This window comes from Spermophilus citellus (assembly GCF_964194105.1).
Source record: "Spermophilus citellus genome assembly, chromosome: 14".
NCBI lineage: Eukaryota > Metazoa > Chordata > Mammalia > Rodentia > Sciuridae > Spermophilus > Spermophilus citellus.
The window spans coordinates 59,658,148-59,730,236 of record NC_138194.1 but is presented as its reverse complement, the minus strand read 5'-3'; the positions used below and the strand labels follow the sequence as shown (position 1 = coordinate 59,730,236).

At 35.5% G+C, this 72,089-nt stretch overlaps 2 protein-coding genes and 1 pseudogene across 9 annotated transcripts in view; 1 reads left to right on the top strand and 2 right to left on the bottom strand.

Annotated features, from left to right (window-relative positions):
• Window positions 1-23,244, bottom strand: part of DECR1 (2,4-dienoyl-CoA reductase 1) — a 37,153-nt gene extending 13,909 nt beyond the window's left edge. Inside the window, exons 1-5 of one of the 3 annotated variants that reach the window (XM_081265705.1) lie at window positions 23,129-23,244; window positions 8,539-8,741; window positions 7,053-7,110; window positions 6,841-6,927; window positions 5,755-5,902 (exon numbers count right to left, since the gene is read on the bottom strand). In XM_081265705.1, coding sequence (XP_081121831.1) covers window positions 5,755-5,902; window positions 6,841-6,927; window positions 7,053-7,110; window positions 8,539-8,705 — 460 coding nt within the window. In that variant the 5' untranslated portion in view covers window positions 8,706-8,741; window positions 23,129-23,244. Of the gene's footprint in view, window positions 1-5,754; window positions 5,903-6,840; window positions 6,928-7,052; window positions 7,111-8,538; window positions 8,742-22,525; window positions 22,862-23,128 lie in introns of those variants that run through there. The other 2 variants (XM_081265703.1, XM_081265704.1) reach the window with 2 other exon arrangements.
• A 4,727-nt stretch (window positions 23,245-27,971) lies between these two features.
• On the top strand, window positions 27,972-70,137 carry NBN (nibrin). 5 transcript variants are annotated; one of them, XM_081266709.1, is made up of 16 exons: window positions 27,978-28,395; window positions 31,364-31,497; window positions 33,338-33,486; window positions 33,917-34,076; window positions 36,344-36,447; window positions 44,567-44,684; window positions 45,234-45,427; window positions 51,348-51,445; window positions 53,398-53,527; window positions 55,838-56,110; window positions 57,314-57,764; window positions 61,024-61,092; window positions 62,050-62,205; window positions 63,003-63,116; window positions 68,739-68,788; window positions 69,963-70,137. In XM_081266709.1, the coding sequence occupies exons 1-16, from the start codon at window positions 28,359-28,361 to the stop codon at window positions 69,991-69,993; spliced, it is 2,268 nt and encodes a 755-aa protein (XP_081122835.1). In that variant the 5' UTR covers window positions 27,978-28,358; the 3' UTR covers window positions 69,994-70,137. The 5 variants fall into 5 exon arrangements, with proteins under 5 accessions (XP_081122837.1, XP_081122835.1, XP_081122836.1 ...); XM_081266710.1 differs by having other exon boundaries at window positions 27,989-28,395; window positions 61,024-61,086; XM_081266711.1 differs by lacking the exons at window positions 33,338-33,486; window positions 33,917-34,076 and having other exon boundaries at window positions 27,972-28,395.
• Window positions 40,952-41,708, bottom strand: LOC308633141 (protein BTG3-like; annotated as a pseudogene). The gene has a single exon. The product of its transcript is annotated as a protein BTG3-like (transcript).
• Window positions 70,138-72,089: the final 1,952 nt, after the last annotated feature.

The window sequence follows — 72,089 nt, the reverse complement described above, 5'->3', positions numbered from 1 at the left end:
AACCATACCCATAAGTAATAACTAAAAAATATAAATGAAATTTAAAATTATGCTAGCCTGTCCTCATTATTCTAAAATGGAAAAAAATTGTGTAATACAGAAATATTAAAAATCACACTGCATATTAAAATAATAAAATGTGCATAAGATTGGGTCCAATTTCAGAAGAAGACTCAAAAGCTCTAAAATCTTGTTTCAATACAAAGAATGAAAAGTATGCCAGTCAATGAATAGTTTTGGTTCCAATGGCCAACAGAGATGGCACTGTTACAGTTAAAGCTTCGTCCCAGGGTTTCATAAACTGACTTCCAGACCACTCACGTATAATCGAATTAAGCCTTTATTGAAGTGCACTGGTGGCGGCTGACCAGAACATAAAGCTATGCAAGAGCACTCCTTATAAGCCTGAAAACCGCAAAAGGGATGTTCAGGGGGTCTAGCCAATGCAAGCAAGCCAGGTTACAGAAGTGGAACAGTACAGTCAAGCGGAGGGAAGCCTAACCAATTACAGTTAGCCCAGTCACCCCAGTTACAGAAACAGAGCCCCATTACTCTAGTTACAGAAACAATACCCCATTAGGTAGTTTTGTGTTCTTAAAGGCTTCTATAGCAAAAGGAAAAGAACATCTTGCCCCAGTCATGACTCTTCTACTTGGCATGGTTGTTTTACAGGTTGAAGTCATAAAACAAAATGGAGTCACATTTGCTCCTACTACCACAGCACAGTATAGTACAAAGATACCTCGGCTACCCACTACTCATCTACCTCACAGAAAATGCCCCATTTTGAAACTAATAATATCATTTTTTATATCATTAAAAAAATTTTAATAATCTGTAACTTGAGCTGATTCTACATTTGACTTCGCAGCTACTCTGCTACTTTCATTATAATCTGACTCCTGGCCTCACAGTTACAAATACATATATACCCACATCTCAAACCCAGATTCTGCCATCACCCTGGTGGCAACACCCACGTGGATAAAATCATAAATCCTATAACTCTATGATATCCCACCCCCACTGATCTCCAGTGCTTCTCCAATTAGGCCATCACCTGATCTATGTTATCATTACAAAATAACGAATACAGTGCCTCACTCTTAGGATTCAGTCCTTCCAATCCTCTCACACCTTTATACTACATGTATTTCTTAAAATTCTGTTATAAATTCTTGGTGTTTCTTTTCCTTCTTTAGGCTTATAATTTCCTCCTACTCTAATTTTCTGATGCTCACGCTGGACTATTACATGAATTAATCACTCAATTCCTTGCCGTCATCTCTTAAACCATTCACCCACAACTGCCTCTCCATGCTTACCTAGAAGGAGTTTGATACTGTTACAAATGTGGGTGGATATCACTGGAAAGACGTGTCTACACATTTCATCTGGGCTCTCAACTCATCAATTCTCAATATACATAATAAGCTCCTCCACCAGTGTTTAGGATTCACAACTCTTAAAACTAGATCATGTTTTTATTGGTTGTGTCTCTTTCTCCTTCATCTTTAACACCTCTTTTCTTTGGGCCCTCCTCTGAGCCATTAGTCAAGGTCTTATCTCCACTCCCAACCAATCTCTTCCTAAAACCTTCCAGTTAAACATTACCCATCTCCAGAGGATAAAGTCCATATCTCTTAGCCTCATCTCCTGCCTCTCTAGGCATTGTATGGTACCCCTTGTACCTTTTAAACACACAAGTAAGTTATTGTTTGCAGTTTCACCTCTTCTATTATTATTGCTGGCAAATAATATTACCACAATCATAAGCAGAGAAACTTTTCTTTGATGAGGAACTCAAGGAAATCTGTTTCTCAGCCATTTTTCAATAAAGCACAGACTAATAGCTAAAAAGCATCAATGCTCTTAAAGTTAGCCAAATGCCCACATAATTATTTAAGAAAATTGAGCAACACTTTATAAAGGAATATTATCTATTAAGTAACAACTCTTCTTGTTCAAATCTTTAATATACCACATTCTCATATAGGTTGCAACCTGCAAGTTTAATTACAATAAGTGGTAACTAGGGTTCTGGTTTTTCTAATCCCTTTAATTATGAGTCATAAGCTAAAGTTCAGGTACTTAACAGTCCACTAAAAGAAGCCTAAAAATACATTTACAGAGGAAATTAACATTTTTATTTAACGGCTAACCTGAATTAGCTTGGGTCAGGAATTTTTGTTAATAGAAGAGGAAGAGACACAGAGAAGTAACTTGCCCCAGTTACACTACTAATAAGTAGTGTAATCAGGCTAAGCCATTTGGTTCTAGAGCCATCATTCTTTACTACTATATAAAAACAGTCTCCCCACAAAATTTCCTACTACATAGTTAAAAAGAAAAAAAAAGATTTCTTTTCAAAATTCACAAATCACCTAATCTTTACATTATCTTCACAAAATAACAAAGACACATGGTTACTCCATGATTGTTTAATAAATGGAAGTGAAATCTTCCACCCAACTAGCAAGGAACTCTAGCAAAAAGGAATTTTAAAAGGATACTAATGTTGCCATAAAAATTTCAATTGATTACCAAAAGTATGTTTTCAAATAGTCTCTAAATGCACTTAAAGAAAGCCTTGGACTTGATCCAAACAATGTGCCCATATGGTTCTTATATACTTAAAATCTCTACAACACACACCTCACATTCACACTGCTGACAAATATGCAAAGCCTATTCTGCTGTCTTCCTCCTGTTCTAACACAAGCCATTTGCCTTCTTTCTATTGTGAGCTATCTGGTTATCTTCTTTTCCATCTAAAGGTAAAGTTGAAGGACACAATTGAAAGAAGGGTTAAATACATCCTCAACTACCTTTGTGCATTTCTACAAGGTTTCACTGAATGAACAAAGGACCATTTTTGTGTTTCACAATAAGAACAGTAAACAGCCAGGCACAGTGACACAAGCCTAAAATCCCAGCTGCTTAGGAGGCTGAGGCAGGAGGATCACAAGTTCAAAGCCAGCCTCACAACTTAGCAAGGACCAACTTAGTGAGACCCTGTCTCTAAAAAGAGGAGGCTGGAGATATGGCTCAGTGGTTAAGCTCCCTGGGTTCAATCGCTGCTACCAAAAAAAGACACAATGATAAGGAAAAAGTGGAGAAAGAATATAAAGGGATAGAAAGGGTTTTACAGGTAAGAAAGAAGGAACCGGCCTTGTTGATCTTGATGGGTAGGAAAAGGAGACTTCTACCATGAAACAAGAACAACATGCAGACTGGTTTTAAATGCTGAAGTCTACATTATAGCCTCTAATGAGGGAGTCCTTCATTGAACAGTGGGACTGAAGCTGGGCTAAATGATTCTGAATGGCTTAGTGAAAGAATGACTCTAGTCAGAGCATGCATAAGGGGGCAAACTAGAGCTGTTCTGGACGGACACAGATTGGGCAGGTTGAGGGCACTGGATTACGGAAGATGAGGGAAGAGTAACTTATTATAGTAGCCTTAACTGTTTAAAATGTTTATTAAGACTAATTCAACAAAATAACTCTTATTATATATCAAAAACATCACCTCTTGTGAATTTCAAAGCTACCTGTTGATTCTAGTATTTAACAGAAAAATTCAGTCTTTATACTATCCATATCCCTTGTGACTAAACCTTCAAACCCATTAATGTGTCTTTCCGGTAACTGCCCCAATATCTTTCCTTGATTGATTTCTTACATGCTGAGCCACTTAACATACTTTTGATCACAGATTACCATGCATTTCTGATCCTGAACTGACTTCCAGGTTCATCCACATTGACACAATTGAGAGGTCATCTTAGCACTTGAACTCTTTCACTGTTGATCCATTGCTAGAATAGACCCTTCTGCACTGTACTTTCCTTGGCCCAGGGGTCCAAGTTCTCCAAACTCTGTCAGGTTACATCAATAACTGACAGGAATCTTGGAAGAATAAAAACTGGCTTCCATCTTTTAAAAGTCTTACCTAATATATTTTTAATGAAGCCCATAGAATTTTAATCCAATGTGATGAATAAAAATAGATCAAAGTCTATGTTAAAATGAAAGACAATAATGAGAAAAAGTCAGACAGAAATCTAAGGGTCACAGAGATGGGCAAGAGAAGAAATGAAAGAGATAATGAGGCAGAGAAAGACAAAATGATGAAAGAGATGAAGATAAAGAGAGAAACAGATACCCCAAAATGAAAAGTTCACAAAGGCAGAGAGAGAAATAAAGACACAAGCAAGAGGTAGAAGAGAGAAAAAAAAAATCAGAAAGATACAGAGAAACAAAAGAAAAATACAAAGTCCAGAACAGAGAAGTGGAGAGAGAAGTAAGCCCATTCTTCCTGTCCCCCTCCCCAAATTTATCTATCCCTTCAGAAAATAAATAAAAAATGTATATAAACTTCAAATCTAAATCATATCCACTTTGCTGCAGTGAAGTGACCGGATACTTAAATTTCAACAAGCATTACAGGGAAAGGATGGAAATTATTAGTATCCAACAACAACAACAACAAAAAAAAAAGAAGCTGTGCCTCTGCATCATCATCCTTCTACCCTTTCTCAAGCCTGACTGAGGATTATCCATGTTGTACAGAAGAAGACATTAAACCTCAGAAGACAAAGCCTTCTGACTCAGGAAGAGGAACCTGGCCAACTCCATGCCTGCCTTTCTCCCCTTCCTCCGCAAAGGCCATCCTGATGATCAGGAGGATTCTTCCTTCTTGTCCTTGTCCAGAGTGCTCTCTACCCTCTCTGAAAAGCACCCCCTCATTCAAGGTACAAGCCCAACTTATTCAGGGACAGAGTCTTGTCCACCTCTGCCTCAGGTATGCAGCATAGGGTCTGGTACACGCAAGTCAGCAGTTTTTGTCAATGAATATATTAAGTTGGTCCTACACATAAAGGTGTACATACACATATATACGTTATACATGTTTACTATGTATGTCAACAGAACTTGAATAAAGTTGTTCATAGTACTAACCAAAATATTGTAGTAATTTCCATCTACATCTACTCCCCCTCCAGTATTCTCAATCTCATTGATGTCATCACCATCCAAACTGTTCATCCCAGCTACAAATCCCTTTATCTAATTAGTAAAGCCTCTAGTTTGTATTTTCTATGCGTCTACTACTTTATCTCCCATGCCATGTATCCACATGCTAAAATTTAAAAAAAAAAAAAAAAACAAGATCTCCTGAATGAGTCTCTTTAAACTTTTCCATGCCCCACATTGTTGCCAGTTACCTTTTGAATTAAGTCACGTTCTTAATGAAATACTTCCAATGGAAAGAATTAACATCAAACTCCCTATTTTGGTATTGGGCACTCTCCTGGCTATACCTCACCTACCTCCCCACAATCATTCCCTAGCCTTCTCTGTCCTTCTCTATCCACATCATTCCCTAAAAAAAACACTTCTTTTTTTCCCCTTCACCAGACTTCTCTATCCAGGTACAACACATTTCCTTGCCTTCCCTTTTCCACATCTACTTTTTTTTTTTAACATTCAGCTCAAATTGCATTTTATTCCTCAATCTGCTGACTGATGCTAGGGAGAGGAAGTCATTTCTGTATCTGGATTTCCAATGCCCTTGAAACACGTATATATTAGGGCTTACATCTAACATATGGTAGTTATTTAAGCATCCATTCCATTCCAATCTTCCAGTAAAGATTGTCTCATTTTCTTTTTTAAGTGTCCCAGGGTTTAGTACAGAATCGGTAGAGAGGAGAGACCTAATAAATACGGGAAGAATAAACAAACATACCTTTCTGTGCTTTAATAAGCTGTTTTCCAATTTCAAGTGTCACATAGGCTGTGCCATTTAGAACTATGTCTGTTATGGTCTTCCAAGCATTGGGAGAGAGTCTTTCAGTGGGTGAAATAAAATTTCCTGCTGCGTTGTTTATCACAATCTAATAAGTGGATGAGGCAAGTTATAGAAACTTTCAGATAAGGTAGAATATTTTCCCACTAGGGCTTTTATTTTTGAAGCTTATTAATCCAAATAATATAATACGGCTTAAGTTCATAGTCAGCCTTTATAACAATACTATGAGATTGGGTTCAGTTTCATGTTCTTGGAGTCTGAAAATCTATTATTTCCCAAGTTCAGAATCCTAACACGTCTTTAAATTGGGGTAGTTCTATTATTAAGAAAAAAAAAAGACAGAGTAAGCATGTTTATCATGTAACTACACTATTTCAGGGAACCTCAAGAAATGCCTCTGGATTTCTATTATTTACTTTTTAACTTAATGAAACTCTTGGTCATTGACCTGTTTCTTCAGGATCAACTGCTTAGTTGTATGACAGATTCAATATTATTAGATGATTTGAAAATATCTTTAATGTAGAAAAGTACTCACTTTGAGATTATTGGAAGAAACGGCTTATCTCTAATAAATGGACCAAATAAAATGTCCATTTATATCTCAGGTTTTAGAAGAAGAAATTTGGAACTTCTTGTAGTTTTTTTTAGTTGTATTGTTCTCCTCCACCGAGAGATAATCAAAAGTTATTAAGAAAAGCAAAGACCATGAATCATATAAACTAGATATTGTGTTCTTGGACTAACTGCTCTTGTTATTTCATAATCTTATTACATAAAGTGAAATCAAGTTTGTTCCATAATTATAAATGCATTTTTAAAGTATTCCTGAAAGAAAGAAGGGTAGCACTCCACTTAATCTTTTCCCTCCTTTGAGCCGAATTAGCATTTTCCTAGGGACAGAAAACATGTGCTTCTCTGTACAGCCCTTGCTCACATCAAGAGTTTATTTCATTTTTGCATCCTGATGGGTGTTATCAACTTCAAATGACTTTCACTTTGTCTTCATCACCATATGCTTACATCAGGAAGTCCTGCGACTTTGATCAGTTCCAACACAGTCTTGTGAACCATATCGGGATCCCTCACATCACACTGAAGTGCATGAACCTGCATAAAACAAAGATAAAAAAAGAATTCTACACTCCCCAGACTTCCTAAACCAAAACAGGAGTAAATTGTTTAAACATGTTATAATTCACAAATTTAATTTAAATGACTGCTTTTGAATTTACCTTATTTCCAGTTTGAGAAGAAATTTGTTCTGCAGTAGCTTTCAAAACATCAATCTTCCTAGAAATAAACACATGGTATGATGCATGAGTTCTGAAATGACTTCATATATTTTTCTTTTTAATTCCATAAATTAGAATCTACAGCTTAAAGTAATGCATTTTTGAGAAAATATGAGTTATATCTACATACAAATCAATTTGAATGAATTTATTTTAAAAGTTAAATTCGAACCATTTTTATATATTTGATAGTAATTCACTGAATTGGACACTTTTGGTGGGGGGGGGGGGGTGCCAGGGATTGAACTCAGGGGCACTCAGCCATTGAGCCACATCCCCAGTTCTATTTGGTATTATATTTAGAGAAAGGGACTCACTGAGTTGCTTAGCACCTCACTTTTGCTGAGGCTGGCTTTGAACTCACAATCCTCCTGCCTCAGCCTCCCAAGCCACTGGAATTACTGGCATATACTACCAAATTGAGCACTTTTATACCAGTTATTTGACAAATATTTAAATTATTTCCTTAATTATAATCATTGTACCTGTTTTTTCCACCTGAGTCAGCTTTACAAAAATTAAAAATAAATACATTTATGCTATAATGTTAGTAAGTTGTTCAAGTAACCTATATGCCTTCCGAATCTTATGTCCTTGAAATATATAAAATAAACCATGAATATAAAACTATATAGTAGTAAAATGAAAATAAAACTCATAAAAACAAAAATGTTCTGGCCAATGAGCATTTGTGAGTCACACAGTAACTGTCATTCAGATACCTAAAATTTTATACCACTCAAAACTGGAAGAAGGGTGGATCTTGTGCTAGTCTCCAGCGCTCCAGACTTATAGATATAGGGTACCAGATATGCCTAAGTAAGAAGATACACATTCCACTTGGTTTTACCCTTCCCAGATTCATCACAACAGATGTGTTGAAATATCTGTGCATCTAAAAGAAAGTGGAAGGAAAACTTCTAATATCCTGCTACAAGGTTAATTATCAATTGAAGCAGTAATCACAATCACTCCCACTGAAAAATAAAGCAGCCTCAACATAGTACTTTTTAAAAAAAAAATACTTTTTTAAGTTGTAGATGAACACACCATCTTTATTTATTTTTATTTATTTATCTTTATGTGGTGCTGAGGATGGAACCCAGGGCCTCACACATGCTAGACAAGCACTGGACCACTGAACTACAACCACAGCCCAACATAGTACTTTTTAACTTCATACACAGAAAAAAAAAATCTATGGGCTGGATTTGGGAAAAGTAAATATTATCAGTTCCTTAATTGTCTTTGTTTCTATCATCTCAATCATAATGACTTTTTCCAAGGAAATTTATTTAGTAATCTGCAGAATACTTCATATAAGATTAGGATGCAAATCAAACAATCCAGCAAGCAGTGTTTTCAATATTATGACACAGACAGGTTCTTCACCAGACTTTGAAGTGAAGGGCTGTGACTGACTTACCTGCTGGCTATCACACATTGAGCACCCAGGCTGGACAGAAAAGTTGTCATGGCTTTGCCAAGGCCAGTACCTCCTCCAGTAATGAACGCCACTTTTCCTTGAAAGCTATTAGGTGGCAGCATCACTTTTTGAAGGGGAGGAAAGAATTTAGACTGTGAAGCTTCCATGCTTTGATATAATATTTTTGTTCCATAACTGAAAAACTAAAAGGAAAAAAAAACAAAATGAAACAAATTGAACTGCAAACATAAATTTGCACAATAGATATTTAAAATTTATTCTTGAATTTAATATTAATTAAGTTCTTGGATTAATACAAATGTGCTGCAAACATGATTATTATATTTAATCAATTATTATTCTTTTTCTTTTTGAGTACTAAGTAATATATGAAGAGGTTAAAAAACATGGGTTCTAGAACTATAGACTAAATAGTGTGAAATTTTCTCCCTAGTCATATAGTCAACAGAAAGTTATTTAACCTTTCTGTGCTTAATTTTCTTTGTCTATAAGATGGGAATAAAAGAACTCTCTTCCTTGACACTTTTAAACAGGTGCCTCCTCAATTAAAATTAGTAAATGAGCTAGGCATGGTGGCCTATGCCTGTAATCCCAGCAACTCAGGAGGCTGAAACAGAAGGACCACAAGTTCAAAGCCAGTCTCAGCAAAAGTGAGGTGCTAAACAACTCAGTGAGACCCTGTCTCTAAATGAAATATAAAATAGAGCTGGGGATGTAGCTCAGTGGTCTAGTATCCCTGAGTTCAATCCCCAGTACAAAAAAAAAGGAGGTAAATATAACTGAAATAACTATGACTATAGTATATACATATAGCTATATATATATAGCTATATATATATATATATATATAATACATTAGTATGCACTTTATGTTCTATACATATGAACATTATTATTTGCAGGTGTTTTGCTTAAATTTTACTTTAAAAACTGATATAAAACATTTTTATTTTTAAAAAGAATAATTTGGGGACTGGGGCTATAGTTCTGTTGGTAGAGTGATTGCCTTACATGCATAAGGCCCTAGGTTCAATCCCCACTAACAAAACAAAACAAAAAAAAAGAATAATTTGGATAAATATCACACTTCATTTTTGAATTACTGAAGAAAATTATTTTAAAATTCTTTAATGCTAATTACATCAAATGCCTCTATTTTGTTTTTTTCTAACCAATAAATTTAGAACAGAAATTTATAATCACATTACATTTGAAAACCACTGATATTCTCTCACAGTTAATTATAAAAACACATTGTAAGAGTTTAACATAACAAACAACAGGAGCTACCATTCATTAAGTGGTTACCATATGCCAGGGTCAGATATTAAACTACCTAATCACCACAACTATCACATGAAATAGTTATTTTTTTAATCCCATTTAGAGGAAGGGCTCAAACAGATTAAAAATATTGAGCAGGTGCAGGACTAAGATTCAAACATGGGCTGACAGACTCTGGAGCCCTCCTCTGATAACCACCTTGTATGTTGCTTCTATCTAGTCTCTGAGCTCCTACTTAATAATCACATATGGGAGGTATGTAATATTCCCCCACCAGGAAAACAATCACAAGGTCAAAACTCCAGAATCTCATCTTTTCCTGCTAGAGTATTCCTATAAGCTAAATAAGCTGCCATCAGTTGATCCAGGATATCCAGAAACTTACCCTAAAGAAATAATCAGAAATATGATCAATGATTTAGAGTAAGGTTGTTTGTCAACTGGAAATTACATAAAATGTTTATGATGTAATATTGAGTAAAAAAAAAAGAAAAATACAGTGTATATTCTTAAATAAAACCAAATGCTCAGGAAAAAAAAGACTAGAAGGAAATAACAGCAGTAAGCAGTAGACTGAATATTTACCATCTACCAAGGTCTATTAGACTTTCCTCCCCCCTTTACTTCCCTCCCCTCTTCCTTTACTTTATATACTAAATTCTGTTGCCATTCTCATTTTATAGATAGGGAAACTGAAGCACAGAAAGATCATGTACTATATTTTTATAGACAAATAATAATAAGTACTTCACTACTCATTCATATAGTTCTACTTATTTATAAAGTACTTACACACTAAGTACTTTACATGATCCACCAATAATGTGAAGAGAGAGCCTACAGAATGGGAGAAAGTCTTTATCACATGCCCCTCAGATAGAGCATTAATCTCCAGGATATATAAAGAACTCAAAAAACTTAACACCAAAAAACAAATATCCAATAAATAAATGAGCTAAGGAAATGAACAGACACATCACAGAAGAAATACAATTGATCAATAAATATATGAAAAAATGTTCAACATCTCTAGCAATTAGAGAAATACAAATACACTGAGATTCCATCTCACTCCAGTCAGAATGGCAATCATCAAGAATACAAGCAATAATAAATGTTGGCAAGGATGTGGGAGAAAAGGTACACTCATACATTGTTGGTGGGACTGCAAACTGGTGCAACCACTATAGAAAGCAGTATAGAGTTTTCTTAGAAAATTTGGAATAAAACCATCATTTGACCCAGTTATCCCACTACTCAGTTTATAACCAAAGGACTTAAAATCAGTATACTATAGTGACACAGCCACATCAATGTTTATAGCAGTTCAATGCACAATAGCTAAACTCCAGAACCAACCTACGTGCCCTTCAACAGATGAATGGATACAGAAATTGTGATATATATAAACTATGGAATATTACTCACCCTTAAAGAAGAATGAAATTATGGCATTAGCTGGTAAATGAATGGAACTGGAGAATATTATACTTAGCAAAATTAGTCAATCCCAAAGAAACAAAGGCTTAATGTTTTCTCCGATATGCGGATGCTAATTCACAAAAAGGGCCAGGGGGCTAGGGAAGAATAGAGGTATTTTGGACTAGACAGAGGGGAGTAAAGGAAAGGGAGGGAGTATGGTGGTAGGAACAATAGCAGAATGAATTGGATGTTATTATCCTATGTGCACATATGATTACACAACTGGTGTAACTCTACATCATATACAACCAAAAGAATAAGAAGTTATACTCCATTTACAAATGATGTGTCAAAATGCATTCTACTATCATGTATAATAAGAACAAATTAAAGAAAAAAGTAATTTACATGATCCAAATCTGACTTCAGAGTCTATCCTTTATAGTTATTATCTATAAGTAATGGAATTATGGATAATTATTTAATTTTTATTTCAGTTTGGTTGGTTTTAAATACTTACAAAAATCTATCAAGTATTATTTGATTTCATAATCATGAAAAATGTTGTTGAGAGATAAAATTTGAGAATGTATGTAAAAAAATTGAAGATAAATTGACAAATCTGGTTATGTTCCATGCCAGTCATATTTCTTTTAACTTCATATTGACAAAGCTTTTTTTTTTTTTTTGGAATCCTTTTGCCAACGTTTGATAATCCCAAGCAACCTATAATAATCTTTTTCTACCTAAATGGCAGTTTTACCTAAGGCTGCCACCCACCTCCAGAATTACTGCATTAAGATGATGAATCAGGAAGTTTGCACGAGTAGGCTGGCAAATTTGTCACTACCTAATAATAATGAAAAAAATGTATTCTAATTTTCCAAAGGCTCTACCATGAATATTTTTTACTTAGTTTGTGGAGGAAATTAGATGGGAGGCTTTATTAAAAATAACTAAAGAAGATATTTAAAAACATTTTTCTCAACCTCCTAACTGCTAGGGGAAAGCTTACAAAAGTAAAACATCACATTTGATAATAATAATTCCCAATAAATATCTATAACAGATTATTGTATAACAAGATCTTACCTATCTTTTTTGATCTGATCAATACTGATCTTATGACTTCATCACTTTACCAATCCAAAAGTGAAAAAAAAAACACCCTGATATACTATTTTAATTCACATTACCCTCTGACCACTCATAGCATATATGTGAATATAAATTCAACCATCCCTTGGCCTGATCAAGGTTAGTTGCTCCATATCAGCACTGAAATACATAGAGATTCTCAGGTCTCACAAGATCACATTGTATACACTCATATTTCTACAAAGAAATATTCTGAATAATAGTAATCATACTTGGTTATTTCCTTTGAATTATTTTTAAAAAAGCGGATACAAAACAGGCTTTGAAAGATTTTTCATATCTTGCTTTGTAGTTTTTCTAAACACAAGTTGTTTAGAAATAAATTGTTTCTGAAAATGGAAATAGCACCTTTCCTATCAAGATTGATTTCTCTAGAGATCTTTGGTGACCTAAAATTCTTAAAACTCTCTGAAGTCCTCCAATTTTGACAATACAGATTTATTTTTTAGTGTTAGAAGCTATAATCTGCCTCAAGAAGGTTAACTACCCCTGGTACACCCCACCTCCAAACTCGTCAGCTTCCCACTTTACATAAACAATATCTTCCTCCTTCATATATTGCTAAATTACACCTAAACTAATGAGTCACAACCAGCTTCTAATCCTCAAAACGGCAGTTCTAACAGTCTTGACCTTATCTCTTCCCTGGAGGATAAAAACTGTTGTCAATGAGAGTCACACCTAAATTACTTAAGGATTTGGACTAGTCTAAAATGTCTAGAGTCAAAATCTAAAGGTATATTGGTGATCCTAGGCCAAATGTGTTTTATAAGACCTAATTTGGAATTTTAAGTCAACATTTAGATATTGGGTGAATTCACAAAAACCAGAAGCTCTACTAACACTTGGGTCCAACTTCTTACATGATACAGCCCAACCTGCCTGCCTCTTGGGACAGACCTAGGCTCTTTTTGGCCCTGACTCACATAGGGACAGTAAGCCCTTTTACTGGGTGGCTTTCATTTACGAAACTTTACAAACCTGAGGTATTTTGAGTATAGAACCCTTAGTCTAAACAAAACCCAAGAAGCAGTACAAAAGAAGCGGGGGCAGGATTTTTATTTGTGTGTTGGAGGGGGTTATTTTGTTTTGGCACTATATGTAAGTTTCTGAAATTTCATATAAAACAGATTTCTGTAAAAATATTAAGATATATATTTTAGAAAATCCAGTTTCAAATCTGTAAAAACTTATATAGTAATAGACTCTTACATGTAAGTTGTGAAACTAAGTTCATATTTAAATAAGCATTAACTTAGCTGTTTTACCACCACCACTATTACCACCACCACCATCATCATCATCTCTTCTGATGAAGCCTCCATATTAAAATCCAATCCCTCAAACACACTGATGTCCTCCAGAATCAAAAAGAAAAAGTCAAATTATTAACCCTAGCATTCAAACCGTTGTACAATATGGCCTCAGCCCAGCTTCCTATCTGTTCTACCTCACAGACTTACTAACTCCTCAGCACTCCCAAAATTTATCAAGTATTTTCACCTTCTGGCCTTTGCTCCTGCTTTCTCTTCAGCCTAGCAGAATCAGCTTCCAAACAAGGCAAAAATGTCAACATCTTCCTTGACACTTTTAAACAGGTGCCTCCTCAATTAAAATTAGTAAATGAGCTAGGCATGGTGGCCTATGCCTGTAATCCCAGCAACTCAGGAGGCTGAGGCAGAAGGACCACAAGTTCAAAGCCAGTCTCAGCAAAAGTGAGGTGCTAAACAACTCAGTGAGACCCTGTCTCTAAATGAAATATAAAATAGAGCTGGGGATGTAGCTCAGTAGTCTAGTATCCCTGAGTTCAATCCCCAGTACAAAAAAAAAAAAAAAAAAAAAAGGAGGTAAATGAACCCCTCCCTCCATCAGGCGCCAGACTTCCACACTAGACTGGGAGGACTCAGGAAGACGGAACAGTACTTTATTCAGCACTATAGCAGGGCATCTGGCTCCAATTAGGCATTCAATAAATGCTTATTTTATTGGATGTAACACTGTTGACCATGCTCCAATTCCATTCAAAAGTGCTTGGATGCACACATGTAGTCTTACATAAATATACAATACAATCCAGCTCTTTGCCACTTGTTTTTAAAAATTAGAAGTCACTTCCAATGACCATCAATTATGGTATCTTAACTGTAAGCTTATACCCAAGAAAAGAAAAACAGAATCTATTTGTATGCATATTATTAAGTCAACAGCAAATAGAAAAATGGGCTTAAAAAAGGTAGCCCACAGAAAGAATATACATACAACCATATTTATAAGTGAATAAGCTTGTATAAACAAAGAAAGATATCAGTTTTCTCTTACCAAACTGATTAAAGTTCAAAATTTCATAATACATAACACAAGAAACAGCTTAGTAATGCCACTCTTACACTCTTTGATATGAATTGTGGTAAGTTCTTTCAAGGTCAATTTGGCAACATTTATCAAAATATTGAATATATAAAATTATATTAAATATAAATATATAAATACACTTTTACTCAGTAGCTCCACATTAAGGAATTTACTCACAGATGGACTCATTTGGGAGACGTGGGAGAAGAAGCTCTGTTTGAAGATACATTAAGTGGCTGGTTGGGGGTGAGGGAAGGTAGAACACTTACCTAACACAGGAGACTCTGGGTTTGATCCCAGCAAAGCGGAAGGAAGGAAGGAAGGAAGGAAGGAAGGAAGGAAGGAAGGAAGGAAGGAAGGAAGGAAGGAGAGAGGGAGGGAGGGAGGGAGGATAGCCTGTGTTTATGTACTGGAAAACTTCATTTTGTGTAAAGGGAAATTCTTCCCCAGAAGATTCAATGATATCTCTATCAAAATTCCAAATGGGCTTCCGCAAAGATTGTCTAAATACCTAAAATTGATATGGAATGCAACAAAATCAAAATACCCAAAGATGTTCATTAAAGCATGGATCTATTACCTACTAAAAGGAGAGAGAACTTATATGCCAAATGTAAACATTGTTATGTTGATTCACTCACTCAACAAACATTTGTTGAATACCAATAATGTGAGACATTATGTGTTAAGTGAAAAATTCAAGATAGAGAAATATATATCACATGCTCCCATTTGTGTGGCTTTTTAAAAAGAGTATTTTTGTACATATGTTGATAAAGACGCAAAATTTGTTGGAAGAACCCATAAGAAACTATTTATTGTAGTATCTTCTTAGGAGAAGTACTTACTGTATTGACAATCCTTTGATACAGCTTGAATATTCCATATACTCATTAATTAATGCCATTAAAACAGTTAACACAAAACTGAATCATATATGCAAGCACACAATACATGAAGGACATAGAAAAAAACAAAGTTATAGGAAGAAGAAAAATGGCATAGAATCAGTTTCATAAGGACATATGCCTTACTTCAAGTGTAAGTACTCAAATATTTTTAAGTCGAATTTATTGACTCGAATTCCTATCCCAAGAGCTTTACAAGCTGGACCTTAGCTGTAATATAAAAATGTCAGTTGGTAAATACTGGATAACCATAGTTTTCAAAGGATGAATTTTAAAAACTTACATCTTTGTACTGCCAAAGCACCTCATGTATTTCCTGCACATACTAAGCCTTCTAAAACTATCCCAGCTTATTTTGTTCAATTGCTAAAAAGCTACTTGTCTGTGCCATAAAAGTATTTCTTCAATGCCAAGACCACTGCTCCTTCAAAATGGTACATGTAGTTCTTGGCAGGAGGTATCCAGAAATACAAGAGGCAGCTAGGTAGGACACTCTACTGGATTTTTCACTGCAGAAAAGGATACTCCCATAGAATTGTCTCACCCCAAATGCCAGTAGCAAAGGTTGAAGAACTGAAGTACCCAAACTCTACCAAACCCACAGCTCACCAGAGGCCACATTAAGCTGGAGATCTGTGTCTGTGTGGATTGCTGGAGCATGTCTACCCATTCCTTAACTTAATGCAGCGCACTGCACAGAGGCCACTGGTGTCTGAGCTTCTGTCTACAGACCTCGTTGCCACAGACCTCGTTACCAGAGCAACTTGAAGGTAAGGCTGAGCAAATATAAAAGAAAATGCCTCACTGGACTCCATAGCTAGGCTGAATCATGCAACTGCCGGTAGCAAGATAGAAATTACATTTTTGAGTAATGATACATCTTATAACAGGGAACATGAGTCCTTGAAAAAGTGGATACTCTGTTGCTACAGGGTATACTTCCCACTTTTATTACAGTTCTTATTTATCTGCAGTTAGATACAGACCAAATAGATGTTTCCTAACACTACACAATGAAGAGAGATGAAATCAGTAAATTAGGAGGCAATTTGAAATATTCAACTGGGATCTTCACTCCTCTGCCTTTCATTTGATCTCCTATTCCATAGCTAAAACTAATGCGACTCTCTTTTTGAGCCCCAAATCAGAACCCCTGCTTTTGCAAAGGGTTTGTTTTGATTTGGGAGTTTGTTTATATGAAAAAGCATTAAAGATAAGTGTGACATTATGATTGGGTATACAGTTCATTTAATTATTTATTCTGAGCAAGTTTTAGGCATTACAATGCCCCAGACCCTGTTCTAAGCAATGACAATACAGCAGTGAATGAAACAGATACAACAGTCACTCTTTAGTGAGTTTATATTTGGGAGAACAAGGGATGAACAAATTATATGAAACATATGGTATATTAAACGTTGACTGGTACTGCAGAGAAAAATAAAGTATGGAATAGAGGCAGAGCATTGCTACTTTAAATAAGGTGGTCAGCGAAGTCCTCACTGATGTGACATTTGAGCAAAGTCCCGAAGGTGGAGGGGGATGAGTCACTCAATTTCAGGCAAAGGGAAGAGTATGTAGCAAAGGCCCTTAGGAGGAAGTTTAGTATTTGGAGGAATGGCAGGAGGCCAGCATGGCTTGAGTAGGAGAGTCAGTGGGAGGAGAAGAGGACAGTGAGGCAAAGGGGACTGGATCACCAAGCCTGAGTCAGCCCCTAAACAGACTTTCACTTTTGCTCTGAGCTGACAATAAAGTCTACAAAATTTTGAGCAGAGTATTAATATAATCTGCCTTAAGCTTTTATTTAGAGAATTTTTCTGGATGTTGTGTTGAGAATGGGGACAAGGGGGAAAGGTTAGAATCAGGGAGACTAAACCATTTGTGTAACAGGCCAGGCAAGAGATGATGATGGCCTTAACCAGGATGCTATCATTAGAAGTGGCAAATAAAATTACTTGCAAATGAGAAGGCTCAGGAAAATGAGGATGTAATGAATTACCCTACATTGCCTGGTTCAAATCTGTCTTCTTACTTTAAAAGCCTAACCTCACTATACTTTGACCTAATTTGACTGAAAATGGATAAATAGGTCAGTTTATTTGTTTACTGAAAAGGTCAAGGCCATTCAACTGTGAAAGCTTTTTCTGCATGTGTCAACATCACCTCAATACCTCTGCTACTTCTGCATTGCCTCTGTGTTCTAGAATGATTAAGACTTAACTGAGGTAGGAAGAGGAATGGAGTCCTATCAGACAGGAGGCATTAGTTAGGTAAGAGAAACTGAAAGCATTAGAAATAGAGACAACACAGCCACACATTGAACCTGAAAATTAGCTTGCACCAAATACTAGAAGTATAAGAGAAGCGCTCAGGATGGCACTGTAACTAAAATAACTGGATTGATATGAGAAGACCCACATTGGAGGATTGAGGATAGAGTTCTGGACTAGTAATGCTGCATCTGGGCTCTTTGCCATATCTACCACAAGAATGAAGACCACTCTCAGCAATCAGCCTGCAGACATCACTCAGAAGAGATGCACATTCACTGTGAAGAATCCTAGAAGAACAGTCCAGAGGGACATCAATACAGAACTCAATCTTCTTGGAAAAAAAAAAAAGAAGCTCCGTGCTGACAAATGATGGAGAAACAGAAAGGAACTGATTACTGTTCACACTGTCTGTAGCCACATACCGAACATGATCCAGGGGGCAACTGGGCTTCCATGACAAGATGAGGCCTGTGTATGCTCACTTCTCCATCAGCACTATTATTCAGGAGAATGGGTCTCTTGTTGGAATCTGAACTTGCTTGGGTAAAAATATATACATAGGATTTAGATAAGGACAAGCCCATAAAGAAGAGTGATTCCTTGAAGGAAATGATACTGAACTTGTTTCAAATTCAGCTGCTTTGATTCAGCAAATCCCAACAGTTAAAAACAAGGATATCAGGAAATTCTCATCAATATGTATGTTCCTGAACAGTTCAGCAGAATGACAAATAAGATCTAACAGTCATCCTGTTTCTGTATAAGGTCCTGGGTTATGAAACCAACTTGTGGTATTTTAATGACTCAGTAAAAGACCACTACTGTAAGGAAGGAAAGAAGGCAGGCAGGCAGGCCCTAAGCCAGTTTTATAACAGAGAAAAAAAATCAGGGGGCTGGGGATGTGGCTCAAGCGGTAGCACGCTCGCCTGGCATGTGTGCGGCCCGGGTTCGATCCTCAGCACCACATACAAACAAAGATGTTGTGTCTGCCGAGAACTAAAAAATAAATATTAAAAAAAAAAAATTCTCTCTCTCTCTCTCTCCTCTCTCACTCTCTCTTTAAAAAAAAAAAAAAAATCAGGGTTCCTCATTCCAGCGCTTGTGAAAGCTCAGTTCTGTCACTGCTTTTAGGACACAGCATCTTTCCTCTCTATCCACTGCCTGATTTCAAAGCCCATATCTCACACCATTCATAAATACTAAGGACCTACTCGGTGTCTTCTTTTAACCAGTCTCCTGCCTGTGGTCTCTGCTTACCCCAGCCTACCCACAATGCTGATCTCCAGGGAACTCAAAATGTAACCATGTTAGTTCTCTCCTTAGTATTCTCCCATGGCTCCCAGAGCTGTATAAAGTGCAGATTCCTCAGCTTCACAAGCATTCCAAGTCATCAGGACGTGGCTCTTGCCCTTCTCTCCTGCCTCATCCTATTTGAAATTTATTCTCAGGGCAAAAAGTGCTCAGGGTTCCACCAGTTTCCTACCTCCCTATCTTTCATGAATCACTCCCCACCATCACTCCTCCCACGTTCATCATTCAAACCCAGCTCAAAGTTCTGTCGCCCTCTGACACTCCCAGACAGAATGTATAGGATGGTTTAGGCGTCCCAGCACCTGTTGACATTTTGAGACTGATATCACTTACTCCTCTCCTCTACCCAACTCCCCCTTGAATGCCCTCTTGGATCGTGGCACAGTAAGTCCTTAGCTCAAGGGCCAATGACAGAAATCTGGGCTTTACCACATACCACACATTCAAACTCTCATTCCAGATCATTTTAGTCCTTAGTAGCTTTAATACTGCCCTTGGTTCAGGTCCTCATCACTTTTGTTTGACTTCTGGTCTCTCTAATGAAATCACCTTCCTACTTACAACTGTGATGGGATCATACCACTTCCTCAGCCCCACCTTTCTCCCCAGCTCCTGCTTTCAACGAAGTTCTCTCAACATACCTCCTAAACATCCTTCCACATCAAGTCTCCCCACAGCGATTATCATTCCTCAGTTGATGCATGGACAATCACCCAGGTTTGACTATCTACCTCCACTCTAATTCTCAATTCCATAGCTTCGGAACAAAACTCTGACCCATCCATGTGGCCAGCAGGCTGCTCACTAACATGTCTCTAACCCCTCCCTCCTTACTCTACTGATAACCTCTATTTGGGGCCTTCACACAGGCCACTCACTGACCTAGAACTTTCTCACATCTCTCTCACTGGCTAACTCCTCCTCTTTCTTCATGAGTCAGATTAAAAATACACCCAAAACAATGTTCCCATGAAACTAGATGCTCTCCAATGTGGAGTGAGGAAAGGATAGGAAATGCTTCTTCCAAGATCATATGTTTCCCTTTCTCTTCTCCTTTTTTTTTTTTTTTTTTTTGTTGTTGTTGTGTTGTGTTTTGTTGTAGCACTGGGGACTGAACCAAGGGCCTCGCAAATGCTAGACAAGTACTCTACCACTGAGCTATACCCCCAGCCCTTTGAGACAGGGTCTCACTAAATTGTTGAACCTCGAACTAGTGATAATCCTGACAGCCTCCCAAGTCGCTGGGATTACAGATGTGTGCACCATATCTGTTTTTCATGTTTTAAATATGTGTCTGTCTTCTTCAGGGGAAGCAAAAGAAATTGAGAACAGGGTTCATATTTTTTTAATTACTTCATCCTCAAGACATAGCCCAATGTCAGCAACTGAGCCTGTTCTCAATAAATGTTTTTTTTTTAATTTCGGCCTACTAGCTAAAGGCACAATTTAATATAACATTTCACAAATAGGTTTTATGACACATGAAACATTTCTGTTGGTTATGGTAACAAAAGTATTCAAATTAGGGGTTTTAATTGTAACTTGTATTTGCCCTCAAAAACATGATGTTCCCTGGAACAAACTCCCACTTCACAGATGTTAAGACTTTTCTTCTAGAAATTCAAACTCCAACCTCCAAAAAGGGGAAAACCACATTAACAGGAGGTTCTCTGGCCTCAAACCCCAAACCTCAAAACTAACTTCCACTTCTCTTAAGCAAAGGAATTTAGTAAATAATCAGGTTATAATTAATTTTTAAATGAGTCCATTTTCTTCTTCTCAAACTGCGCTGTCTACTTGTTTCAGAGGAACTGGGATATGGCTTAACTGACCTTATTATTAAGATTAGTGGTCTGTGTTCAAAAAAACAAAACTAAAACTAAAACTTTTTATATCAGAACTGTTGTAGATTTCAAATGAACAGTTCTTAGAAGAGTAAGAAAATAGTTTTTTGCTTTTTCTTTCTCACAATGGTCTATAACTTCCTCTTTACAGAAAGAGGATATAGTATCAGCAAACCCCTAGACATGCACAAATCTCTGTTTAAAAGTTCTCTAACTTGAAAGAATCACTATACCCATTCCTGTGTTCATATCTGGCACCACTGTTGCCCATATTTTTCTAAAGAAAACACTATAGCTGTCCACTCTGTCAAACTGATTTTAAAAAAGGGGCAGGGGGACTTAACAGTTGGTAGATTAACTTTTCTACATCATGAGGTGCCCCTCTCTCAGATTTAACTCCGGGAAGGGGTCATATACAGTTTAGGTTTTGTTTGTTTGTTTTATCTTTATGTGAATTTGCTTTGTGAAAATTCACTATACAATGTGGAGCCATTTCTGTCACATTCCACTAAAATGGATTGAGGGGTAGTAAAGAAAAGGACACCTTCTGCTTAAAAATACCTGCTCCAGGAACTGTATCACAGAACCAATCCAAGAAAATAAGCTGCTGGATCTTTAAGATTATTATTATTATTTTCTTAACAACTAACTACAGAAATGCCAGCTATGACCTTTAAGACCACCTTTAACCGCTGCCAATGGGAGCCAGCCAACTGCTGAAAGTAGGGAAGGTGCCAATGAACTTTCTTCCAAAATAACTCTCCTATGAGATTTCTCTGTCCTAATAAAACTTCTTGGGGCTGGGGTTGTGGCTCAGTGGTAGAGCACTTGTCTAGCATGTGTGAAGCACTGGATTCGATTCTCAGCTCCACATATAAATAAATTAATAAAATAAAGGTCCACTGACAATTTATAAAAAGAAAAAAAAAAAAAAAACTCCTTGGTTCTATGGACATACCAGTCACCCTGTCTGTGCAAGTGGATTACAATCCAAACAAAAGTCCCTTGATTGCAGATTCGTCTCTGTATTTTTTGATAGGCAGTATTGATGACGAACTCACTTAAATTAACACATAAACGGATCTCAGTAGAGTTTCTGCCTAGCATGAGCCAGGGCCTGGGTTCATTTTCGGTCCCAGGGGAGGGGGTAGTGAAGAGTTCTGATGATGATAACATCAATGCTCCCTCTGGGAACCATTCCCCATCACGACCCTCCCTCACTCAAGGTGGGATGTGCCCTTCCCTGCCTCTTTCTACCTATTTACACACAGCTCTGAAACTTGCAGGAATTGCGAAAACTTGAAAACCACGTGTCTCCCTATCCACTTAAGCTCAACAGCCTTCTTATCTGAAAGGGGACTGTGACCACCGCCCGGTCCCTCACTGGGCACGCAGCTCCAGCCCTGGCACCTACACGTCCTCTTTCCGCGCGCCTCCCTGCGCCCTTGTCCTGGCTCCGCGCGTCCCGGCCGCCTCCTCCGAGGCAGCCTCCAGCAGGGCGCTCGCCGGGAGCAGCCGGACCCTCAGCCCCTCCGGCGCCGCCTTACCCGCCGGGGGCCGAGGCCACAGGGCAGCTGGGACGCCCGAGCAAAGAACACACGGCCCGGAAAAGCCATGTCACCTGCAGAACTCCGGCCGGAAGACTGCGGGGCTCCAGGGCGGGCCGGGAAACTAAGTTCCGGGGGCTGGGCCGGGGCGGAGGCCCGCGGTCCCTGAGGCGCAGTTCCAGACTGCGGGCCTGCCAGCCCTGGTCGGCCGGCCGAGGACACGACCTGGGGGCCTCCTGGACACTTCTCCCCGCCGCCTGGACCCAGAGTGTTTTGTCCAGCGGCAATAGCGGTTTCGGCGCCCCTGTTGTGGGTGGACCGACCCCCCCGGCGCCGAACGAGGGTTTGCAAAATTGCACAAACGCGCGATACACCCCTGTTGCCCACCCAGTGCCAACACCCTTCTGGGTAATTTAAGTCTATTCCTTAAGTGCACGTTTAAGTTCGTTGTCGAGGTCGCGCTAACTCACATAGTAGCAGCAGGATAGTATCAGATTTAAAACAAGGCTTCCTTTTCCTAGGGGGAAGCAGCGGCAACCTTGCAGGACACACCGCCGCCTATCGCCGAAATGCAGCCTTACTTGGACCTCCCGGACCAAAGGAACTGGTACACAACTAAAAAGTAAAGTTCAACCCTGGAAGAACAGAGGTTTAAACTGCACGGATCCATTTACTCGCCCCCCCCCCTCCCCCGCAAATTTTTTTCCCTGTTTTTGAGACTTGGAACATATGGGGGGGGGGCGGGCTTCACAAACTATGGAGCGTAGAAATTGATATACCTAGCCTAGTTATCTCATTAGATCAGAAGCCAGCTTGTCACAAGTTATGAAGGATTCATTTCTGTTTTCTGTAAAAATATCAGGATGTCTGTCTGGCCTGGCCATTAGTTGATGTTGTAAAGCTGATTGGAATGCCTGCCGGTGCCCTGAACTCACCCATGTCTGGTTTTCCCTGACCATATAACAACCCTTTCCTAAACCTTAGTGACGCCTCATAAATTCTGGCCTTCCCTGGCCAGATAAAGACCCTCTCTTAGTCGCCAAGATCTCCATAAATTCTGATGCCGGGGCCAGCAAAAATGTAAACTTGTGCTATGCTCCTCAGAGTGTTGTTATCTGTAACCCCCCTTTGTGTAACTTTTTGGGCTATAAAACTGGGCCACAAAGAAGCCTCGGGGCTGTCCTTGGCTCCCACGATTTTGAGGGGCAAGGCAGCCCAGGATGGAAATAATAAGCTTGCTTTAATTTGATTTTAATTGGAGTCAGTGGTCTTTTCTTGCGTCGTGGTCTAACAGAAATACTGAAAAAATGTAAAGTTACATATATCATGAATGCATAAAATACACCTAGCTAAGTCCTTTTTATCATGTACTATCATAAAATATGCACAAATCTATTTTTATTTATATATATTTTTTATTTATATAAAACAGTAAAATGTATTACAACTCTTTATTACATATATAGAGCTCGATTTTTTTATTTCTCTGGTTGTATACATACTAAAACAAATTCGTGTCCTCATACATGTATTTTGGATAATAATGATCATCACATTCAACAATCTTTAATTAGCCCCCTGCCCCCTCTCTTCCCCTCCCACCCCTCTCACAATTCTATTTTTAAAGTTAAAATTTGTTAAAATAGGCGTGCAAACATGGACCTTACATGGTGCCATTTGTAGTCAATAGAAATGAAAAACCAGTAAAGATTCAGTTTGAAATCACAGCTGCATAAAATTAACTAGTACTTATTACATTACTTTGATAATTTTATAGCCACTTCCTTTTGCTATTTCTGTGAGCTTGGGTGTCACCATCTTTTAGTTGATCTGCAGTTCACATTGCAGTAAAAAGTGTTCTCTTCTCATGTTTTTTTGTTGACTTTAACATAATCATACAAAGTATGTGCTAATTGACTGTTTATGTTATTGGTAAGGCTTCCAGTAGATAGCAGGGTATTACTAATTAAATTTGGGGGATTTTCAGAAGGGGGGAGCTTTAATTTACCATTCTTTTATCTCCCAGATTCAGCACAATAGTGACCCTTAAACATTTATCCGATGACTAAGTACTGATACTATTGCCATTTCCTAAACATGGACCACAAAAATAACTTAGAGAAAAACTTGTAACAGCCATAGGAGCTAGTAAGGAATAGATTATAGACATGAAAGAGAAATGTCATTCCAGAAGCAACAAATTCTGTCTGTTAGGAGCCATGGGATCTAACTAATGTCAGTGCTTGGGTTTGGGTTTTTTTTGTTTTTGTTTTATTTTTTTTATCAGCAAAGTTCAGCTTTTTATTGAACATGTTACAAGAATTTAGTCAAAAAGATCAAGCCCATGTCTTCAGCAGATTCTTCTTTCTTTGCTGCCACTTTCTTCTCAGCTGGAGCAGCCTGGTGGAGGGAGTAGGACATCCTGCTGGTGCTGCATCAGCTGCTGGAGTAGGCCCACCAGCCCCTAAGTTGCTAATGTTGACATTGGCCTGGGCCTTTGCAAACAAACCAGGCCAAAAATGTTCAACATTTACACCAGCTGCTTTAATGAGGACATTGTTTTATCCTCCATGACAGTCACCTTGTTGTGCAGGATGAGAACAGAGTAGATGCAGGCCAGCTCAGAGACCGAGGCCATTGTGCTGACTGTGAGGCATGGTGTCAACCGCCAAATGAAATGAAGGCCTCCCCCCAATGCGGCCTTAGCATCATTGGAAGAACCAGGCACCTTGGCAGCTGATGCAAGGCATTTTTGCCAGAACAGAGTGGTTTAGAGGTGATGCCAGCAAGCCATTGAGATGATAATGGTTATGTTAAGCTATGTATTCAATTGTATATTAGACCCCTGCTGTCTGCCTCGACCTGCTACTTTGGAGTAGAGTTCCCATTGGTTGGGGAAGTGCAGGAGGAGTCATTTCCGGAGGAGGGATTTCCGGTTGGTGTGTGGTGTGTCCCCGGAGAAGGCCGTGTGCATGTTGTTCGAGGGAGTGCGGAGAATAAAGGAGTTCCTATTTTGAACCTACAAGGCTGTGTGGCAGCTCGGTTATTTTGTGCCCAGCCAGACTGTGGCAGGCAGCCACTGAGGAAAGGTTTTATTACTCATAGAAGCTAATATTTCTCAACATTGTTTTGGATGTCAGACTGTTCAACATCCTATAAATGTATTTCACTAATCCTCATAAGCATTCATGAAGTGTACACTATTATTATCAACATTTGGGAAACTGAGGTAGAGAGCAGTTAGGTAAATTTTTTAACTTATGGAATCAGATGGAATCTGAGCCCAACTCTGTCTGGCTCTAGCACCCTTGCTCTCAGGTTGAGTGTAGACTTGGTCAACTGCTGAGATTCAAAGTGAGCTATATGTCTCACTAGATGTGTAATGTTTTAACAGGTATAAACCTGAGTTCCTTATCTGTGAAATGCAGATATTAAGAATTCACAAAGTTGTAGCTGGGTATAGATGAGATAATGTACTTAAAACACTTAGAACAGAGCCCAGCACATCAATAACCAGTAAACACTATTATGCACATAAAGAGTGGACCATTGTTAATCAAAAACTACAGAAGAACCTCTGACCTCATTATTATAATAATGTTTCTTTTTTATGGAATAACAGGCTGTACTTATTAAGCAAATTTAACAAGATCATTACCAAGAAAATATACTATCTCATGGGGAAAAAAAAATAAGGAAGGGAACCTTCCCAGGAGAAGAGTGGGCCAGAAAAGTTGTGACTTTGCCCAAATACATTTTTGTAAACTGATTTTGGGTACTGTATATCAGGTTTGTAAAAACTCTCCTAACAAATATTTTAAATAGTACTGAGTAATTAAGAGGCAATAATGCTTTTACCAAGGCATTGACCAAAAGCTAGCAAGAGGCTTACTTAGCCTTTTTAAAGAAAGATTTTATATACATTTCAAAGATAAAGAATTTACAATGACAGGTTGTATTATTCAGCTTTCCATCCTGTGACAAAATACCTGAGATAAACAATTTATAAGGAGCAAAGGCTTGGTTTGGTTTCAGATCATGGTCACTTGGCCCTGTTTCTTTGGGCCTGTAGTGGCATGGTATATCATAGAGGAAGCACATGGTTGAGGAGGCCTATTTACCTCATAGCATCCAGGAAGTAAAAGAGAGAGACAGGAAAATTCCAGAGTCCCAATATCCCTTTCAAGGCATGCTCCCAATGACCTAACTTCCTCTCACTAGTCCCCACCTCCTAAAAGTTCTACTACAACCTCTTGCTACCTTTACAACCCAGCAATGTCTTTCTCAAGGACATGAAAGCCATCCCTTTGAAATATAATCCACATGGAAGAATTCTCAAGGAAGACCTTGAAGGTAGGAACCTAATATTTGACTGTTCTGACTCCAAACAGCAAACCTATCTCCTATCATTAAGCTAGGACAAGTTTTTTTCCTTTGGATCAAATCAATTAGCTACCACAGACAGTTATCCCAATTACCAAGTGAATTTAGGCTGAACTATATGACAAGTGTTACTGCGCACTTTTCAAAAAAAAATCCTGAGTTCAATTCCCAGTAGCAAGAAAAAGGAAATAAGAATAGAACAGATAGATTCTTATTTCATTCCTGATGTCAAGGGAAAATGATCAATAATTTATCTTCAGTATAATGTAAGCTGTAATTTTTTTGTAGATGTCTTTTATCAGGTCAAGAATGATCCTTCTATTCCTATTTTTCAGTGAGCTTTTGTCATGAATGAGTATTGAATTTTATCAAATGCTTTTTCTGCATCTACTAAAATGATGCAGAAATTTTTCTCCTTTTTAAAGAATTTATTCTGGTGAATTATGCTGATTTTTTTTCCTCCAGTGTTAATCCACCCTTCTGTTTCTGGAATATAGCCCACCTGGGTGTGGTTATTCTTTTTATAATACCACTTGATTCAATTTACTAATCTTGTATTAGGATTTTTTTGCATCTATGTTGATAACAGAGACTGGTAAGCCAAGCTTTTAAAGTGGCATGTTTTTATTTTCTGTTACAATCCGCTTTTGTCAACCAGAAATTACATGATCAGAAGTGTGATCTCAGATGTTTATTTGGCAATGTGCAAGAGGTGAATGGTATCCTCTTAGGGAATGCTAGGCCAGTAAAAGAACAGTTGGAAATGTAGTCTGCTCAGTACTTGGAATGGGATTAGATGAAAGTGGAACCTGATAAAATGGAGAAGTTGATTTAAACTTTAAAAAATATTTAATGTAATGAGTTGCCTTTCAGGTAAAATCCTTACCTTCATCATTACTGATCTAAGTAACAACCGAAATTTAAGACATTGCAAATGCAAGGAACTAAACGATCAGTTAGCGTATTTGATCAGAAGACTTCATCACATTGCTTTAGGGATAATTTAAAAAATTATTTCCTTTCACAATCAGAAAAAAAAATCTTATATTTTATGAACACCTTAAAATGAAGCCCGGCTTTCATTCTCTTAATGCAACACCTTTCAGTTCATACTGCGTTGCTCCTTACCACCAGGTGGCGCCCTAGCGCTCAATAGCATTCCCGCCCCATCCCTCGGTTTCCAACAGGGCTTGCGCGACTGCCGGGAGCGCGCACGTCCTAGTGTTCCCGCGCATTGCCCGTGCTGTGATCGCGTGTACATCGGCTATCCGCTGCGAGGCGGCCGGTGGTCAGCTCCAGTCCTGAGGAGCCGGACCCATGTGGAAGCTCCTTCCCGCAGCGGGCCCGGCCCAAGGTAAGGGTGGAAGGGAAAGATAGAGACCCGGCTTTCCCGGGAGCAGCTGCTGCGTGGAGTGTGCGGAGCGACGCTTCCGGTCCGCTCTCGCTGCCTTCCGGCGCGGCCTCTGTGCCAGCCCTGGGATTCTGTGAAAGCGGGATGCTAAAGTCGGAAGTTTGCGTGAGGACGCCGCGTTTTCTTCCGGGACGGTGCGGCGACTCAGTCCGCACCAGACGGGAACCAGCACCTGCTCACGCGACCTGATGGAGCCAGCCCCCGACGACTTCCTTTTGGGACACCTGGTCGTAGGCTTTTAGGAAGAGATCACCAGGGAGTTAACAAAGCCAGACCACAGGATGACAAGGAAGCGATCCGTCTGGGGCAAAGCGTTTCTTTTTTTTTTTCTTTTTTGAAGAACCACGTGGCACACAGGAAAACATGCTTTCAGATTTGTTTCAGACCTTTCCCCCAAAATAGCTGTACAGTGGGAAAAGATGATTCCCCAACCCCTTTCCTGAACTTCCAGCAGTAGAAATTTTTCCTCATAAGTTACTGGTTGCCTCCTGTGTGTTGTTATTCGTTGATAGAAAGTTAAGCAAGTACCTATAATTGGGTCTTGTCCTCAGAAAGTTTACATTGTGATTGGAAAAAAAAAATCAATGAAGAGGCTAAATTGATAATGTTTGGGAATGTGAAGATAACTAGAACAAAAATACATAGAAGAGGGCATCCCTGTGGCTTGGAGTACTGCGATTTGTCCACAAATTTTGTGTTTATGGACAAGTTAGGATTATGTTCATTTAAAGAAACCTGACTGGAGGACTGGGATTGTAGCTCAGCGGAAGAGCACTTGCCTAGCACGTAGGAGGCGGCCCTGGGTTCGATCCTCAGCACCACATAAAAATAAACTACACCTAAAAAAATAAATATTTTAAAAAACAAAAGAAATCTGACTGGTTCTCAGGTCTCCTGTAGGTGTGTTATAAGAAAAACTTGGCCTATGGTGCATCCATGTAATCCCACCTACTTGGAGGCCAAGGCAGGAAGATTGACAAGTTTGAATTCAGTCTGGGCAGTGCAGGGAGACCTTGTCTCAAAGTGATAGGATGCTTTCCTAGCCTATGCCAGACCCTAGCACTGCTGAAAGAAAGAAACTTGGAACAAATTAAGTTGAGCAGAGTTTGAAGAAATAAGGATTTGTGAATCAAGCATAACCTTAAACGAGTAGATGTTCAGAGCGTTTCGTTCAGCCTCTTGGCCAGGCAACATTTATAGACAGGAAAGGAAGCCATACAAAACAGCTTGATTGGTTCCACCTCAGCATTTGCCTGATACATAACCATGGTCTGATCAGTTGACAGGCAGTCTGATTGACTGATACTCAGGTTAGGTTGTAGTAGAGTGTCATGAACTATTATCATAATCTGATGCAAGCTTTGGATCAGTCCCCTAATCCAGTTTGTGTTGTGTGGTAAACAACAAAGGTTTTTCCTTGAAACTATCCAGGTTAAGAATCTGATTAACAGGCCATGTAGTCCAAACTACTTTCCAGAATGGAGTTCAGGGCTTTCCTGGGCTCCTTTCCAACTTGTCTAATATAACTGCTCTAATCATCCTACAATTGTGGTAATGGAATCCCCTGCTCCCAGGCTAAATTTCACAAATCCCCAACATACTGTTACTCCAACAATGTGTGATTTACAATGTGTTTTTAAAACTAATAATCATTTCCTATTGATTCTATGTTTAACATAAAAACAAAATTCCCCCAAATCTGCACTTGAATCCCATCCAGAATTTATTGCCTTGATCTGTATTATTTACTCCTAATCCATTTCAGACCTTTTTATGTACCTGTTTATGTTTGAAGGCTTTTTCTAATCATTTAGTTTTATTAATTGTAAAAATTAATGGGTTTCACTGTGGCATTTCCATATGTGCATTATCTTTTTTTTTTTTAATGGTACTAGGAAGAGAACTCACTTTACCACTGAGCTACATTCCCAACCCTTTTTATTTTCTTCTTTTTTTAAAATTCACTAAGTTGCCCAGGTGGGCCTCAAACTTGTGATCCTTCTGCCTCAACATCCTGAGTTGCTGGGATTACAGGTGTATACCACACCTGGCTACACATGGGATGCTTTGTCAACCTTCTTTAATACCCTCCAATTTTCTTCTCCTTTCTTGACAGTCCATTTTCTGTTTTCAGGTCTTTTCTTTCTTTCCTTCTTTCTCTCCTGCCCCGCCCAGTTTCTACATATCAGAGAAAACATGTAGTACTTAATCTTTCTATGTCTGGCTGATAACCTCCATTTCTATCCATTTTCCTGAAAATAACATTTCATTCTTTTATGGCTGAATGAATTTCATTTTGTATATATACTGTATTTTCTTTTTATCCATTTGTTGATGGGCACCTAGCCTGATTCCCTATCTTGGCTATTGTGAACAGTGCCACAGTGAACATGTATATGCAGGTTTATCTTGCATGCTGACTTCACCAGGAGTTGTATAGCTGTATTGTAACTTTCATACCTTTTAATTACTATGGCTTTATGGCATACTTTGCTGTCTGATAGGGCAAGTTCCTGTAATACTATTCAAATTTTTCTTGGCTACTTTTAAACATACTTTCCTAATGAATTTTTTAATCTATGTAATTGAGTTCCAAACACAATATTATGATTTCTTGGTAATACATTAAATGTATAAGTTAATTAGGGGGAACATTTACTTCTTTCAATATTGTTTTCCCTTTAGAAAAATGATATAGCCTTTCATCTATTTAGGAATTATTTTTTGTCCTTTATGGGGCTTTATTAGAAAACACAAGTTTGATATAAACAAAGTTGATTAACATTTAAACATCAAAAGTTTTATTTAAATATTTGACATCACATTTTCTGTACACACATATATGTATGTATGTGTATTTACACATGTGTCTTCAATTTACTTTTTTTTTTCTTTTTTTTTTTTTGCTTAGGAGAACCATACAGACTTTTGACTGGTATTGAGTACATTGTTGGAAGGAAAAACTGTGCCATTTTAATTGAAGAGGATCAGTCAATCAGTCGAAATCATGCTGTGTTAACAGCTAACTTTTCTCTAACCAATCTGGTATGTTACTAATTTTATTTCACTAGTTTGAAGTAAGGCAACTGAAATCATTACAGATTATCTTGGTGCATATGAAAGTTCATTGGACCTTTTGTTTTCATGGAACTGGATTTTTTTAAGTTGTTGATGGACTTTTATTTATTTTTATGAAGTGCTGAGAACTGAACCCAGTGCCTCACGTGTACTAGGCAAGCGTTTTACCACTGAGCCACACCCCAGCCCCTGGATTTTTATCTTAATGTTAACAAAATTAAGTACTTATAATTTGGGATGGGGGTATTGCCCTGTGGCAGACCACTTGGCTAACATTGCATTTAATTAGCAATACTATAAAAAAAAAAATCCTTATGGTTGGCAGTGGTACCAGTGATATTTGTGTTTGAAGTTTCTGTGTTAGTAACTTACCCTTAGTGATTTAGAAACTCAGAGGAAGTAGAGCATGTTTGTATTTCGTGTTAGCTTTTTATCACTGTGATGAAATCTAAAGAGAAGAAGTTTTATTTTGGCTCATAGTTTGAGTCCATGGTTGCTTTGCCATATTGCCATGGACCCATTACCTCATAGAACATTATGGTAGGAGTTCTTGGTGGAGGTAACTACTCACTTCCATGCAGCCTGGAAGCACAAAGAGCAAGGGCCAAGGTTCCAACGTCCTCTTCAGGGACATACTTCCTTTCATTAGGCTCATCTTTAAAGATCCCACCACCTCCCAGTGGAACCATAGGCTGACAACTGAGCCTTGAACACATGGACCTTTGGGAGGCACTCCAGATCCAAATTATAGCACATTTATTGAGTGGGTAATGTGTATCGGTCATCATACCAAGTCTAGGAATAGAACAGTGAATGATTGGACCTTCATGACTCTCCCTATGGACACAAGCATTTTCCTTATAAAACAAAATTTCACAGTAAAAATCATTTTATTGTACAAGGGAAGATAATTCTCAAGTATGCCACACAGCTCCTTTGAATAGCTTTGGTGATTTATTTATTTAATTATTTTAAATATTTTTAGTTGTAGATGGACACAATACCTTTATTTTATTTATTTTTATATGGTGCTGAGGATCGAACCCAATGTTTCATACATGCTAGGTAAGCCTGTACCACTGAGCCACAACCCCAGCCCCTTGATGATTTGTTTTAATAACACAAATCGCTTGTGATTTATTTAATCACAACCATGGATACAAATGTATGAAAAGAGAAATGTATATAAATACCTGTGCTCACAATAATGTTTGTGGTACTAAAAAAGGCAATCCATTATTTTGAGCAGTGACCACATATAGCAAAAACTGGGTTCATTTTGTGATATTTTGGTTTTGTGTCTGTTCTTTTAGGTATAGAGAAACATTATTGAAATTCCTACAGAAAAAGTAAATTATTACTATAAGTAAGAAACTCTAGCTTTTAACTCTTTATTCTTATTGGACCAGTTTTTACAATGTGATTTTGATCATTTAAAAAGGAAAAAAGAATTTTTTGGAAATGAAACTGACATATTATATGTGAGACAAACTGTCCTCAAACAAAAACTTCTAAAATGTGTGAAATCAGAGTCAGGAAAATCCTATAACTTAGGATTATTAATATAATTGCACTGATTTTAAAAAAGCCAATATATGTTATAAAAGCAGTAATCTGGGTTTAAGAAATTTTCTTAAGAAATTATTAATTGCCACTTCAGTGATCATTCCTGAAGGCAACCTTAAATTATATTGTCTACTTAGCTTTTGCTTGTTCAAAAAGTTATTCATCTTTTGAAATCCTTTCCTTGAAAATTGAATTTCTGAGTGGTAAAAGACTATAAATTATTTGTTGATTTTTTTTTCAGAGTCAAATAAATGAAATCCCTACATTAACGATAAAAGATAATTCTAAGTATGGTACCTTTGTTAATGAGGAAAAAATGCAGAATGGCCTTTCTCAAACTTTGAAGACAGGAGATAGGGTTACCTTTGGAGTATTTGAAAGTAAATTCAGGTGAGAAGTTTTAAATTTGACATTAAAATGAACAGTTTTATTTTATACCAAACTAGTTCTAAAAGATAAGAATATTTATGGATAATGAATTGAAAACAGTATATCAATATAATTAAATTCCTAGCACAGTAGTGAACCCTTGTGGTTATACATTTGTCAATCATAGGTAGTGATAAAAGTGAACGGCAGTTTGTGCAGGCTCTGAGAACCATAATGGGAGTTCAGTTGCTTGACATAGGTCAAAGTATAATGTTAACTTTGATCATTTTATCTTTACTGGAACTCAAGACTTAGGAAATGATAATTTCATAGGTTATAAAGTTTAATGATACATAAAAATGTGATGTGAGCTTAAAGGTTTAAATTTCTTAAAATTGCCATGTCTATAACTATAATAATAGAACTTTTTATAACTTATTTTCACTTACAGAGTAGAATATGAGCCTTTGGTTGCATGCTCTTCTTGTTTAGATGTCTCTGGGAAAACTGCTTTAAATCAAGCTATATTGCAACTTGGAGGACTTACTGTAAACAACTGGACAGAAGAATGTACTCACCTTGTTATGATATCAGTTAAAGTTACCATTAAAGTAGGTGTTAAAATTAAGTTCTATAAACCTAAGCTTACTCACCCACTAAGCTTTTTGGTTTTTTTCTCAGTACCAGGGATTGAACCCAGAATCACTGTATCCCTGAGCCACATTACCCACCTTTTTTTTTTTTTTTTTCCACAAGGAGTCTTGCTAACTTGCTTAGAGCCTTGCTTAAGTTGCTAAGGTTGGCTTTGAACTTGTGTTCCTCCTGCCTTAACCTCCCAAACTGCTGGGATTATAGGCTTGCGCCACCACATCCAGCCTGTACCTATACACAGACTTTTAAAAAGCTTTGCTTTGAAACTATCAGATCTCTTAGTCATAGATTTGTATATTTCCACTCCCTGGCTTTATTTAGGTTCACATGGCTTTTGGGATAACCTGTTTATTATCTGAGACAAGCAGAAGCACATTAAATTAGATTTCAGATTTTGATTTAGCATTTTCAAAAGGATTTGTGTTATCCTTTCACCATGAAGTTTAATGGAGTTCATAATTTGTGCTCTCTAAAAGCAAAGAGGCTCGTTTTCAAAATTAGCATGCATGTCTCTTCTGTGAAGTTGTCTTCCTCCAGTTTCTGATATCATTTTGTGATTTGAAGCTCTCTTAGTATTTTAGTATTTATTTGATTTAAGGCCCTAATCAAAGACTTTTTAAGTTTTTATGTAGTTTAACATTAATAAATCTTCACAACCTAAAGATATGTAGATGTGTACCTTTAGAAGATGCTGATTATATGTTAAACAGTAATATATTTTGGTATGTTTTCAGATTTTGCATCTTCCTCAGATTTGTTTATATCCAAATCTAATTGAAGAATGACATTGGGAGGTGATTCGTCTCCTTTTAAACAGGTTAACTATAGATATGGGATTGTTTTAGGTTAATATCTATATAGAGATGATTAAAAAATATTTTAATGTTCAATATAATTAATACAATTAAATATAAGCATTACTCTAAAGAAGTGTCATAGGCTTGCAGCTTAAATCAAACCTCAAGTTAAAGTTGTACCTTGATTGAGGATACCTCTCATCAAGAATTTTTCATTGTTGCAAGTTTATGAAATTGATTCATATATTCAGCACATGAATAGCCTCCACAGTACTAATTTATACAAATAAACCCACAGATGGTAGATTCATAAATCAGAATGTCTATTAATTTATAGTAGGAATATACTGTTACTGTGATTGGAATATTTGAGTATGGGCTCCAGGAAATCCCCATTAAAATAGTAAGGTACTTAAGGAAATGGAGTAAACAATCATATACTTGTGTGGTAGGTGTAAAGCAAGATCAAAGGCAGTTAGATTGTCTTGAGAAACTGTACTGACTCCATGACAGAACTGAATAGTGAATCTTTCTCTATTAGACATTAACATGGTTTGCAGACTTTTTTCAATATTTTTTATCTTTTTCCATATTTCTGATTAATCATATGCCAAAAAAGAAAACATGGTCATTGTATTGTTTTTTCAAAATTTTTCCAAAATGCAAATTAACTTATATTGTTAAAATTATAGAATGTTAGAACCAAAAGAGAACCTAGAAGTACAAATTGAGATATGGAACAATTAAATAATTTTCCAGGAGTCACATGTGTTATGGTTTACTCAATCCAGTATTGAATTGCACATTACTACTTCATGCTATAAGTTATTTATTTCATTCATATTGGAGGTTAGTATCTCAAATTCTGTTCTTGAGATGTGCCCTATATCTGCTTGTCCCTGTTTAGACCAGACCCTTTGTTATTAAAAACATCCTTATAAACTCTTGCTGTATTATTTCATAGATTTATGCCCAGTCTCTGCATTTTCATTTCCATTGCTCATAGTAATAGTTTCAAATCTTTTCAGAGTTTGTGACTATATCTGATTTGAGGCTTATTTATTTCTTAATAGTCTCCTCTGCAGCAGATGCATTTTTTTAGGTCTACAATATGCTTTTCACATTTTAATGTTTTTAAAATTGGAATATGTTTTAAATTGATTGGTATTTTGTTACATGTCCCACCACCACCCCCTCAAAAGCAATTATTAAATTAAATTTGTGAATGGTTGATTTTATAATAACTTGTATTCTAAAACTAAGCAATGACCAAATACATTTTATAAATTGTGCTTCCTTTATAAATTTAGGACTCTAAAGGAAAAACAATATAGAACAGTCTCTTTCTAGTTTATAACTTAAAACATTTTATTTTTTTAAAAAAGTTGATGTATGATCATATATATTTATGTATATTTTCTTCATTTTAGACAATATGTGCACTCATCTGTGGACGTCCAATTGTAAAGCCAGAATATTTTACTGAATTTCTGAAAGCAGTTCAGTCCAAGAAACAGCCTCCACAAATTGAAAGGTACATTATGTATTTCAAATATAACATAACAAGATAGGACATATAAAATAGATGGCACTGATTTTATTTAGACTAATACCCTGTTTAATGACTATTTTAGTATGTAATAGTTGATGTTATAATTCAGTATTGCTAATGGCAGTTTTTGTTGTTGTTGTTGTTGTTAGCTTATAAAGAAAGGATTTCCCAAATTCCTTGTAGGTTGTTTCTTATGTTCATAAAACAAACATTAAATAAATACTAATTACTTAAAGAAAAAAATGGAAGGAGAGTAAATGGCCTTGAGATTTGGTCAGAAGAGCATATGTTCCATCATGCAAGAGGAACCCCTGAAAATGCATGATGCAGCAACCTTCTTCAGGAGCCATGTAGCACAGAACAAAAATAGTAGCAGAGCTATGGCCTTGAGCATAGACCTTGTTTCTTGTGAGCTTCAGTTATCTCATTTCAAAAATGAGACTTATAATTGTCCAGCTGAGTTCTTTTTTTTTTTTTTAATTTTTTATTGATTATTTAAAGCATTACATAGCTCATGATATATCATCTTTCATACATTAGACTCAAATTGTGTTTTGAACTCCCATTTTCACCCCAAATATAGATTGCAGAATCACATCTGTTACATATTCACATTTTTACATAATGCCATATTAGTGTCTGTTGTATTCTGCTACCTTTCCTAACCCCTACTATCACCCCTCCCCTCCCCTCCCCTCCCATCTTCCCTCTCTATCTCCCCTGCTGTTGTTCAATTCTCTCCCTTTTTTTTCCCTCCCCCTTGCCCCTCATAGCCTCTTGTAATTTTATGTATCCTTGAAGGTCTCCTACCATTTCCATATGCTTTCCCTTCTCTCTCCGTTTCTCTCCCCCCATTCGTCTTTGTTATCTGTAGTCTTTTCCACATGCTCTTCCTTCCTGTTCTGTTCTTAGTTGTTCTCTTTATATCAAAGCAGACATTTGGCATTTGTTTTTTAGGGCTTGGCTAGCTTCACTTAGCATAATCTGCTCTAATGCCATCCATTTCCCTGCAAATTCTATGATTTTGTCATTTCTTAGTGCTGCATAATATTCCATTGTGTATAGATGCCACATTTTCTTTATCCATTCATCTATTGAAGGGCATCTAGGTTGGTTCCACAGTCTAGCTATTGTGAATTGTGCCGCTATAATCATTGATGCAGCCGTATCCCTATAGTGCGCTCTTTTAAGGTCCTCAGGGAATAGTCCGAGAAGTGCAATAGCTGGGTCAAATGGTGGTTCCATTCCCAGCTTTCCCAGGAATCTCCATACTGCTTTCCAAATTGGCCTCACCATTTTGCAGCCCCACCAGCAGTGTACAAGTGTACCTTTTTCCCCACATCCCCGCCAACACTTGTTGTTGTTTGACTTCATAATGGCTGCCAATCTTACTGGAGTGAGATGGTATCTTAGGGTGGTTTTGATTTGCATTTCTCTGATTGCTAGAGATGGTGAGCATTTTTTCATGAACTTGTTGATTGATTGTATGTCCTCCTCTGAGAAGTGTCTGTTGAGGTCCTTGGCCCATTTGTTAATTGGGTTATTTGTTATCTTATTATTTAATTTTTTGAGTTCTTTGTACATTCTGGATATTAGGGCTCTATCAGAGGTGTGGGGGGTAAAGATTTGTTCCCAGGATGTAGGCTCTCTATTTACCTCTTTTATTGTTTCTCTTGCTGAGAAAAAACTTTTTAGTTTAAGTAAGTCCCATTTGTTTATTCTGGTTGTTAACTCTTGGGCTATGGGTGTCCTATTAAGGAATTTGGAGCCCGACCCCACAATTTGTAGATCGTAGCCAACTTTTTCTTCTATCAGACGCAGTGTCTCTGATTTGATATCTAGCTCCCTGATCCATTTTGAGTTAATTTTTGTGGATGGCGAGAGAAAGGGATTCAATTTCATTTTGTTGCATATGGATTTCCAATTTTCCCAGCACCATTTGTTGAAGATGCTATCCTTCCTCCATTGCATGCTTTTAGCCCCTTTATCAAATATAAGATAGTTGTAACTTTGTGGATTAGTCTCTGTGTCTTCTATTCTGTACCATTGGTCCACCCGCCTGTTTTGGTACCAGTACCATGCTGTTTTTGTTACTATTGCTTTGTAGTACAGTTTGACCTCTGGTATCGCTATACCTCCAGATTCACACTTCCTGCTTAGAATTGCTTTTGCTATTCTGGGTCTTTTGTTTTTCCATATGAATTTCATGATTGCTTTGTCTATTTCTACAAGAAATGCCGTTGGTATTTTGATTGGCATCGCATTAAACCTATAGAGAACTTTGGGTAATATCGCCATTTTGATGATGTTAGTTCTGCCTATCCATGAACAGGGTACATTTTTCCATCTTCTGAGATCTTCTTCTATCTCTCTCTTTAGGGTTCTGTAGTTTTCATTGTATAAATCTTTCACCTCTTTTGTTAGGTTGATACCCAAGTATCTTATTTTCTTTGAGGATATTGTGAATGGAGTGGTTTTCCTTATTTCCATTTCAGAAGTTTTGTTGCTGATATATAGGAATGCCTTTGATTTATGCGTGTTGATTTTATAACCTGCCACTTTGCTGAATTCATTTATTAACTCTAGCAGCTTCTTTGTAGACTCTTTTGGGTCTGTTAAGTATATTATCATGTCATCCGCAAATAGCGATAGTTTAATTTCTTCTTTTCCTATTTTTATGCCTTTAATTTCTTTTGTCTGTCTAATTGCTCTGGCTAGTACTTCGAGAACTAAATTGAATAGAAGTGGTGATAGAGGGCATCCCTGTCTTGTTCCAGATTTTAGAGGGAATGCCTTCAATTTTTCTCCATTCAGAATGATGCTAGCCTGAGGCTTAGCATAGATAGCTTTTACAATGTTGAGGTAAGTTCCTGTTATCCCTAGTTTTTCTAGTGTTTTGAACATAAAGGGATGCTGTACTTTGTCAAATGCTTTTTCTGCATCCATCGAGATGATCATGTGGTTCTTGTCTTTAAGTCTATTGATGTGGTGGATAGCATTTATTGATTTCCGTATATTGAACCATCCTTGCATCCCAGGAATGAATCCTACTTGATCATGGTGCACAAGTTTTCTGATATGTTTTTGTATTCGATTCGCCAGAATTTTATTGAGAATTTTTGCATCCAAGTTCATTAGAGATATTGGTCTGTAGTTTTCTTTCTTTGAAGTATCTTTGTCTGGTTTTGGGATCAAAGTGATGTTGGTCTCATAGAATGAATTTGGAAGAGCTCCTTCTTTTTCTATTTCTTGAAATCAGCTGAGTTCTTAAAAGTATTAGTAAGAGTATACAGTATTTAAAGTCTGAGAATGTCACCTTGTTTAAAAAAATGGTTCATGTTGCTAATTGAAACAATATATGGGAAGATTCATAAAAGCTTTATTTTATTATTAGTTTGATGCTGTGTCAAGTTTGTGAATCATCAGTCTAGAAGATCTGTTCCCTCTATATTATGTTAATGATGCGTAGAAGTAATATATATTGTCCTTGAGAACAAAGGCTTTTTATTTTTCGGATTGCATAGTCAGTCAATTTAATAGCACAAGAACTTCTTTACTTAAAAATGCATGTCAGTAGATTACAGTCTATATGGCACAATAGATTATCTATTAGTTTGTCATATCTCTATAGGACAATTCTAATATTTGAGCAAGTTTTAAAAATTAAAGTGTTTTTCAAGTTAAATCACTACTTATTGTAAGCTGTTTTGCCCAGTGCAGAGTTTTTAGGTACTATTTATATCCCTATTTTTTTTTTTAAGGGGAGAGAGAGAGAGAGAGAGAGAGAGAGAGAATTTTTAATATTTATTTTTTAGTTCTCGGCGGACACAACATCTTTGTTGGTATGTGGTGCTGAGGATCAAACCCGGGCCGCATGCATGCAAGGCGAGCGCGCTACCGCTTGAGCCACATCCCCAGCCCCTATTTATATCCCTATTAATAATAGATGTCTGCTTGTCTTAGTCACCCAAAATCAGATTTTTCGCCTTCTTTCTTTCTTTATTTATTTATTGCCTCAAACTACTTTCTATTTGCAACTACATGATTTCATGCAACTTTTCTAAAGAATGACATAAAATAGATTTCCTTGTATATAAATAACTTACATACTCTCCATAAAGTAAATGCTTAAAGGTGCTAGAACAAATCGTCCACTCCTACAGTGTTTTGTATACAACAGAGTTGGTGCACAATATGTAAATACTCAAGTCCAATATTAAAAACTCAGGCACTTGACTAACTTTATAATAAAGTTTCTCAAACTATATCAATATATCTAAAGTGTGTGTGTGTGTGTGTGTGTGTGTGTATATATATATATATATATTTTTTTAAGAAAGATTATTCTCAATAACTTCTCCATAAAAATAAGTTTGATGGTTTTGGCCCATCTAACTTCACTACTGAGTATGAACTTTGAACTTTTAATGTGTAGTAAGATATATTCTTCTTACTCTCAACATGACACTCATAGAATCAAAAGGAGCTAGTGAAGTGCTAACATATGAGGATTAATCCAGTGATTCCGGTCACAATGCATTCCAGGAGGAGGTATCCATATCACTGGAATTGGGCGATATGGTTTATTTTTCCTTCCCTGATTTGGAAAACCAAGTGGAACAGGAGGAAGATAGTGACTCTGATGGCCATTCCCTCTGTACATTCCTGGTTTTTTCCTAGGCAAAAGGTACCACTGGGAGAGGTGGGAATATCAGTTCTGAAATCTGGTACACAGGGCTCCCGGCTGCAGTTACAGAATTGGGTTTCACTTCCACTTCCTTACTTGTGTCTTCATCTGAAGAGGAGGATCCCGAGTGATAATCAGATGTAACTTTATCAAGGGCCCTGGTAACTTTCTTGGAGATCTCATCCTTGTTCTCATCCTCATTTTCAAAGCTTGCAACAATGAATTCATTGTTTTTCTCTCCATACCCATAGCACACCTCACATGGGTCCACCCAGAGAGTGAGCTCCTTTGGCAAACCCAGGTCACTGTATAAGATGCAGCTGTTCTCACAGGCTTTTAGGACATCAGAATCAACTCTCTGAAACTTATTGACATGAATGCATCTGTAAGCCTGTCCTTTTGATGTTTTTTCTGGATACCAGTGATTTTTATATTTTTCTTGAAGTATTAGAGTCAATTTCTCAGCAAATCTCTCAACTGCCCTTTTTTTTCAACTTATCATGTTTTCGAACTAGCTTTGTGAAAAGAAGACAACGGCAGCAATTTCATTCTTCATTTTTCCCCCGCCGCGGTGCCGCTTCTCTGGGGCTGCAGATTTAGCAGCCATGACCATGTCCGGTCGGGAACCGAGGTTGCCAGCTCAGTGGCTTTCGCTGGGCAACAGGGAGCCCTGGGAGCCTTGTCCTGAGCGGAGTGTGTGGCTCCCGCGTTGGGGACCGGCTGGCGGGCGGGCAGGCAGGCGAGCTTCACCTTCTTTATAATTTTCATTTGGGAGGTTTTTTAATATAACCTGGCAAATAATGTAACTTCCGGACTGTGGGAAAAGATTCTCAGATTTTGAAATAGAACATTCTTAACGTTTCTTGATTCCTAGACCCTTATGAGAATGGGGCTCTCCTTAGTAAACTTCACTTACATATTACAAGCTTGCTTAGTATTTAACAGAATCATATTTTCCCCAGAAACTTATTCATGAACCTTCTAGGTAGTCCATAAATCCTGTAAATATTAAGCCATTGGTAATTTTAGATTACTTGAGGGTAGAGCATCTTGTAAGTTTTCACTACTGGTGGATGCATTTGTGGTCTTGGAGTTTTCAGAATTAGTTATGGAGCCACTATGCCTGCCCATAATCCCAGTAGCTCAGGAGGCTGAGGCAGGAGAATTGTAAGTTCAAAGCCAGCCTCAGCAATTTAGCTAGGCCTTAAGCAACTCAGCAAGACCCTATCTCTAAATAAAATATAAAAAAAGACTGGGAATGTGGCTCAGTGCATAAGCATCCCTGGGTTCAACCTTGATACAAAAAAAAAAAAAAAAGAATTAAGTCATTGATTCCTCTATCTTTTCAGATTTTCTGGTCTGTTTAATCTGGATCTGCCTTTGACTAATAGGTTCAGCACAGTTTCTGGCTCTACATGACTACAAAATGTCTGTAAGCTCATCGTATTTCTTCAGGACAGTTTTTAATATTTGAGTAGGTTTTAAAATTAAAATGTTAGGCTGGGGTTATAGCTCAGTGGTAGAGCTCTTGCCTACCACTGGGTGCATCACTGGGTTCAATCTTCAGCACCACCTAAAAATAAATAAATAAAGTAAAGGTAATATGTCCATCTACTACTAAAAATAATTTTTAAAAAATAATTAAAATGTTTTTCTAGATAAATGTAAACTATTACTAATTATTATAAGGTATTTCATTCAGTGCAGAGTTTTTAGGTACTATAAGATTGAATAATGCCTAATTCACTGTTAACCAGGAAAGTCTATTATATTAGCCCATATTTGATGATGACCATTGGTGATCAGGTTCTTAATATTTTAAAATGCCTATTATTTGCCTTAATAGATTTCTACACCTATCTGGATCTATTTTGATATATTTGTTGAAAATTTCTCAGTACTCAGTTACTGGTAGAAAAAAAATATTTTATTTAAAAGCATTAATTAGTAATGGAAATGATAGGAAACTAGTGATAGAAATGATACAAAGTTTATAGGAAATAATAACATGACTTTTTTTATATTTTTAGTTGTAAATGGACATAATACCTTTACAGAAATAGATTATATTTATTTATCTATTTCTGTGTGGTGCTAAGGATTGAACCCAGTGCCTCACACATGCTAGGCAAGTGCTCTACCACTGAGCCACAACCCCAGCCCCTGAGTGACTCTTTTGATTACATGAATAACTCTTCTTTAGTTTTGCAAAATCATGATTACTAATCCTATACTTAAGTTAGGAGGCAAAATATATTTTTACCCAAGAAAAAGTGCAGTCCTGTTTAGTTCAGCTATATCTGTATCTTTGCACTATCATCAAAAAGCAGTTGCAGTTTCATGTACCTAACATGATTTGTGATAATTCATTTCAAAAATGATCCTCTTGATGCTAGTGTAGATGAAGTCATTTTTAAAAGATTCTGTTTAAAAGGAGTATTTTGGGGCTGGGGATGTGGCTCAAGCTGTAGCGCACTCGCCTGGCATGCGTGCGGCCCGGGTTCGATCCTCAGCACCACATACCAACAAAGATGTTGTGTCCGCCGAGAACTAAAAAATAAATATTAAAAAAAAATGAAAGGAGTATTTAACTTTAATCATCTATATTCTAACAAGGGACATTTATTAAAATATTCTATATGTCTGAACATATGCACATTACTCTTTAGAAAAGGACTTGCTTTTAATTTTTTACGGAGTCTCTCATATTATGGAGTGCTTAATATATTACCTTATTTCAAAAAAGTATTGTTTTTGGAAGATACTATTAGGACATCAATGGGTTAACACTGTGAACCCATGTTCCATGGGTCTCTTGCATTCATCCACAACTTGTTAGATATGCCAAGAATATACATCCCTGACATCCCTTTACACAGTCCACTTCTCAGTTATGTTTATAGTGAGAAACCTTGAGAAATGAAATAATGTCTCCCTCTTGAGGCAAAGAGCAGGCTTGCTTATAACTAGTTATAAAAAGCATAATTTCTCAAGGTCATTGTTCCTCACTTTTGCAACAAACTACTCTTGTGTGCCTTCTTTGTTTTCCTTGTAGAACTTGGATAGGAGGAGATCTGCCACAAAACTTTCAACCTTTTGTAATTCATGTAATCTGTTTAGATCATATATATTTAATTTATATCTTGTTATGATTATCTACCTTGGATTATTTTTATTTTGAGAAAATAAAGACAATTCTGCTATAATATGTGGCACCTTTCACCATATTTTTTAAAAAGGAATTTAGATGAGTTTTGTCATTTTGTGCCAGATAGAACTCTTAATTGTTTTATTAAATACTAAGATAGTATTAATGAAATTGAGTCTTTCTACTATCAAATAGTCACATCATTTACTAATTTAATAGTAAACATACAGAGTGGTATATAAAGTATTCTTCAATTATTTTTACAGTTTTTACCCACCTATTGATGAACCAACTATTGGAAGTAAAAATATTGATCTATCAGAACGACAGGAGAGAAAACAAATCTTCAAAGGGAAAACATTTATATTTCTAAATGCCAAACAGGTAACGTTTCCCAAAGAAAACATACAGAATAGGGCTCATTAATACTTTTCATGATAGTTATTAATAGCATTTCATTTGGGAGCTTTGTGTAGCTTTGTGAAGTACAATAAAAAACTGCCCAGGCACCAGAACCTACCAGGTAATCCTGTGTATGATTATAGTATTTCTTATTATCAGTTAAGCTTATATAAATAAACTGGAGAGGATAGAAAACTTATATCTTAACTTGTTCAGTTGGTAAACATCTATGGAATGTCTTCTGTGTACCAAAATGGAGATTCCAAGAATTTATGTTGTAGAGAATTATGCAGGTAAGTTAGACTGTGTGGTAAATGTGATGAAGTGCAGGCAAGGGAATTATTAAGAGGGCTGCAGAGACACCTGCTGAACCAAGGATTTTCCCAAAGTGGAACCTCAAGTTGCCTATTCAGCAAGTAGAACAAATTCTACTTCACATCTCCAATCAAATTCTTACATGTTAAGAATGTACTAAAAAAAATGAAATACGAATGTTACATCACTTTTTTAAATGTTTCTTTTCATTTTTAGCATAAGAAATTAAGTTCAGCAGTCATTTTTGGAGGTGGAGAAGCTAGGTTAATAACAGAAGAAAATGAAGAAGAAGATAGTTTCTTTTCAGCTCCTGGAATTTGTGTTGTCGATATAGGAATAACGAATACACAGATCTTAATTCCTGATTCTCAGAAAAAATGGGTCCATTCAATTATGGATATGCTCCAAAGGTACAGAATTATTCTTCATTAGTTAAGAGAAAAAATGCAGGGAGGAGATTTTATATGTAATTTTCCTTGTTGTACTTCATTTTAACAGATAGAAGAATTATTATAAAGGATGTAACCTGTAATATACATGAGAACTGATTGTGACTTGATATGCTAGAAATAGAATATCTGTGTACATAACAACTTGATCTCAAGATTGTCTGCCTTTTTTACTATAGAATTTGTAGAAACTTCTCTTTAAATTAATAAAGTAATATTACGTTTTTCTGTAGAATATGTTACAAAGTGAACATTCAGAAAGTGATTTTTTTTCTGAAATTGGAGCTGAAATGTATTTGCCCCTTGATGTTTATTACCAATTAAAATGCATATAAAATTTCTATCCATTTTATATGAGTTCTTATGGGTAAGTAGGTGGAAAATGTCACATACCATAGAATGGTGTTTATAGTGGGGAAGGAGAATATAAAAGAGCTACAATCAAGTGTTTGTTTCCATACACTTTTTTTTCTTTTGTGGGTATTGAGAACTGAACCTAACTCCACTATTCGGCCACATCTCCAACCCTGTTTATTTTTTATTTTGAGACAGGATCTCACTAAGTTGCCCAGGCTAGCCTTAGATTTTTGATACGCTGGCCTCAGCCTCCCAATGAAGTGGAATTACAGGTGTACACTACCACACCTGACTTCCTTAAACTCTTTATTAATCATAATATTAGCATTGTTGAAGCCAAAAACTAATAGAAATACCAGACTTGGCCGTCTGTTGATTAAATTTCTTTTCACCAGCAAAAAGTAGTTGAGTCCCAAAATGAAAAGTCCACAGCCAGCTTTCTCCAAAAGACCCATGTTTCCTTTCCCAGAAGTCCTTCTGATTATGGGAATTGGCTTTTTTCTAAATAAAAAGTTAAAATTTAGTCATCTGTCCTATAAGTATTTTACTTATTGAAGATGTATTAACTACTGTAAAAGTAGATTTTGTAACAAAGTTATACCAATCTACTACTACAACAAAAATGTACTGTATTTTTCCAGAACCTTAGATGAAATTTGGGAACTCTGCCTGTAACTACTTTAGTTTTTTTTTTTTTTTTAAATCATCTCCTTCCCTCATCTATTTCCTAGGCTTGCACAAAATTGGATGAATTATAAATGATACATTGTCATCATCAAATCACACACAGTATAAAATCTTTTGATTTAATAATTATATAATTAGTTACTTTTAATACTATAATAAATATTTTTAAATGTGCCACCTATAATACATGCTAGATCTTTGATCATTCTGAATCCTGGGATCTTCATTTATCTGCTTGTACTTTTTGGGAGTGGGTGTATGTGTGCATGTGATTAGGGTTCTGGCCTAGGGGCACTTTTTAGTTTTTTTTTTATTTTGAGAAAGTCTTGCTAAATTGTTAAGCTGCCTTCAGACTTGCAATCCTCCTGCCTTAGCATCCTAAATTATTAGGATTACAGGCATATACCACCACACTCAATTTACCTGCTTGCTTTTGTGAAGTTTTATAGTTTTTTTAAATGTATTCCTAATATGGATTTGTATGTGTCTCTTGTATTTAACTTTATAAAATGGTTATTGTGCTACATGTAATCTTTGTTTTTTTTTCTCTCCTTTCAATGTTATGTTGTAAGTATTGTGATACATGTTGTAAATTATTTGTTTCCATTGTAGAATATGTTTCACTTTGTGCATATATTAGTTCATTTATTCAGCCCCCAGATTTGTTATCTGGTTTTGAAACCTTGTTTCCAGATTTTAAAAATTTTAAACACTGTTATCATTTTTTGTACCTTCCCTATTGGTACTGGTACAGATTCTTTTTTTTTTTTTTAAATTTTGTTTTATTAGTTTATTTTTTTTACATGGAACTGAGGGTCAAACCCAGGAATGTAAAATTCCTGTCAGGAATTTTACACATGCTAGACAAGCACTCTGCCACTTAGCCATTACCATAGACCCAAGATTTCCTTTTAGAAATGTTTCTAGTTTTCTGATAGGTGGATGCTACTCTTATAATGCGGGGGGAGGGGCATGGAATAAGTGAAGGAACTTTTGATTGGGCAAAGGGAAGGGGGTATGGGAATAGGAAAGATGGTGGAATGAGATGGTTCATGTATTACTTCACGAATGGTATGACCCTACTTTGTGCACAACCAGAGAAATGAAAAATTGTGCTGCATTTGTGTACAATGAATTGAAGAGCATTCCACTTTCATGTATAACTGATTAGAACAAATGAATAAAATTTTTAAAAATATTTCTAGCCAACAGATATGGTGGCCCATTCCTGTCTGTAATCCTAGTGACTCTAGAGGCAGAGGTAGAAGGATCACAAGTTTGAGATCAGCCTCAGCAACCTAGCAGGGCACTGAGCAACTTTACAAGACCCTGTCTCAAAATAAAAAAGAGCTGAGGATGTGACTCAGTGGTTAAGCATCCCTGAGTTCAATCCTTAGTACCAAAAAAATGTCTGTTTTATGTGTACATACAATGTGCACATGCACATTTCTAGGACTAGAATTACAGGATTATATGAATGCTGAACTTTGTTTTTCATTTTACATTCCTACCCACAATAGAAGAGATACATAGAAGAGATCCTTCTAGATGCATATCATCTTTTTTTAATGTATAATTTTATTATGGCTTTTTTAAATAGTTTTTTTTAGTTATGCAGGACAGTTCAATTCATTTTAACATAATTATATAAGTATGGAATATATCTTGTTCTAATCCACACCCCAGTACCTCAATACTTGGTATTGTCATGTTTTCATTTTTACCAGGTGAATGGATTTATAATCATTGCTTACTGTGGTTTTGATTTGTGTTTTTCTGATCACCAGTGATACTTAATTCTTCACACATTTATAGAACATTTGTTTTTCTTCCTTTGTGAAATACCTGTTTATGTCTCTTGTCCAGTTTTCTGTTAGTCATGTTTTTTCCCTTTCCTTTTCTTCTTGTGCAGAAGGTGAAGTTTAGGGCTTTGAAAATGCTAGGCAAGCACTCTACCATTGACCTATACTCCCAGCCCTGTGTTGTTCTTTTTACTACAAATTTACCCAATATTCTTTATACCTAGGTTTATATTTTCCTATTTTTATTTTCCTCAGTTTTAGTCATTGGTGTGTGTATATTTAGTTATATAATTTTATCACATGTATGTCTATATTCATCACCAGAGTCAGCATACAAAATAGTTCCATCACCACAAGATCCCTCATGTTGTCTTTTTATGACTATATCCACCTCCAAATCTCCTTTCCCACTATTCATTCCTCATCCTGAAACCCTGCCCACCACTTATTTATTTTGTTTCTAACATTTTTTTTTTCGACAGCAGGGCAGGGGTTTACCAGTGATTAACTCGGGCACTCGACTACTGAGCCACATCCCCAGTCCTATTTTTTATATATTATTTAGAAACAGAGTCTGAATTGCTTAGTGCTTCACTTTTACTGAGACTGGCTTTGAACTTGCAATCCTCCTTCCTTGGCCTCCCAAGGCTCTAGAATTATAGGCTTGCACCACTGTGCCTGGCTTGTTTCTAACATTTTGCTTTTTTTTTTTCTTTTCATATTTATTTTTTAATTGTAGTTGGACACAATATCTTTATTGTATTTATTTATTTTTATGTGGTGCTGAGGATCCAATCCAGGGCCTTGTATAACACTTTTAAATAAATAAAATGTCTTTTAAATAAAATGTATTTAAATGAAAACCAAGAGCATGTAATTTTTTGGTCTCTCCTCTCTGGGCTGGGGATGTGGCTCAAGCGGTAGCGCGCTCCCAGGTTCGATCCTCAGCACCACATACCAACAAAGATGTTGTGTCCGCCGAGAACTAAAAAATAAATATTAAAAAAATTCTCTCTCTCTCTCTCTCTCTCTCTCTCTCTCTCTCTCTCTCTCCCTCCCTCCCTCCCTCCCTCTCTCTCTCTCCTCTCTCACTCTCTCTTTAAAAAAAAAAAATCTTTTGGGATTGGCTTTTTTTCACTCAGCAAAAATCCTCAGATTCACCTAAGTTGTATCAATAGTTAATACTTGTTTATTGCTGAGTAGTATTCCATGGTGTGAATACCATAGTTTGAATCATTCACCATTAAAGAAAGTTTGCCCTGTGCATAGTTATTGTTACAATAAAACTTCAGTTAACATATACAGGTTTCCATGTGAACAAGTATTTATTTCTCAGGGATAAATGTACATGGATACCAACTGCTGTACTATACAGTAATTATATATTTGTGTGTGCTTTTTGATTTATAGCAAGTTTTTCTATTTTCTTGATGTTATATTTCTTTTTTTCACTTATGTGCATTGCAAAATCTGTTACCACTTTATAACTTACCTTTTGCAGTGGGATGAAAAAGAAAAGACATCTAATTTTAATATAGTAAAAATTAATATCTTTTTATAGTCAGCACTCTTTTTATTTTGTACATAACATCTATTCATAGATCAAAAAGATACCTATATATTTTTTACTAGTATTTTGATATTTTGATTTGAAATTTTTTAATTTATTCATTTATTTATTTTTGGTACAGAGGATTGAACCCAGGGAACCTTTACCACTGAGCTACATCCCTAGTTCTTTTTATTTTTGTTTTGAAACAGACTCTCGCTAAGTTGCTTTGGGTGGCCTTCAACTTGGTATCCTCCTGCCTTAGCCTCCCATGTTTTTAATACTACAGTTGTGTGCCACTGCTCCAGGCTATGGTGCTTTTTTGTGGGGAATGGTTGCTGGGGATTGAACTCAGGGGCATTCAACTTCTGAGCCATATCCCCAGCTAGCTCTATTTTGAATTTTATCTAGAGACAAGGTCTCACTGAGTTGCTTAGCACCTTGTCGTTGCTGAGGCTGGCTTTGAATCCTCCTGCCTCAGCCTTCCAAGCCACTGGATTACAGGAGTGCACCACCATGCCCAGCCAGGCTATGATGCTTTTTAAAATCTTGGTTTTTTTAGTGTAGTATTGTTATGATTGCACAAATAATTGAATCAGTACACACAAAAAACATGTTACGTATTTTAAACTAATACAACCATATAAAATGTCTTTACAATGAGTATTAAAAGACATTATGTAGCTTTTTGTTAAAATTTTAGGTACAGTTTTAAAAATTTTTAAATTTTAAAAATTTTAAAATTTTATTGAATAGGGCTGGGTTATGGCTCAGCCGTTAGAGTGCTCGCCTAGCATGTGTAAGGTTCTGGGTTCAATCCTTAGCTCCACATATAAAGAAATAAAGGTATTGTGTCCACCTACAACTAAAAAGAAATATTTTTTTAAAATTTTATTGAATATTCCTTGTTTTATAAAATCAGTCATTCATATTAAAGAACAAAAGAAAATAAATTCGTCAGAAGATTCCTTTATTAAAATACCTTAATATATGTAAATTTGATAAAATGACTTATTAAACTTATACACATGTATAGATGTAACTTACGCATAGTTATTTGTGCTTCTCTCCCTCCTTCTCTTCTTCTTCTCTATTAAGTTTTATCTTAGAATCATAGTAATCATAAATTTGTTTTTAAAAGTTCATGTTGTTATTTCATCTGCGTATTACTCTTTTTATTCTGAAAATTAATGAATTTTAGAACTATTAAGATATGTATTCTTTCCTTTAGCTCCTTATTTTACAAGTGAAATTAACTGAGTTACTAACAGGTGATGGACCTGCCCTAATAATGTTTCCCAGTGAGTAAGCTAGTGCCCTATGTATTTTCATACCATTAAATTCTGTTCATACCATAAAATTCTGTTCATACCATAAAATTCTGATATGACTTTGGGAGGATAAAAAAGTTGATTCAGTTTGACACCATTTCAATAAAAGTTGTTTTAATATATTGTTATGCTTAAACTATTTTTTTTTCTAATAGGCAAGGTCTTAGACCTATTCCTGAAGCAGAAATTGGATTGGCAGTTATTTTCATGACTACAGAAAATTACTGTGATCCTCGGGGCCAACCCAATACAGGTAAGTAAAGCATTATCTTATTGATTTCTTAGCAACATTATTATGTACATTGATGATAGATTATATGCATTTTAGAATTATACCTGCCAGGTATGACTGTATTCACTTTCCTTTAAAACTCAACAGTGTATTCATTTGTTTATTCATTCGATAAGTATTTCTGCCGTGTATTAATCACTGTTCTAAGATGTTGAAGATTCTAGTTGTGAATAAAGTAAAGAACAGCATTATTCCTGTGAACTTTTTACTGTAAAGGTCAAGATTCAAATAGTGAACAAGCAGAAAAACACACACACATGATTTCAGATAGGGCCATGTACAAAGAGGAAGGCAAAACAAGGTGATGTGATAGTGACTGGAAACAGGTTTTAGAGAGGTAGTCAGAGACGATCTCATTGAAGATGTGACATTTGAGCTTCATGCATCCTGATTGATGAGAAAAGGCAACTATGTGTGAATCTGGCATAGAATCCCTCGCAGAAGGAACAGATCACTCTGGTGTGGAAAATGGATTACAGGGGTCCAAAATAGAAGTGAGGTTATCAGTAGAAAGCTATTGTGGCTATTGTGGAGGTACTCAGAGATGATCATTGTTATTCCTTTATTATATTCAGCCCTCTGTTTACCCAGGTTGTACATTTGAGAATTCTAACAAAAATTCTTCAGTCAAAAATATTTGGGAAACAAAAATATTGTATCTATTTTATCTATACTGAACATGTACATACTTTTTAAAATATTTTTTTTAGTTGTAGTTGGACACAATACTTTAAAATCAATATTTTATTGATTTTTTTATGTGGTACTGAGGATTGAACCTAACACTACTTCACACGTGCTAAGCGAGCGCTCTGCCACTGAGGCACAGTCACAGCCCTCAGGAGTTAATTTATAGTATACAGGAAGTTGTGTATAGGTTTTATGCAGTACTATACCATTTTAAATAAGACTTGAGTATTTTGGATTTTAGTATACATGGGTGGGGGTGAGTGGAGAGTAAGTGCTAGAGCCAATCATCTGTGGATAATTAAGGATGAGTGTATATTCCTCTACCTTTTATCTCTTTTTTATAAATAAATTGATACTGCCATTATAAAGATTATTCCTCTATTGTTTTCTTGCTTTTTTTACCTTAGAAATATTTTCATTTTTTCTCTCTAATCACTGCCTCTTCTTTGCCTAGCTACCAAAGCATTCAATCTGTATTCTTGTGCACATTTATTTGCTTTCTGGTTTCTTTCTATATTTATTTCATGAACAGTTATTGGTTTGTGGCTAATAGACAAGTTAGAGAACAGTATCATATCATTATTTGCTACCTGGGGGTAGGAGTATCATTTACACTGTAGTCCATCCAATGGCACCTATGCAGTTGGGCCATGTACCTTCTGAGTGCTCGACAATTTTAATTTAAATGGATAAGGAATGTGTTAAGCTACATTTTGGAAGATGTGAACCATTTAGGGCCTAATGACCAGGAATTAATTAGATGTGTAGGTCATTAATATTTATTAGTAGTAATAATAACTGCTGTCTTTTGAGGTACAGATACCAAAGTTAGCATTTTACATACATTGCTACAGTTTAATTTGCAAAATAATCCTGTGAAGAAAGAGAATATCATATGCATTTTATAGATGAGGGAACTAATATACAGAGAGTTTAAGAAATTAGCCAGTGGTCAGATAGCAAGTAATTAATTCAAATTGACTCTTAGGTCAAAGCTGTTAAGACATTATTACACTGCAGTACAAAGGGCTTGTGTTTTCATGTTTGAAGTTTGGAGAAATGATAGTGTGAGATGATTGGGAGCACTGACTAGAAACAACCAGGTGCAATATTACCTAATTAAACCTCCCAGCAGGGCACAGTTTTAACAATTTTAAATGATCAAATGTCCATCTCCAATATCATAATTGTGATATTTTTCTTTCCACTTTTATGATTTATAGGATTAAAGACAACGACTCCGGGACCCAGCCTTTCACAAGGTTTGTCAGTCAATAAAAAACTAATTCCAGTGGCTTCAGTGAATACTACAGCATATGTAGCTGACACAGAATCAGAGCAAGCAGATACATGGTAAAGCTTCTTTGTTAAAAATTATTGCTATTTTATGAATAAGTTAATAGAATATTCAAGAAGTCAAGTCAGTGTCTTTAGCAAGTCATCTCTTAGGAGTTAAAGTCTGGGAGTATGAGATGCCAGGAAAAATCATACCTTAGGACAGGAATCAACAAATTTTCTGTAAAGGATCAGCAGTAAATATGGCAGTGTGGGCCACTGATTTCTATTATAGCTATTTATTTATTTATTTATTGGTTGTTCAAAACATTACAAAGCTCTTGACATATCATATTTCATACATTAGATTCAAGTGGGTTATGAACTCCCATTTTTACCCCAAATACAGATTGCAGAATCACATCGGTTACACATCCACATTTTTACATAATGCCATATTAGTAACTGTTGTATTCTGCTACCTTTCCTATCCTCTACTAACCCCCTTCCCCTCCCCTCCCATCTTCTCTCTCTACCCCATCTACTGTAATTCATTTCTCTCCTTGTTTATTTTCCCACCCCTCACAACCTCTTATATGTAATTTTGTATAACAATGAGGGTCTCCTTCCATTTCCATGCAATTTCCCTTTTCTCTCCCTTTCCCTCTCACCTCATGTCTCTGTTTAATGTTAATCATTTCCTCCTGCTTAACTCTGCCATTGTAGCATGAAAGAAGTTAGAGACAGCCAGCATATAATTGAATGTGACTGTGTTCCGATAAAACTTCATTCAGAAAAAGAAATAACAGACCTGATTTGGCCTATGGGCTGTAATTTGTTAATTCCTGTCATAGGATAATTTGTTTCATACCTTACAAACATACATGGAAAACTAAAAGAATTATAGTACTTAATTTGTGACTGGTGAAATAAGTTTGAAACTTGGTAGTCTCCACTTATCTGCAGTTTCACTTGCTGCAGTTTTAGTTACTTGTGGTAAACTGTGGTCCAAATATATTAAATGGAAAACTCCTGAAATAAATAATTCGCAAGTTTTAAATTGTACTCGTATCTGAATAGCATGATGAAATCTTTTACCATTCTACCCAAGATGTGAATCATCCCTTTGTTTAGGAAATTCACACTCAATATGGTACCCATCTGTTTGTTGGTCACTGGTAATCATAATGGTTATCAAACTGACTGTCTTGGTATTGCAGTACTTCTGTTTAAGTAATCCTTACATAGTATCATCACTCTTCGTCACAGTGCCTACATTATTCATCTTTTACTTCATCTCATCACATGAACATTATTCATCTCACATCACAAGAAAGCTGAGTACAGTACAGTATTTTGAGAGACACTCTATTTGTGTAACTTTTATCATAGTCTGCTGTCATAAATTATATTACTAGTTTTTAGTCTCTTTATCTAATTTATAAAGTAAATTATCTTAGTTGTATATGTATAGGAAAAATGTTTATATAGTTTGGTACTGCCATTGGTTTCATGCATTCATAGAAATGTCTTGGAATGTATCCCCTGAAAAGATGGGGATGGTACCATGTGTATATCTGTCTTGTATTATGATTTTGTATAGTTAAATATTATTTTTAATTTTTTAGATACTTGATAGGGTCTGCTAACTATCTGTATAGTTAATATTTGTCCGTGAAGTTATTAATATTTGTCCATGTCAGTGGTTATTTGAAGAGGGATTATAGGTTTGGTTTTGTTTTTTAATGGATGGGATTAGCTATTTTGTATTTTATACTCTTTTTCATTTACAATGGTGTATTTCAAATATTCCATATTGAAGTATTTATATTAATGTACTTAATGATATCATTATATTAGATCATATTTATTTTAGTTTTTACTACCCTCATGTTTTATATTGTGTCCAGATTTAACTTTTTAAAGGTTGGATAGAATCATATCAGTTCATCTAAAGTGATCTAAATACCCTATTATATGTGACACTATAATAATAGGAGTTTATTATAATTTTCCAGTTTTTATGAAGGTACTTTTACATAAAAATACTAAAAAAAATTTTTCTCAACAAAATAAAAATCACCTGGTATTATCAACTAGTTTCATTTATAATAGGATACTAGGTTGATATTCCTTGTTTACTTGACAGTCGTTTTGGTAGAACATGCCTCTACATATGTATTATAGAGGATGAAGAAGAGTAAGATACCAACCTTTTTCAAGGCACTTAGATGACAGAGGAGCTATTTTCTTGGGATAATATATTGCCCAAATTATTATCTAAATATAATCTTATAAAGTTATATTACAGTAGAACTATTTAAAGATCTTTGTTTCTACATAAAAGTTGCTGTGAACTTTACCTTCTGTTCTTTTGTTTTTCTACAGTATGTTTTTGAATGAAAGGCCAAAAGAAATAAGTATCTCCAAGATGGAACAAGAAGTCAGAATGCTTTCACAAGAAACATTCACTGTACAGGAACCTTCCAAAACAAGCTCCAGTAATAATATAGTATTAAATACTTTGGTTAGGACAAAAGTCCCAAACTATCAGCTTTCACCAACCAAATTCCTAGGTGTAAATAAAAGTAGAGATTGGTCTTCTCAACAGCAGCAGACAAACTCCATCAAAAACTACTTTCAACCATGTGCCAAAAAAAGGTATATTTTTAATAACATTTTTTTCTTGTGCCTCTGAAAAAAATTAGCATTTTTTATATTACTGTAGTAGAGTATTTGAGTCTGTTATGCTCTAGTGTTTTCCTTTGGAAAGCTCTGGCCCCCTAGCTCCTTCACTCTGAGAAGTGCCCTAATTTCCTCCTTTATTAAGACCATTAGACAGATTCTTCTTCATCCTTCTTCTTCTGTACCTTAGCTTATCTGCTGTTTTGTTTGCTGCACTACTTTTGAAGAAGAGTTTACTCACACCTGCATTCCAAAATCACCTTTTTTGCTTTTTTTTTCCCTTGATAATCTCTCTCACACGGTAAATCAAATTTTACCTTATTATATAATCTTTGGTATTTCTCCTCTGTCTTCCCAAATGAATATTGTTGATCCTTATTTTCAGTGGCTTATCAGTCCTTCCTTTGCCATCTGTTTGTGTTGTCAGCTCCCTCCTTCAAACTCTGATCACCTAAGTTACTACAAAAATCTCTTGAATAATCTGTGTGCCCAGTATCCTTACATTACTGTTAATAGTACATCACCTTTAACTCTTTAATACACTATAAATTCATTAAGCTTCTAGATAGTAGATACTCAAGTCTGTGTCTTCTGTGGACTTCAATACAATTTGCATGCACAAAGTTTTCAGTTTTTATTGAGTGAGTAATACAGTATTGTATAGAATACTCTCAGTGATAGATTCACATAGTATATGCAGTATACAGTTTATGCCATGTTCTAGATTTAGCCACTCTTGTTTATTATTTTGAATACACTTCCCATTAACTCATAGGATTATATACCCAATTTAATTTTTCCCTGCCCACAAGTTCCCTACATTATAAATTAAGCTGTGATCTCCTGGCAGTAGGTCCTTTGTGTATTTATCTCCCTTTTCTTTAACTTTGATATAACATCTGATTCTACTTCAGCAAAGAAGATAGAATTCTCCATTGCTTTAGGGTGGATAATTTATAAGGCCTGTAATTCCTATCAAAACAGAATGTATGTGAATTTGGTACTATTTTCAAATGCTTATTTGTTGATTTCTAGTGCTATTGTTAATAAAATCAGGAATACATTGTGAATTAAATGGAGTGAGTGGTGAATAGTGTCAAATTTAAAAAATTATGTAGCTGTGTTAATCTTTTGGTTTTGTTCTCTCTCTCTCTCTCTCTCTTTTTTTTTTAATCTAAGGGAAAGAGATGAAGAAAATCAAGAAATGTCTTCATCCAAATCAGCAAGAATAGAAATGTCTTGTTCTCTTTTAGAACAAACACAACCTGCTACACTCTCACTATGGAAAAATAAGGCAGAAAATCTATCTCAGAATGAGCTTGTGGACAAAAAATCAAATAACTTATTTACAGATGATGAAGATTTAGAATCCAGTGTGAAAAATTCTTCTGATAAATCTCTTTCTATAGAAAACCTTAGATCAATTAAAAAAAGAAAAGAAACTGATGATTTGGCCGTAGAAGATGAAATATCAAAACAGTTATTCAAGAGCATGAAGCCAGAGTTAGAAAGTAAAGTAAAAGTTGAAAAACAAGAGGAAGAGTTCAATATAAGAAAGAAGTTAAGGATGGATATAGAAACAAATAATAATTTTAATAATGAAACAATACCAGAAAGCAGCAAAATATCTGTAAGTAACATTTTTAAATGAAAGCTATTGCCAATAGTAACTTAGAATATTAAAAACTACTCTAGATTTTGTATTAACAGTATGAGCAGCTATTGTGTCTACTTGAAAAAGAAATTAATGTTTTGAACACCCAGTATGAAGTGTAAGAATTGCTGTTCAGTAAGATGAGTGTAAAAATACAGTGGCTATGCAGCAGGATAAAATAAATAAAAACAAATAAAACTATTATACATGATTGTTTTGGTAGACTTCCAAATTAGGCTATACTGTTATAAAACATTTTCAGCCATGCTGGTAAGTTAGTGGATGTTTTAAAAGAATAAATGGCACAGAAAGTAGAAGACAGTTAGTAGAACAGAGCACTTTATCTACTAAGTAAATTTTTTAGATTAAAACATGTATGACATCACTAGGATGTTTTGTTATAAATTTTGTTCTTTAATGTGCTTTTCTAGTTTTCATGAATATTGGTAATTTATCTTACTTTAGCTAAGAAAGCTCTTCATATTATTTTCTGTTTTGTGTATCAGTAAATCGACCAACTATCTGTACTGATTAACTCATTAGATCAGAACACAGAACTGATGAAACAAAAATGTGAATTCTAAATGTCCTTTTGTGGACTAAGTGCATTAGAGTCACCTGGTAAGCTTTTTAAAAATATGATTCCCAGACCAAAAATCTTACAGATCTTGATTCAGTACATCTGACTTCCGGCCCAGAAAAAAAAATTTCCTTCTTGTGTTAATTGAGAATTCCTTAAAAAAAAAAAAAAAAATATATATATATATATATATAGTTGTTGATGGACATTTATTTATTTATTTATTTATTTATTTATTTATATGCAGTGCTGAGAATCAAATCCAGTGCTTCACACATGCTAAGCAATCACTCTACCACTGAGCTGAAACCCTGAGAATTATTTTTTTTTAATTCTTTTTTTTTCAAGTTGTAGATGGACACAATACCTTTATTCTATCTATCTTTATGTAATGCTGAGGATGGAACCCAGGTCCTCATGTGAACTAGGCAAGCACTCTACCACTGAGCCACAACACCAGCCCCATTAATTGAGATTTGTTTTGATATTTTTTAAAATTCTAAAATTATTGGCTTAAATAAGATAGGGTTATTTGGGGGGAGGGGAAGGTTGTTTGTGTTTGTTTTACTTATATAAGAAGCCCAGAAGTAGATAATCAAACTCCTTTCCTAGAAGTAGATAATCAAACTACTTTCCTAGCTGTTTGTCTTTTGGCTCTGACATTCTACTTTCCAGACATCAAGTTTATCTTCTGGGTGTTTTAGTTCATTTTCCCTGACTAAGTAGAATTCTTGAGTGAGTAATTTATAAATGAAAGAAGCTTATTTAGCTTATGGTTTCAGAGGCTAGATGTCCAAGGTTGAATAACTACATCTGGTAAGAGCTTAGTCCCGTGTCATAACATGGTAGAAAAGTAGAAATGTAGATGGGTTGATGTGGGAGAGACAAGAATTGAGGCTCAGCCTTGCTTTATAACAATCCACTGTTGAAATTACCAGTCCTGTCCCACAAGAGCAACATTCTTCCCCTTCCCTCTTAATCACACTGCAAACATCCTGGTCACTGTTAAAAATATATAATGGGCAAAGAAGACAAGGGTCACAACCTTCTATAATTCTGGAACTCATCTACTTAATGAGGTTGCTTAATATTATAAACATTTAGTCTTAAGAAAGATCCTATTTATATTATTTTGAGCACATCTTTGTAAACTACTTTTCCTTATAGAACCTTTCCTCCTGTGTGTATTTCTGCTTTTCTTTGATATTTTCTTTTTTTAGTCTTTTTTTTTTGGGGGGGGGGGCGGGGGGGGAGGGGGCGGGGGGGGAGGGGGGGGGACTTGTTTTCCTTTTCCTTAAATTTCCTTTTCCTTAAATTTTGTGCCAAATTGGTCCCCGGATCACACTGCACACAGATCTGTGTGGAAATAGTTGTGGTTTTAGTTAATCACAGAATTCTTTGCTCCATCCTGTCTGACCACTAATGGATGTTTCCCCATTGACTGCACATTGTCCCAGAGCTATTGTTACCCACCCCAGGCATTAGTCATTAGAGCTCAGACAGAGAAAGAAAAGAACAAAGCACTATGCACTCTTGACATGGGTACCACTAAACAGTCTTTTCTGGACCAGAAAAGAACTTTCATTTACTATGTAAGGTTTATATGATATATAATATCAGGCAACATGATTATTCTATTTTGCTTATGATTCTACAACATAATTTCTTTTATCTTATTTTACTGTTTCAAAATTCATGACATTCTAAATGAAAAATATAGTAAAAGAACTTTGGAGAACAAATAGATATTTGATTATAACACTCTTTAGGATATTAAAAGTTAAATCATCACATTCCAGCACTAAATTTATTTTAATAAAAATCTAGGTACAAAACTGTTTTTACTTTTGGTGTAAGTTATTTTTAAAAACTCTTTATTTAATTGCTAATTCATTTGTAGTTTTAATTAATGATATAAAGAGATCTCATATAACCTCATCCCATTTTCCCTAATTATTTGGACAGCTTAACCAACTACAGTATAGTATCACACCAGGAAATTAACATTAATGCCGTTAACCAACCTTACTCAATGGGAAGTTATTTTTATTTATTTTTTATTTTTTTATTTTTTAAAGAGAGAGAGAGGAGAGAGAGAGAGAGAATTTTTTTTTAATATTTATTTTTTAGTTCTCGGTGGACACAACATCTTTGTTGGTATGTGGTGCTGAGGATCGAACCCGGGCCGCACGCATGCCAGGCGAGCGCGCTACAGCTTGAGCCACATCCCCAGCCCGGAAGTTATTTTTAATTTTTTCTTTTTTATCATTTTAAGAATTAATTTGAATTTATGAAAGCTCATCAATAAAAGGAAAATAGGACAAATGATTTGTTGGTTATCCTACCATCCACAGACAACCATAAAATATGTTGGTATTTGTATAGTTTGAATCAACTGTTAATGCAATTTTATTAATTTATATTATGTTCCTATTGTTGACTATTCTCAACATACATAATTTATATGAATTTTGATACCTTCCAGTTCTTTGCTTCAATATTCATACTAAAATATCCTTACATTTATTTTCATTTTTATCTCATAATTTAGGAAATATACTTGAAGGTCATATGGCTGGGTCAGTATGAATATCTCAAAGTTTAGAAATGTTATTAATAACTTCTGTGAACACTATTTTTTATTTTAATTTTTAGCAAGAAAACAAAATGGGGAAGAAATGTGAGCTCAAAGAATCACTGTGGTCAACTAAAGAAGAGGTATCTGTAAGGAAATTCTTTTGTATTTGATGTAATTTTCATGAAAATTTGACTTACAAGGATCAGCATCTTATTAGTTATATTCTTAGGATTAAATATTGCTTTGAATTTTAAATTCTGGACTATTTCATGATTGTGCCTCCTATGGAAATGGATAAATCATACTATAATCATGATATAGTGTAGTGCAAAGAAAAGCCTAGGTGTAATTCTCTTCTCTACTGCAGAGATAAGTGACATTGCACAAGCCATTTTCACATTTATGAACCTCAGGTTCTTTGTTTGTAAGATGAGGTTAATGCTTTTCTAGAGGGGTTGTTGTTATATCAAGTTCAATAACAGATTTATAAATATAATATTTATAAATTCCAAAAAAATTAGGGCATTTTTATTTAATTGAGGTCCTTCTTATATTCTATCACTATCAGATGATCCTTTTCTTCTGGCTTTTCCCATTTTTCTTTTCTTCCTGTTTGTGACTATCTTAGACATGGTGGCAACTTTCATATGAATTATATAGTTCATCAATTAAAAGAATTAAGATGGTTAGCCTTCAGCAGCTCTAACAATGCTGACCACTGAACAATTGAATGATAACAGGAAAAATCTTCAGATTTAGTAACTATTGACCTAGAATAAAAAAACACCTCATTTAATAAGGCATTATATTCAGAATTAATGATTAATTTTTTTGAGATATAAAAAATAACAAATAACAAACTATTGAGACTTCAACAGTGTATAGATGAGAACATATAGAATGTTTTCAAAGTTATAGAATCATTTTCTGGTTTTGAAATAGATGTTTTGATTTCAAATACAAAATTCAGGTACAAGAAATAAACCCTTCTTACTGTTTTGTGTTTCAAGTATTTTAACTTTTTTCTGTATATACCCAAATAACAAATAATTTTCTTTTTCCTTCTTATTTCTTCTAATTTATCCATTTTAACCCCATTTAAGAACAGTGATGACCTTCAGGACAATAGTGAGATGCTTCCAAGAAAGGTGTTACTGACTGAATTTAGATCATTGGTGGTTAATAATTCCACTTGCAGAGATCCATGTGTGGTAAATTATGATTATGGTCAAATAAAGAATTTCAAGAAATTCAAGAAGGTAGGTGTTTCTTTAACTGTGTCACAAGAGGGCAATGTTTGAAATGTTTTTAGAAATACCAGTGGCATTAAATAGTAATAAAAACAGTATGTTGAAAAATGATGCTGGTTTCTCCCACTTTAAAAAAAAATAAGAAGGACTAAACTAATAATTAATATATAGAACACCTAAAATGACAAAGATTTTATCAAGACTGAATTCTTTATAGGTTGCTATTTACCTGGCATATCCCATAAATACTAAGGATTTATTACTTATTTCCTAAAGTATAATAATATCAGTGTACTTGATATGAAGTTTACATAGGATTTTTTTTTACCCCTTTGTTTTTAATAACTAAAATGTCAACTGAAAGTATAAATTGTTTCCATCTCCAAAATGCCCTGATAAGGAACTATAAACTGAAAAGTTTTAAAAAGACTTAAAATTTTAATCAGTGTTAGAAAGGGTGTAAACCTTGAAATCTTTGAAACAAAATACAGTGCTTTAAATTATAGTGTGTGTTCACTTTGGTTGCTTCAATTGCTAGATGATAACCTAAGGCCATTTGTAAATAAAAACTACAAACTAAAACTTTTAAATACATAAATTCCAGTGACATGTCCAAATCTTGATATGGTAATAACTAGAGAAAAAAAAAAAACAGGTAAAAGCAGATGAGTCCAATAACAGTTTCCTTTGTCTCATTTGTAGGATCTAAACATCTTTGAAAGTTGTATAATCTTTGCTTTTTAATCTTTTTTTTTATGGTCATCTTAATTTACTAACATGTTTAACCTCACTGCTGTTATTAACAGGTCATATTTCCTGGAGCAGGAAAGCTTCCACACATCATTGGAGGATCAGATCTGATAGCTCACCATGCTCGAAAGAATACAGAATTAGAAGAGTGGCTTAAGCAGGAAATGGAGGTTTGTACAAAATAAGACCTCAAAACTTTTTGACTTGCATTTCAAGTCCTTTGCGGTTTTCTTAGAGCAGATTCTTCTTAAAACCAAACTTAAGTGACCTAAGGTCATTCAAAAATGTATTTCTAGAATACAGGGTATTAATATTAATCTGTGACATTTCCTTAAGGGAATTCTGTATTTATTTTTATATAATTATTTTAGTTGTATATGGAAACAATGCCTTTATTTATTTTTATGTGGTGCTGAGGATTGAACCCAGTGCCTCACATGTGCTATGCAAGCCCTCTACCACAGAGCTACAACTCCAGCCCCTAGATTTATTTTTATTGCTTAAAAAAATTAGGACTTAAACAGATGAAAATATAATGTAAAGGGGGATAAAAGACTTAAGTCACAAAAATCTTAAAGGAAACTAAAGAATAATAATTAAAAGGTTGGCCATATATTCATATGGAAAATTATATATAATATATCAATGATGTAATATATAAATGAAATGTCCTTTTTATATCTAGAAATTGTGTTTCAACAGTTCTGCAATTTTCTCATTATTTTCTTGAACATTACCCTTTCCTTTATCCATATCTCTTTCTAGAACTTTAATTTGAAATAAGTTAAATTTTCTCACTGTCTTTCTCTGTTTGTTTCTCTGGATAATATTTTGATAACTTATTCAGATTTTCTTCCAGTTTACTATTTTTGTCTTTAGCTCTGGTTAGTATTGCACCCATTCATTGAGTTTTAAATTCAGTCTATTTCATTTTTTCATTATTAGAACTATGTTTCTTTCTTTTCTAAATCTTATTCCCTGCTGATGTGTTTGCCTAATGATACCAAAGTGTTTGTTGATCTGTTTTTTTGCTCATAGGGTATTTTATTTCTGAGTATATCCTTTGTGATCTTTGTATATGAACAGATCATTTTCCTCAAAATGTAATCTGTAGGATTTTCTGAATCCTAAATTCAGATTTAGGACTAAGATAATGCTTATGTCTGCCAGACCTGCGGCTCCCCCCCCACACACACACACTTTGTTTTTTTGGAGTGCTGGGGATCAAACTCAGGATATCAGTCCTGCATGCTAGGCAAGCACTCTATGCTAAGCTACATCCCTAGTCCTAACTTTTAAGTTAAAATCTCTTCTTGTGATTGTTTTAGGTCACTCAAGTGTTTGTATATATTTACAGTAGAACAAGTGACAGCCAACTTGTCATTATAAACTTCAAGTGAGGGTTGGGGTTGTGGCTCAGCGGTAGAGTGCGCATCAAGCATGCACGAGGCCGTGGGTTAAAAATAAATAAATAAACGTGTTATTAAAAAAAAAAATACTTTAAGTGAGATTTTCATTCTTTCTTTCACCAAGTGCCAAAGTCAAAATAGGCAAGTTTTTTACCATCTCCTATTATTTCTCTTTCTCCCTATAGTACTGGGATCTGTAAAGTCCCTTAGGTTATCTTTCATATCACTCACACCCCATGCAGATATCAAATGAGATCAAATTTTTCATGGTTTACAGATGAGGGCAAAAGCTGACTCTAGTACTTGTTAACTTGTCAGGGTTCCTTTTCTTGCTTTATTGTGGGCATAGTGTACCTTTAGTGATTCATTTTTAAAAACACATTTTTTAAATCAGGGATTTTTTTTTTTTTTTTTTTTTTTTTTTTTTGGTGGAAGAGGGCTGTACCATCCCTGGAAGTATTGCAATACCAGGTCACTATGTGACAGAGATATCTCCTTTTCCATCTCCTGTTTTCAAAAATCCATTTAATATGATGTCCTCTAATAGAAGACATATCACATATTCAGCTAACCAGAACAGATATTACATTCATTTTAGACAAAGGCCAAGAAATACTGAAGTTATTTTATATAAGGGTTAGGAAGGTTTCTCATAAAAGTAAAAATATTAGGAAGGTCACTCACAAGATTTATTGTCAAAAATTAAAGAATGGAAGTCATATCCACTCTTCTCTTTTGAAATAATAATTAGCTTTATTATTTTATAGCTGTGCATTCTTAAGAATTATAGCAGTATACAAAAAAGTGAAGAAATTAAAACCTAAAGCTCAGGAATTAACTCTTTAAGCTTTAAGTGAATAACATTCCAAGTATCTCTTTATTGAGGAAGAGTGGAAGAAAGAGACATACTGGTAACAGGAAGGAGAGATCCATAGAAGCAAGTTAAATTCAAAGTATTGCTGAATTGGTGTAAATGTTTCTTTCCTCCAAGACATTTTATTTCCTGAGATACCTCTGAAACTTAAGGGGAATATTTGAAAAACACTGTGAGACTAGAATGAGTTTGGGTTTTCAATATATATTTTAATTTTACATACTATTGGTTGTCTCCCTACTGAGAAGAGTAAGGACATTATTTGAACTTACCACACCTCCTCTCCCTCACTTTATGACAGTCCTATTATTTGCTGAGCTCGCTGCATTTAAGGAATAGCAATCCTTTTATTGAATCATCTTTGCCCACCACATCTGTTTCTTCACACATATTCACAGTGGTTCTTAACCTCCTTGACGTGTCAAAAATTCAGATTTCAAGCCAGGCCCATTAGCACATGCCTGTAATCCCAACAGGTCAGGAGGCTGAGGCAGAAGAATCATGAATTCAAAGCCAGCCTCAGCAACTTAGTGAGGCCCTAAGCAACTCAGTGAGATCTTGCCTCAAAATAAAATACAAAAAAAAAAAAAAAAAAAAAAAAAAAAACTGGGAATGTGGCTCAGTAGTTAAGCACCCCTGAATTGAATTCCTGGTACCCCCTCCGCAAAATTCAGATTTCAGTTTTCAGTTGTATCTATTCTGTTCTTTATCATCTGTGTGACATTGAACAGATTACTTAACTTTATACTTTTTTTCTCCTGTGTAGAATGAAAATAATAATAGTACCTCTGTTTCATAGGCTTGTAAGGATTAAATATTAAAGATATGATGAGTGGACCATCCCTACCCCAAATTCTGGAATACTCCAAAATCTGAAACTTTTTGAGGGCTGTCATGGTACTACACATGGAAGATTCTGTACCATGAAATTTTGTTTCATGCTCAAAATTATTTCAAATATTTTATAAAATTACCTTCAGTCTATGTGTCAGATTTATATGAAATATTAAAACAAATGAATTTCAGGTTTAGACATGCATTCTAGCCCCATGAAAATCTCATTTTGTATATACAGATATCCTGAAATTTAAAAAAAAAATCCCCAATCTGAAACACTTCTGATTCTAATAATTTTCCATCAGGGAAACTTGAACTATATAAAGTATTTATAACTGTGGAAATAGTATTAACTATTTTTGCTTCATTTATTAAAGGATGTTATTATGGTCCTCAGTTTGTTTACTTCACATTTTCCTTTTCATTGTTTCTTTTTGGTCATCTAATTTTTTGTTCGTATTTTATTGCTTTTAATATTATTAATTTTATTATTATTGTTTTGGATTATTATTTCTTACAGACTGGGTTTTTAACCTATCTTTTGCATTTTCTGTTCCCATATCTCCCATATCTCTTTTTTTTTTTTTTTTTGGTTCTCTTTATTATGTGAAGTAGCTTTATTATTTTCTTTCATCTTTAGTTGTTCAAAATGAAATGTTTTAAACAGACATTCTCTTTGCTAAGCAAAGCATCTCGTACGGTTTTATTTGGGTATTACATTCTAAAGCCAGTGGGTAAGGCAAAAATTGAGTGTAATCAAAATTATTTATAACCCTCCTAGCATACCCTTAGCCAATAGAATTGCCCTGGTGCCTATCAGTGAAATAATCAAAAGCACATTGCATGTCCCACATAGTTTCTGTTACCTGGAAACACTGAGTCAGAAAAAGGAAGGACTCAACGGGAGTTGTGTGCTGCTTTTATTGAAATGCTAGGCTAGCTCTCTTCCAGGATTTGAATTAAATAGCCTGTATTGGGAGTGCATTCTGTCCCAAAAGAGAATAACCAAGCGTTTTAGGTTGGTCATCTCACTTATCAAGAATCCTGGAACTTATGCCTTTGATCATTATATGTTCTACTTCTTCACCTCCTGTGACAGTAGACTCTTTCTAACAGACTGCCAGCAGTGTTTTCCCTTCTCAGGCTACCTTTTCCCCAAATTTGGTACCTTGGCAAGAATTTTCAGATGTGGCCAGTTCTATAGCCCTTTTTAATAGGTTGGGACAGCACTGGTAATGAGGTGCATTAAAATCTTTTGGTTCTTTACACAGCTGTATTTTTTTAGTATGTGGTGTAGGATTGTACTCAATTCATTACTGCAGTTGTTTTGTTTGGTTGGTTGGTTTGGGGATGGGGGAGGAATTGGGAGAATTTCATTAGGAATTAGAGGTGCTTCTGTGTTCTAGCATTTTTTTTTTTTATTGATTGTTCAAAACATTACAGAGCTCATGATATATCATCTTTCATACATTAGACTCAATTGGGTTTTGAACTCCCATTTTTACCCCAAATACAGATTGCAGAATCACATCTGTTACATACTCACATTATTACATAATGGCATATTAGTGACTGTTGTATTCTGCTACCTTTCCTATCCCCTACTATCCCCTCTCCCCCCCCCCATCTTCCCTCTCTACATTTATACCATTGATTTTCTTTTTTTGCTAGAGCGAAAGCACCTGGGGAGGATTTACTCTGTAAAGCAAGTTTTCTTCTGCTGTGTGTCTACTTCATATATACATAAATATCATATTGTATCTTACTTCCCTAAGTTTGCCCCACTACTACTTTTTTCCCTTCTCACAGGATTAGGTAGGGATTGAACACAGGAATACCACTGAGCCACATCACCAGCCACCACCACCCTTTTTAAAAATATTTTTTAAATTTGTTATAATTAGTTATACATGACAGTAGAATGTCTTTTAACACTTCATACATAAGTGGAGTATAACTTCTCATTTGCCTGGTTGTACATAATGTTACACAGGTCGTGTAACCATACAGGCCCATAGGATAATAATATCTGATTCATTCTACTGTCATTCCCTATCCCCATGCCTCCCCTCCCTTCACTCCTCTCTGTCTAGTCCAAAATTCCACTGCCCCTTATTGTGAATTACCATCTGCATATCAGAGAAAACATTCAGCCTTTGGTTCTTTGGGATTGGCTTATTTCACTTAGCAAAATATTCTCCACTTCCATCCCAGAGCACTGAATTTTCATTTAGTAAAAGAATTCTGCTGGAATGAACATTTAAAAGTTCAGCAAGCTAGCAATCTATGTTGGTTGCCTTTCAGAGCAGTTGGCTGGAGAAAGTTGTTTAATTAGCAATTTTGCAATAATAATCTTAGCATGAAGTGAAAATAGAAACTGTTGAATGGGAGAGATGTTGAAGAGGCAAGATTTATAATATCTCAGATGTGGAAATCATAAAGACAGCTTACCAAAACCTGTTAACAGGGCTGGGGTTGTGGCTCAGTGGCATAGCTCTTGCCTGGCACATGTGAGGCACTGGGATTGATCCTCAGCACCACATAAAAATAAATAAACAAAATAAAGATATTGTGTCCATGTATAACTAAAAAAAAATTTAAAAACCTGTAAATATAATAATTCATTAAGTTCACTACTAAGCAAATGTTTGAAATTCTGTTAACTTTGACAGGTACAAAAACAACAAGCAAAAGAAGACTCTCTGGCTGATGATCTCTTTAGGTAAATTATTGATTCACCTTTCTTATATACTTTTGAGAGATGTGTATAAAAAGTTAGTTTTGCTTACAGAGATTAAAAATCTGTTTCTTCTTAGTTCCTCACCTAAAGAATATTATTTTACATATATATTTCTTTTTATTTTTTTCACCTCTTAATTATGTTTACTGGATATACCATCAAGGTTTGGGGTTGATCAAGTTGTATAATAAGATACAGAAAAAAATTGTATGGGGCATTTAGGCAAAATGAAGTTTCTACTGGGTGAATTTGTGACTTGCTTAAGCTCTGAGAGGAATTATGAATGAATGGGTTTGAATTTAGAAGTAAATGCCAAACCACATGTTTAGTTTTAATGGGCACATAAATAAAAACAAAGACTGGATTAGGATTTCAGAGGAGATCATTCGAGTTCAGGGTGGTATGGCCATAGGCTGGATTAAGATTTCAAAGCAAGTTTTTGTGAGAGGCTTTAGGAGAGGTAAAATGGGTGATTATAATATAATCTGATTTAACACATTTTCACCATTTGTGGAGGAACCTTATAAAAATTGCCTCTCAAAAACTAATAAAATACTATATAGATGGTACCTGCTGGCTAACAGAGAATAATATTTTCCCAAACTTACTTACATACTATATTTTTAAGTATTTTGCAGCCAATTTTATGATTCTCTAATTTCACACTTGACATTATAAATGGCTGATAAAAATGTTGACAAACGATACTGATTTTTCATAAGTAATCAAATGAGACTATCTGGTTTCCCAGGTGTATTTACTTAATGGCTACAGGAGAAAACTTTGTTAAAAAAAAAAAAGTAATTATATTTAGGTTAATTATGCTCTTTTGTGTGAATGTTGCACTTTAATTTGAGGAAAGGCAGATGTGGGACCTATTTTGATGTTATACTAGATTTTTAATATTTCTTTAATTATTGTAATGCTTTACAAAATTTTTTGTATTGGTGATACTTGTCTTTTACTAAATATTCATCAAAGCAATATCAAGAGAAAAAAAACAAATAAAAATGTGTTTGTTTTCTGATTCGGAGGACAAAAATTACCATTTTCATCTAATTTGTCAAAGTGTGGCTGTAGTTGGAAATCCCTTTAACTTCAAAGGCAAAAGAAATGGGATCACTTATCTAAATGAACACCATTTCTTGTTTTGCAGATACAATCCTAATGTAAAAAGGAGAAGATAATTGAGAACTTTAAAAGGAAGCTGTGGAAACAGATTTCCTAACAAGCATTTATGCTAACAGGGATGTCTCAATGGTGTTTAGCAGAGATTTAAGTCCCAAGTACTCCATGTCCTAAATTTATTAAATAAAGTGCCCAAAACTCCATTTGTTGTGTATGGTAATGAATATAGTTTGTTCTGTTTTCATGCTTTTGTCATTTCATTCTCATGATAATTTTTTTTCTATTTTTAAAATGTTTACTTTTTATTCAATGGTTAATATAAACATAGTCCAAAATCTTAAAAAGTACATAAGGGTAAAGGACAGTGTCCCTTTTACTATCCATCTAGCTATTACAGAAAAAATCCATGATACTCATTTCTTGTGAGTCTTTCCAGATTTTTAATTTCTGTTCAAATTCCTATGATTCTCATTTTTGTTCATTCCTATACAGATGATAGCATTACACAGTGTTGCACCTTGCTCTTCACCTAATGTATTTGAAGATCTTAAGCATATCAATGTAATTTTATAATTTTTTCTTTTATTCTGACTGAAGGCCTCCTGGTTCATGCAAGTTTTGCCACCCTATTAATATTACCTTTTTTTAGGTTAAGAGTATAAGATGTGAAACTATAGCATAAGTTAGTACATATAGTAGCGAGATCTTATGAAAGATTCAGTGTTCATATGCAGTCAAAAGAAGTCACCACATTTAAGTGTTTGTCCATGATACCCTTTGACCTGCCCTGAGAATATACTCTTTTTTAATGGAGATAGTTTATAAACATCATAGGTCTTTGTTTTATTCTCACCTTTCATTGTATTTTCAAATTCTTTGTTTAGGAAGCATTATTAAACATGCAAAGCACTGCCCTCCACAACACTGAAAGAACTCAAAGATTAATAATTAAGGGTCTGTATTTGGAACTGATGGTCTGTTGTTAAGACTCTTTTATAAGTTTTTTAAGTGGATGGACGTGTTTCCCACTGTTTTGCACTGTTCCATCTTTATAATATGGTTCTGACCTGAACAACTTGAGTCACAGACTTGCTTAACTGGGGTTTGTAATTTTCCCCCTGGCTTTGTTGGGAACTCCTTTTTTCTAACTCTTTTATGTGTTTTAGGAGAAAGAAGGAGAGGGATAATGCACCACTTTTCTTCATTAGATGAATGGGAACTGTGACCAGCCCCAATTCTTCCATAAGGATTTAGGTGCTAAGGATCAGTTTAGCTTCCCAATGGCAGGGAGGAAGTAACCTGTCTTTGGCCACAATCTGACAATTACCATTCCCCAGCAGGCTTCATGCCAGTGGCACACCCTCTTCTCAGGGCACAGCTTACTTACTATTCAGGATTATATTTCCCCCCAGACTTCTTCCTGATTCTTTAGCTGAGGCTTTGTGGTTGGTCACACTGGAAATCTACATCTGATTATCTGAATTAGGATCATGACCCAAATTCCTTAAGAGATTGAAGCAAATTGGGACCTGGATAATGTCTTTTCAAGGCTCTGTATAACTTCCTTTTTGAATGCTTTTGCCTTTTTTGTCAAACAGATGACTCAAAATTTATAAGAATAAAAGTATTGAATCAGACCACTTCCCTTTAAAGATGATGATAGCTGGTACATAAATGTGTTGGAAGGTATTTTACTGCTTTGAACTGTAGAATTGAATTGCTTCTTGATCTGGCACTATCCAGGCTAGCCTCCCAAACTAGGGGAACAGCACTTCTTTAAAAGGAAGCATCAGCTTTCTTAGCAAGTTGAGAGAATTTAAATATCAGGATAAGAGGTGTGGATTTTATTCCATAGAAAGTGGGGGAGTTGTTGACACTTTCCAAACAGGAATTTCAAAATAGGTGTGCTATTGTGAATTGTGCTGCTATGAACATCGATGTGGCAGTATCCCTGTAGTATGCTCTTTTAAGGTCTTCAGGGAATAGTCCGAGAAGGGCAATAGCTGGGTCAAATGGTGGTTCCATTGCCAGCTTTCCCAGGAATCTCCATACTGCTTTCCAAATTGGCCGCACCAATTTAGTCCCACCAGCAATGTACAAGTGTACCCTTTTCTCCACATCCTCGCCAGCACTTGTTGTTGTTTGACTTCATAAT

Bases quoted from the DNA above. Each gene is read 5' to 3' on its own strand.
- NBN (XM_081266709.1), top strand. From the start codon at position 28,359: ATGTGGAAGCTCCTTCCCGCAGCGGGCCCGGCCCAAG. The intron at 28,396-31,363 runs GTAAGGGTGGAA...TTTTTTGCTTAG, and splicing joins CGCAGCGGGCCCGGCCCAAG to GAGAACCATACAGACTTTTG. The intron at 57,765-61,023 runs GTAAGTAACATT...TTTAATTTTTAG, and splicing joins CAGAAAGCAGCAAAATATCT to CAAGAAAACAAAATGGGGAA.